General features: G+C 53.7%; 11 protein-coding genes and 1 long non-coding RNA gene across 12 annotated transcripts; 1 reads left to right on the top strand and 11 right to left on the bottom strand.

The window, feature by feature from the left end:
- Positions 1 to 15,050: 15,050 nt before the first annotated feature.
- Positions 15,051 to 17,204, bottom strand: LOC118910164 (keratin-associated protein 4-3-like). Its single transcript, XM_036881051.2, has 4 exons — positions 17,071 to 17,204; positions 16,586 to 16,707; positions 15,956 to 16,021; positions 15,051 to 15,281 (listed from the first exon to the last, which is right to left on the bottom strand). The coding sequence occupies exons 1-4, from the start codon at positions 17,187 to 17,189 to the stop codon at positions 15,190 to 15,192; spliced, it is 399 nt and encodes a 132-aa protein (XP_036736946.2). The 5' UTR covers positions 17,190 to 17,204; the 3' UTR covers positions 15,051 to 15,189.
- On the top strand, positions 15,643 to 18,340 carry LOC130681066 (uncharacterized). Its single transcript, XR_008994121.1, has 2 exons — positions 15,643 to 16,425; positions 16,526 to 18,340. It is a non-coding gene; the product is annotated as an uncharacterized LOC130681066 (long non-coding RNA).
- A 2,031-nt stretch (positions 18,341 to 20,371) lies between these two features.
- On the bottom strand, positions 20,372 to 22,090 carry LOC130681065 (metallothionein-2-like). Its single transcript, XM_057493163.1, has 3 exons — positions 21,937 to 22,090; positions 21,246 to 21,311; positions 20,372 to 20,571 (listed from the first exon to the last, which is right to left on the bottom strand). The coding sequence occupies exons 1-3, from the start codon at positions 21,962 to 21,964 to the stop codon at positions 20,480 to 20,482; spliced, it is 186 nt and encodes a 61-aa protein (XP_057349146.1). The 5' UTR covers positions 21,965 to 22,090; the 3' UTR covers positions 20,372 to 20,479.
- A 2,393-nt stretch (positions 22,091 to 24,483) lies between these two features.
- Positions 24,484 to 27,478, bottom strand: LOC130680987 (uncharacterized). Its single transcript, XM_057492885.1, has 4 exons — positions 27,397 to 27,478; positions 25,716 to 26,292; positions 24,999 to 25,062; positions 24,484 to 24,648 (listed from the first exon to the last, which is right to left on the bottom strand). The coding sequence occupies exons 1-4, from the start codon at positions 27,476 to 27,478 to the stop codon at positions 24,523 to 24,525; spliced, it is 849 nt and encodes a 282-aa protein (XP_057348868.1). The 3' UTR covers positions 24,484 to 24,522.
- A 2,143-nt stretch (positions 27,479 to 29,621) lies between these two features.
- On the bottom strand, positions 29,622 to 31,368 carry LOC130681063 (metallothionein-2-like). The gene is made up of 3 exons (XM_057493161.1): positions 31,217 to 31,368; positions 30,526 to 30,591; positions 29,622 to 29,851 (listed from the first exon to the last, which is right to left on the bottom strand). The coding sequence occupies exons 1-3, from the start codon at positions 31,242 to 31,244 to the stop codon at positions 29,760 to 29,762; spliced, it is 186 nt and encodes a 61-aa protein (XP_057349144.1). The 5' UTR covers positions 31,245 to 31,368; the 3' UTR covers positions 29,622 to 29,759.
- Positions 31,369 to 33,763: 2,395 nt separating this feature from the next.
- LOC130680986 (uncharacterized) lies at positions 33,764 to 36,758 on the bottom strand. The gene is made up of 4 exons (XM_057492884.1): positions 36,677 to 36,758; positions 34,996 to 35,572; positions 34,279 to 34,342; positions 33,764 to 33,928 (listed from the first exon to the last, which is right to left on the bottom strand). Exons 1-4 carry the CDS (start codon positions 36,756 to 36,758, stop codon positions 33,803 to 33,805), a joined length of 849 nt encoding a protein of 282 aa, XP_057348867.1. The 3' UTR covers positions 33,764 to 33,802.
- Positions 36,759 to 38,901: 2,143 nt separating this feature from the next.
- LOC130681064 (metallothionein-2-like) lies at positions 38,902 to 40,648 on the bottom strand. The gene is made up of 3 exons (XM_057493162.1): positions 40,497 to 40,648; positions 39,806 to 39,871; positions 38,902 to 39,131 (listed from the first exon to the last, which is right to left on the bottom strand). The coding sequence occupies exons 1-3, from the start codon at positions 40,522 to 40,524 to the stop codon at positions 39,040 to 39,042; spliced, it is 186 nt and encodes a 61-aa protein (XP_057349145.1). The 5' UTR covers positions 40,525 to 40,648; the 3' UTR covers positions 38,902 to 39,039.
- Positions 40,649 to 43,043: 2,395 nt separating this feature from the next.
- Positions 43,044 to 46,045, bottom strand: LOC130680985 (uncharacterized). The gene is made up of 4 exons (XM_057492883.1): positions 45,964 to 46,045; positions 44,283 to 44,859; positions 43,559 to 43,622; positions 43,044 to 43,208 (listed from the first exon to the last, which is right to left on the bottom strand). Exons 1-4 carry the CDS (start codon positions 46,043 to 46,045, stop codon positions 43,083 to 43,085), a joined length of 849 nt encoding a protein of 282 aa, XP_057348866.1. The 3' UTR covers positions 43,044 to 43,082.
- A 2,143-nt stretch (positions 46,046 to 48,188) lies between these two features.
- LOC130681062 (metallothionein-2-like) lies at positions 48,189 to 49,935 on the bottom strand. Its single transcript, XM_057493160.1, has 3 exons — positions 49,784 to 49,935; positions 49,093 to 49,158; positions 48,189 to 48,418 (listed from the first exon to the last, which is right to left on the bottom strand). Exons 1-3 carry the CDS (start codon positions 49,809 to 49,811, stop codon positions 48,327 to 48,329), a joined length of 186 nt encoding a protein of 61 aa, XP_057349143.1. The 5' UTR covers positions 49,812 to 49,935; the 3' UTR covers positions 48,189 to 48,326.
- A 2,395-nt stretch (positions 49,936 to 52,330) lies between these two features.
- On the bottom strand, positions 52,331 to 55,332 carry LOC130680984 (uncharacterized). Its single transcript, XM_057492881.1, has 4 exons — positions 55,251 to 55,332; positions 53,570 to 54,146; positions 52,846 to 52,909; positions 52,331 to 52,495 (listed from the first exon to the last, which is right to left on the bottom strand). The coding sequence occupies exons 1-4, from the start codon at positions 55,330 to 55,332 to the stop codon at positions 52,370 to 52,372; spliced, it is 849 nt and encodes a 282-aa protein (XP_057348864.1). The 3' UTR covers positions 52,331 to 52,369.
- A 2,163-nt stretch (positions 55,333 to 57,495) lies between these two features.
- On the bottom strand, positions 57,496 to 59,224 carry LOC130678874 (metallothionein-2-like). The gene is made up of 3 exons (XM_057493158.1): positions 59,071 to 59,224; positions 58,380 to 58,445; positions 57,496 to 57,705 (listed from the first exon to the last, which is right to left on the bottom strand). Exons 1-3 carry the CDS (start codon positions 59,096 to 59,098, stop codon positions 57,614 to 57,616), a joined length of 186 nt encoding a protein of 61 aa, XP_057349141.1. The 5' UTR covers positions 59,099 to 59,224; the 3' UTR covers positions 57,496 to 57,613.
- A 2,393-nt stretch (positions 59,225 to 61,617) lies between these two features.
- Positions 61,618 to 63,267, bottom strand: LOC130681061 (uncharacterized). Its single transcript, XM_057493157.1, has 3 exons — positions 62,828 to 63,267; positions 62,133 to 62,196; positions 61,618 to 61,782 (listed from the first exon to the last, which is right to left on the bottom strand). The coding sequence occupies exons 1-3, from the start codon at positions 63,250 to 63,252 to the stop codon at positions 61,657 to 61,659; spliced, it is 615 nt and encodes a 204-aa protein (XP_057349140.1). The 5' UTR covers positions 63,253 to 63,267; the 3' UTR covers positions 61,618 to 61,656.
- Positions 63,268 to 64,524: the final 1,257 nt, after the last annotated feature.

Here is a 64,524-nt window from a genome sequence, read left to right as displayed (position 1 = left end):
CCTCCCCCTAAAATGAGTAGGAGGTGACCCCAGCCCCTGGGCTGCCAGGGGCTATAGACATGAAGGAAAAAAAACCCACCTCCCTGTCCATAGCAGGGAAAGTCAGTGTTAAGAGTTTTGCTCCAGAGCACCCAGGTGGGAAAGCTCAGGTCAGAGGGTCCCTGACAACACATCCTTGCTCAGCCCCTCTCTTCCTTGTTCTATTTCCCTCTCTCCTTCAATAAGTCACATGTCCAGAATCCTTGTCTCCAGCTCTGCATTTGGAAACCTGAGGGCAGAAGAGGATCAGTACTGGGCTAAGTGGGGAGCAGGGCAACACCTAAAACAGAATGTCAGAATACTCCTGTACTTCTATCACTATATGGGAGATATTTAAATCCTATTATCATAGTGAAAAAATAAAATCCTAATTTTCCAACAGTAAGGTACAGTCCCAGTAAATTACAGCACATGTGGACAGTGCACATTAGGCCATTATTAACAGTGCCATACAGAGGATGGCCAAATGTCAACATTTTTTGAAGCTAGGGGATGAGTGCATGGGGGTTCATTTTACATTCTCCGTACTTCTGTATATGTTTGAAATTTTCCATAGATAAAATGTTTATGAAAAGGTAGGTAAAGAAAATGCTGTAGAATATTTAGTGATGTTTGGAAATTATTCACACTGTATAGTTAAGTGAAAAAACTGGCAAAATCTTCTAACCTGACTCTTTAAAATAATAAATCTATGTGAACATTTTTTAAATATTAAGAGATTGAAATGTACACAGCCACTGACCTAGGAGTTCCACTTGTGGGTAGAGAGATGCCCAGGAGTAAGGAGAGGGGTAAACAGCCTACGTGTCTATTAAAAGAAAAATGGCTTTTCATCTTGCTATGCTGATGGACAGTGACTACAATAGGGTATATGGTGGGGACTTGATAGTAGGGGGAATGTAGTAACCACAATGTTGCTCCTGTGAAACCTGAGCATAAGATTGTATATCAATGATACCTTGATAAATAAAAAAAGAGAGAGAAAAATGGCTTTTAAAACTGTACTATATAGTCATTCTTTGAAATGTCAGGCAGCAGACAAAAAAATTACTAACACTTCAGTGCAGTACCTTTCTCAATACTTAGGCATATTAATGTAATTCTCACCTTATAAAGCAGACACTACAACTAAGCCATTTTAGAGATAAGGCATAGAAAAATTAAGAAACTTGTCTGAAGCTCATTGGACCACTGGTGGGTCTGGGGGTTGAACCCAGGTAGCAGTCAGCCTTGGCTGTGGAGCCCGTGCTCTTAGCCATTCTACTGTTTAGCCATCCAATAATGAGATGATCCTATAAGTATTAACAAATTTATTTGACTGAATGTTTATTTATAGCACTGTTTTTAATAGTGAACATATGTTATCTCATTTTGTCCACATGACAACTCTTCCAGGAAGGGAGAGACTAACTACTAAAAGCTCCCCTTTACAAAGGAGACAACTGAAGCACAGAGAGGTTAGGTAATTGGCTCAGATCGCACAGCTAGGAAGAGGTAGAGACAGGATTCAAATCTATGTAATCAGGTTCCAGAGCCTGCATTCTCAACCCCTTTGCACTAAATCAGTGTCACACAAGTTGCACATCAGTATGAGCAATACAGTTCAAACAAATATAGAAACCTACAAAATAATATATTTTCTATAAGAACATACATAATTATATGGAGAAAGTAGTCACATGGGAATTAAAAAAGAAAATGCAGCAGTCACATGGGAATTAAAAAAGAAAATGCAGCCACAAAACTGAATTTGCAATATAAAATTAATTCTAACCAAAACATAAAATAGGCCTCTACATCTCTATGTACACAGAGAACAGTCTGGAATATTTACTACCCTGATGAAGTGGTCACCTGGGAGGCAAGGGGTGGAGAGGAGGGATTAGGAGTGGGGCTGGCTATATAAGGGGACTTGAGACCTATTTGTAATGCTTTAATTTTTTATAAGAAGAATATGCTTGTGTAGCATTCATAGTTAAAAATTAATAATGTCAAAAATAAGCTACAGGGATATACACTAAAATGTTAGCAAATACCATCTCTGGGTGGTGAGATTTTCTTAGTTCTTTACTAATTTATAAGTTTTCTACCATGAGAAAATACATGACTTCAGTAATCAAGGTAGGGGGAGGATGGAAGGGAGAAAAAGGACCTGACAATAAGGTTATTTTTGCCCCCAAGATGTCCCCACCGCCGTCTGGTTGTATCCAGCTCACAGTCCCACCAAGACTGCCTGGTCCCCAGCCCTCCCTCTCAGAACACTTTGCTCCCCACCTGGTGATTCTGAGCCCCATGGTGGCACAGAACACACTGGCCCATGTTGGATGGATATGTAGGCATCTACCCTCTGCACTTGGCTGTGAACTTCTCCAGGGTATTTCCTTCATGCTGGCCTCAACCTCCCTGCAGGGCCCTTCTAACCCCAGACGCTGGCCCTGGCGTGGTGCATTAATAAGCACTGGTGGGATTTACACTGTCCAGAGTTCTTTAAAAGTGGGTTGCAGGTCCTTTACATCTACCGTTCCCTCCTCATCTGCGACTCCCTGTGAGGCCCAAGAGTTTTCTGACCATCCCTCTTACCTCCAGAACCTCCAAGGCTGTATTGCCAACTTTGGCTTCTTTTTCAATGAACACCTGCTATGTGCTGGACACTGGGATTGGCCCACAGGGACAGACCAATAAGTGACAGAGGCAGGGCTTGACCTCAGGCCTTCAGGTCCCACATACAACACTGACCCCAGAACGTCAGACACCAGAAGCATCAGTGAATAAATTCTCACTTCTATTAGAGCCACCACAGCCATCATGGTTCATTTCTTGGCGCTCCTTCTCCGGCGTCGGTATTCCGAAGTCCAGGCAATTACTCCGCAACTGCGCTACACTGTTCTTGTTCATTCCTCAACTGAACAAACTCTCAAGGTAACAAGCAGGGAAAATACAAGTCAGATCTCATCTGAGCCTATAAAACCAAGATGTGAGATTATTATATTGCTTCCTGGGCTAAATAAACAAGATTGAACATTTTTTACGGTAATTATAAAACACCTTTTACAGTAACTATATAATGGCTTATAAATGGTTTCCTTCAAGTAATGTCCTTCTTTCTAACGAGATCTTTAACTTACAAGTTTACCTTGTCTGACATTATTTCTTATGTACACACCTTACCAATTAATGTCTTCAGTAAAAGGAATTTTTCTATTAAAAAAAAGCCCCTGTCCTCACAGAGTGTGCTTTCTGTTAGGGGAGGTAGACAAAGTGTCAAATAAAAATATAAGAGATTAGATAATGATAGGTGCTCAGGAAAAAAATTAAGCTGGGCTTCCAAAGGGGAGGGCACAGAGTGAAGGTCTGAAGGAGATGAGGGAGGGAGCCATTCTGACAGAGCATCCCAGGCCCAGGGAGCAGGAGGTGCAAAAGGCCCTGAGACAGAACATTCCTAATGTTCGCGAGGAACAGGATTTGGCAAATGTAGCAGGCAGGAGGGAGCCACGTAGGGCTTTGTGAGCCACTGTAAGGACTTTAGCTTCTACTCCAAGAGAAATGGAAAGTCATTGGAAGGTTCGGAACAGAGGAGTGACATGTTCTACCAGGAGGAGTCTGGCTGCTGTGTTAAGAACAGACCAAAGTTCTGGCTGCGCTTGCTGGAATTTTCTCGAAGCCTCTTGAAACTGTGTCGTTACTGCTATTAAATATCATTCAAATTAACAGTTGTAAAATTTGGCTTCTGCCCAAGTCTGAGCCCTGAATAACTGTTTTATCTGGGGCCAGATGGACAGGAGGTGGTAGAAGCCAGGAAACTTGAGTCATGGGGATATTCACAACCTCAAGTTCAGCCAGCACACCGAGTCACCAAAGTGACAGCTGTAACACCCCATGACATGGAAGCCTCTAGGTTTCCTTGGCCTCAGGCCCCTGTCTTAGTCCCGACTACATCACTTTGTTTCTGATGCCAGGCAAATTGGGAAAACAGTACAAGATGCCCCCATTTTATGGCATTCTAAATCTGTCTAATTATCTCTGAATCTGCTACGAAATCCTCAAAACTGTCTTCACAAAATGAACTCAAGTGCACTTGATCAATAATTATAAGCATGGTCTAAATAGAATCTTTCGTAGCAGGAAAGGAGGGGGAAAAGTCAAGGTCCTAAAATTCAAACTAAGGCTCTAGGAAAATTGGCAGGTCACTGCTTCTATTAGCTCGTGCTAACTCCAAACGATTTTCCCAAGGGCCTGTCTGTCTTAGCTGTGAACTGAGATCTGCTTTCTAGCATCTGAGGAAAGCAAGTCTGAATTTCAACCTTTTGATGTGCTTGCTGGCTGTTTGACTAGTAAAACTGAACAGGGATTTCCCCCAGCTTGCAATGAGAGAAATGACCACTAAGGGGCAGCAAACACCTAGGACGTGAAGTCAGTGCCGTCATTAAAATACAAAGCGCTCAGACTAGCAGATTTAATAAGATTTGTTCAGACATACCTCGCGTATGTCACAATTTTCTTTCACAAATAATTGTTTTTATTTCCAAAATAAATACTTGAACTCATTTGCTTGTTTAAAAAGAATCAGAACATTGTAGGTAAGTCTAAAGCTCCTTTGGTCTTTCAGAGCTGTGGGAGTGTATTCCCATTTAATAATTTCAAACTTCACAGTCACTATTAATCTGGTGGAAAGCCACACATCGTTGTCTTAATAACATCTACCATTGGTTGAACACCTATTATATGCTGGGCACAGTGTTGTTTAATCTTCATAATCCCATTTGATGGATGAATAAATTGAGGCTCAGAGAAGCACAATACCTTGCCCAACATCACACAGGTGGTAAGAGGCACAACTGGAAATAAAACCCCTGGCTAGAATACTCCATGCTCTACACTCGATTCCTCTTAGTATGACCCCTCATCATCAGGATGGGTCATGAAAAACTTCCTTCTGAATTGCACTGAGAAATTGTGGAGGAGAAAGGCTTTGTCACCATGAGCCACCACAGGTTGACATACTCCATGCTCAATCACCTGGGAGTTCTCCCTATTGAAGGCAGATGCCTCGACAGGAGAAGAATGCTGTCGGCACTTTGGCAAGCAGGCTTTTGTCTAACTTGTCTCTACACACCTTTGAGGACAGGGACCAGATGAGGAAACTGAGGCGCCAAGAGCAGAAGCAACTGATCTGAGGTTGTGCCATTAAGAGGGGGAAGTCCAGATTAGGACACTGATCTCCTGATGCCTGGTCTCCTGTGTATCCCTCTAGGTCTAGGGTGTCTGTACTTTTCAAAGAAAAAACTGGCACTCATGTTTTGAGATGGGCCATTGGAAAGCTCTGTTATAAGAGCTTGACTCACTGAACCGAAAACCCAGGTGAGTCCTGCTCACGGCCCCTTGGATGTGAGTGCTCCAACAGCGACATCTGGACTCTCTCCAGGTCTTGGTCCTGAGGTCCTCTCTGAGCTGTATGCTCAGATGGGTCCGTGTGGAGGCCCCAGGAGCTTAACCAACCCAAGCCAATGTAGTTCTAGCAAATCTCACAATTCACTCGGATTGGCCTGAATTGGGTCACATGGGTATCCCTACCCTGTTACTCTGGTTGGCCAGGACTGGATCACTTGCCTATGGGGTGATGGGTAGTAGGATCCACACCTAGTGAGAGGTAGGGGATCTTCTGCACAGGGAGGTGAGAGTGCCATTAGCAGATGATGTATGTTGTCATTTTACTTTGTTAAAAAATAAAATTCATCTAAGGACATTTGAAGACTTAATTGGCTTTATTAAGCCATTCATGAATAAGGCAGCATCCCCTCCAACAAGCAAAGAAATGCTCCAAGAATTGTACAAAATGGAAGGTTTTGATTGGTGTGTGGGGGGGAGTTATTAACCAAAGAAAAGAAGTGATTGACTCAGGCAAGGTCACTTTCTCTAAGAGGGAAGGACAGGGGGCCTTAAAATGCACCTATTATATGTGCATAAAAGAAAATGCATTTTCTTTTATGGAAGATGAAGAAAGTCATGTGAAAGATTATCTTATCAATGATGCTGGTCAGAAAATTCCTGACTGATTGCATTTCTGGGGGAGGTTGAAGCTGTAATTAGGCTTCGATATTAGGTCCTGGTTTGGTGACCTCGCCTAGTGGAAGTGACCCCATGTTGGGCCTGTGTATTTCTTTTTCATGACTTGTCTGTTAAAATGACAGGAGTGATTTCTCTGCTGAATTGGATGATAATTTGCAAATACTAGAAGACTATTTCCTCAATTGTTGTACCATTCACAATGTAATGATTACACATTTTAGGTTTAATCTGTATTATCAACATTTCCTGCATCACTTTCTGAAGTCTAGGCAATCAACCAATAATAAATCAAGCCCTGGTCTTCAGTGTTTGCCAATTTAGGTATAAATACTGCCCAGTTTCAAGCTACCAATGTGATGTCACTGAATGCAAAGCTGGGGAGTGTATCACAGAAATACACCACTGTAGAGTATTTTCATCAATCGGATACAATAGATGTAAACAAATCTCAAGGACATAGAAAGCGTCAGTGAATTTTGGCCAGTGGGCCATATTGGGCCCAAAGCTTGTCTCTGAATGGCTTCATTTTTAAAGGATTGTTTTTCAAAAAACAGTATGAACAAGTATATGCAACAGAAACCATATGTGACTTTCATCTTACTTATTTATGAAAACAAAAATGTGAGCCCGCATTCATACAGCAGCTATCCTCATTCATCAATTGCAAAACACAGATTGGCTACAAATACAAGGGATCAGCAAAAGTCTGTGAAAGCATTCTGAGAAAATCAGTAGATTACATGGACAATATAGAGCACAATAAAGAATATTACATATTGTGCCGTTTTTCTAAATTGTGGGCTATCTATGCTTTATATCATAAAAATGTATAGTAAATGTATATACTCCTGTCTATGAATGTATTGGGGAGGAAGAAGTTTCCTCTATCCCTCTTGGCTGGTCTAAAAATCAAATTGGCCTGAGACAGATTAACAGGAGGAAAAAAACAAATTTAATTACATACAGGGAATCTAGAGACATAGATTCCAAAGATAGTCAGGGAGATGTGGTATATATGTCATCCTGAGCTAAGGTAAGGAGGTAGGGGTCAGGGACTTCAAAGAAAAAGGAAGCAATTTACAGAAATATAAAAGAGTAAATGTTTGGTAAACAAATGTTTGATAGGTCACACAGAAACAGAGGGACACAGAGGAATTTTCCACATTCCTTCCTGCTTACCACACCTGTGTCATATTATAAAGAGGTTATGTGCGCTGATGCACGACGGCTGTCCTTCTGGAGCTGCTCCACTATCTATATCCTTTTTATGCAGTTGGGCTGGGGAAGGTCAAAGTGTTTTCTGAGTCTTGGGCGATGATTGTTTTCAGCTCGCATGTCATAATGGCACATCTTGGGGTAGCCTGTCCTTGTCCCCTGCAAATGCATGTTTTGTTCCTGGAGAAGTGGTCATTAACCATTTACCAGCAGTGCCCTAAAGTTACAGCATTTCAAGATAGGAAGATTGAATATTCTAAAGATGTCTGCTCTCGTGCTTTTGCTACCCTGTGAGGACACAGTGGGAAGGCAGCTATCTTTAAGCCAAGAAAAGAGCTCTCACCAGAACCTGACCATTCTGGCACCCTGATCTTGGACATCTAGACTGCAGAGCTGTGAGAAAATTAATTTATCTTGTTAAAGCAAAAAAAGAGTCTGCTTTCGATCAAATTGATCTGTAGATTCAATGCAATTCTGATCAGGATCTACAGGGATTTTTCCATGGAGCTTTCATAAGATGATTCTAAAATGTATATGGAAGAGCAAAGAGCCACGGATAGCCAGAGCCAGGACCTTTCTCAAGAAGAGCGTGGCAGAGAGAGTAATGGGGTGGGGAGAAGGGAAGTTATCACCAGTGAACTTCAGGACATACTATGGAGCTTTAGGAAACAGAGCTCAGAAATGGACTAACACATCTGTGGAACTTCGATATATAAGAGGTATGGCAAACCAAATCAGTGGGCCAAAGAAAGAACCAAAAACAACGGATGTTATTACTCACCAGGAAAAACATGAAATTGGATCCTTATCTCCACACTATATATAAAATTCATTCCAGATGGATGAAGGACTTCAATTCAAAAACAAAACTTTGTAAAATGTATTTTAGATATTTTTAGGTATTCAAATATCTTTTAGACTTTAGAGTGGCAAAAGATTTCCTGGAAAAGCCCCAAAAGAACTGATTATATAATAAAATTTGATAAATTTGAATTCCTTAAAGTAAGAACTTTTTGCCCATCAAAAGACTCGGTCAGACAAAGGATGAATTTTAAGGGTATGTAATAAATTCACATAATGCAATATGCAGCAGGGTATGGACAACCCATAGAAAAATAGGCAGAAGCAGAAGGTAATGGCATGATAGGGAGGGAGGGATGGAGGAATAGAGAAAGGAAGAAATAAAGACAGGAGAAAGAAAACCCACAATAGGGGTAGGGCAACTGGACCGGCGGCGGGGTGGTGGTGGTGGCAATTGAAAGAGCTCCCAGTGGCCAAAGTTGGAACAATTTGAACCAAAAAAATAAAGTAGTATTGGATTATAACCCAAAGTATAAAATAAATATCCATGAATCCATGCTAATATAGTTGAAGAAACAAATAAGTAGAGAAGAAACAAATATGTAGAAGAACTCCAAATAATTTATGAAGATACGTACTCTTGAGCATGACTTCTTATTCCTCAAGTGTGGAAGTGCAAAGTGACTTCCTTTCCAAGAGGAAGGCTTGGAAACGGGAAAAAAGAGTAACCTTACAGGGTGACACCTCAGAAACACTGCCTCTGCCCGTTGCTCAAGGTCAACAACAGCAGTGATTAGTCCTGTTGACAATATTGTACTCCTAATACGATGGTATGACGAGACACTCTGTGGTCTTCCAAGAACCCAGAATCCTTGTCTAATCATGAGGAAAACATCAGACAGATGCCATAGAGGCGCATCCTACAAAACATTTGACCAGCACTCCTCAAAACCATCAAGGTCATCAAGAATAGGGAAAGTCTGAGAAACTTTCCCAGCCAAGAGGGGCCTAAAGGGACTTGATGACCAGAGGCAGTGTGGAACCTTTCCTAGAACAGAAAAAGGATTTTAGGTAAAAATAAAGGAGATCTGAGTAAGTGTGGACTTCAGTTAATTTTTGTAATGAGCACAAGCTATAGACAAGGACTTTTTCAGAAAAAGAAACATATATGGCAATAAACATAGGAAGAGATGTTCAACATCATTGGTGATCAAGACAATGCAAATTAAAGGCACAATGATTCCCAATATAATGTAAACATCCTATGGACCGAGAGATGTGTGTCCGCAGGCTCTGCTGTGGCCCTGTGGGTCCCGGGAGGACTTCGGTGGCAGTGGAGGTGGTGGGAAGAGGTAGGAGTCCGCTTGGTGCCACACTGCCTTCTATCGCCCTATATTGAATTTATTTGCCTACGTGACTTCTCCCACATTCACAGCATGGACTGAGGACCCCTACAGGGCAAAGACTGTCTTCCTCATCATTACTAATCAATCTTTGTCACAGACCCAGCACAGAGGAAGTACCCAGGAATGAATAAATGACAGCCCCAACCCCACTGTTTCCTTGTTTCTTAACCCTTTATGGCACCTCATTACCTGGGAAATGATCAGACAAGACTCTTTTCCCACCTCCTAGCCTTTTCTTATATTGTCCTCTCCTCCAGGAGAGGCTAGTGCCCACACTGTGCAGGGCCTGCTGTAAGGGGAGGCAGGGAGACAGAGGACGGTTGTGCATATACCCTTGGGGCACCTCCCTCCAGGGGAGCTTCTCTGTGGGGATTTTGCCTTGGTTTTTTCATCTGTACCAGGGACCCAGGACCATGTGAGCCAAAGGGATATGAGGAGCCTCATCTGACCAGTACAAACTTTAAATCTTCTGCCAGGAAAGTAAGTTTCCCAGGCTTAAGAGTGGGAGGCCCCAAGAGAAATGCCTACCTGCCCAGAGAAGGCCTCACCCATGGGCATGTCTGGCAGGCCCAAGCAAGAAAGAACATGGCCCAGGATGGGAGGTGATATCCAGGTGCCAGGATCCATTCTGCCTTCAGAGTCTCAGGCCCTGGGAGTCTGGGTATCTTGGGCACAGGAGGTGATCCTGTGATGTCACAGAGGAAGCCCCCTTGCTCCACCAACATCTTTCCCAGACTTGTGAGCTACCAGGAAAATAATTAGGCTAAGCATCGTTTGCTAGAAGGGTCCAGGTTGGAGGGGGTGGGGGTAGGTGTGTGGCTGGGGAGAGCCCTGGACTTGCAGGACCAGGCTTGGAAAGAGGACAGGAGCTAAGGAAATGCCATAGGGTTGGGACACAGGATCCACAGGCCTGGTTTTGGGGCTCACAGAATCTGATCAGGGCATGTGATGAAGGACCTTGGAATTCATTCTTGCTCATGTTTGAATTCCAAAAGGGGAACATCTGATTGTCTGAGGTTCCCTGGAGAACAAATATCTGGACCTCTATCTTTTAGCTGGCCTCCTGGTCTCCCTTTCCTCCAAGGCCATGCACAGTGGGGAGTTCACCAAAAGGAAGTGGGGGAATGGATGTCAGATACCCAAACTCAACCAGTGCCCATCCCAAGCCCAAATGCATCCCTGAGGGTCACTTCTCTGTGTAAAGCATTGCCCTTTCTCTCTGAAGGACACGTGAAGCTGGCAAAGCTTCCCAGCTGGGGTGACCCCAAATCACCGAATTGCTGCTAGAGGCTCTGGCTTAGCCTGGCTGTGTGGGTGCAGGGAGGTGTCTTAGAGATGAAACAGAGTCTAGGCAGTGTGCATATGGCTATACCCCCACCTGCAGCAATGGCAATGATGCAGGCCAGTGTGGCTGGTAACGTGGCTCAGATCCCATCCTCCAGCTTTTTGACACAACCTCTGGACTCCCTGGGGGTTACTCCAAAAAGTCCTTCATATTACCCAAGCCTCCATGACAACACCAGCTTCCAGCCTTGCCTCAGCCTCCTCCCCTGAGGGTTGAAGAATCTCAAAATCTGTACAGGCAGAGGCTCAGGTTCAGGAGGGCCCCCAAGAAGTCCCCATTGACAGCCTTGATGCAAAACCAGCCGACCTTTACAATACACCCCAACCTACCCTCCCTCCTAGGTAGAAGAGTCTGGGGAGGGAGGGAGAAAGGTCACCACGGAAGAGCCAAGGGTCCTGGAAGGAGCTAGCCTTGCAGATTGCCTGGCTTTGCCCCCTGGTGGGAGGTGCGTGTGTCCAGCCAGCCAGGACAGGCCTCAGGGAAGGGAATGCTCTGAAAGGGTAGCTCAGTGTGCACTGCCATGCCACAGGTGGGGCCAGGTGAGTGTCTCATGCAGACAACGGTGTGTGATTCAGTTCCTCCTCCTACCTTCTTCACCTGGGGCTCTGAGCAGCCTCGCTTGGTCACACCTGCAGGCAGGGCTCTGAGAGCCCTCCAGTGCCCGCACTACGCCCCACCCACTCCCCCCAACTCCTCCTGCAGGCTTCTGCCAGTTTTTCTGCACCTGACCCACCTTCAACTCAGTGAGATTAAGTCATCCTTACTTTAATTCGATTTTCCAGAGTGCAAGGAAGAGACATGAAAGGCCGTTGTTGATGGAGGCACACCTTATTTGCAGCCTGGGCTGGTATTTTCCATATCCACTCTCCACCTTCCCCTCAAGGAGCCAGGAAGTGGGTGGGAGCTGTATCTGAACCCAGAAGCATCTGGTTGGTTCAGCCAATGGGAGCACTGGCAGACATGGGAAAGGGAAGACAGCCGGTCATGGACTGCATTCCCCAGGCTATTTTCTTGCAAGGCTGGATGTTGACGTGAAGGCCGCAGCTCCTGTTGGGGCTTCCTCTCCCGCAGCTACAAAGCCCGCAGCTACAAAGCCCGCAGCTACAGCTGTTTTCTCTGGGGTCCAGTGACAGCCCCTTCCTGGGGTCCTTCAGGCCTGGACCTGCCAATGGTGACACTGCTACAAGCCTGAGAGTCTCCACATTTCTGGTTTATTTTTCTTAATCCTTCCAACTCCTTTGTTTATGTATATATTTAAAAGCCCTTTATTAAACTTTCCCAAATGACTGACTGGTTTCCAGCTGGGAACTTACTGACATAGGAGGAAACCCCACAGGGTGAATCCAGAGTGTATGCGGGCTCCTGCCTCCCACTGGGGAATCCCTAGGTGGCCAGAGAGTCCTGCTCCCCACCTTCAGCCAGCTGGACTTCCTGGGACATGGGGCCTTGGGCAAGGGAGGAAGAGCTTCATGGACGCTCTAGAATTCAGTGGCAGGAGCCGGGGCCAGTGGCAGTGATGGCGTCTGGGGACAGCAGAAGCAGTGGTGAGGGCTGCACCAGCTGCAGCAGCCCGACAAGCTGCTCCTGGGACATGACCTGTTGACCTCCCCACAGCTCCTGCCCATTTTCTGGGCCTTTGTTCTCCATCCTTCTGGTCACTTCCATAGGTCCTCAATACCCTTCCAGTGAATTTTGATTTTGCCCATTTAGCTAGAGTTCCTTTCTGTTGCCTTCATTCAAGGGGCCCTAGCCAATACAGGGCTGGCTTTCAGAATTCAAAGGGAGGTGAAGGGTCACTGGGACTCTTCTCAGCAGAGTTCAGCCTGTCTGGGTCCCTAGAAGACTGAAAAACAGTTCTCATAGAAAACAAATAAGTAACTTGTTCTAATTATCCTCATAGCTACCATTTAGGTGAATTCGCTACTATTCCTATGACGTAGCTCCCATTACAGCTCTTAGTTACCTTGTGTTCCCACCACTTGAATTTACACTTCTCAGGGGAGGAGATCTGATTGGCCCGGTTTGCCTTCATCCAATACTAGGCATCTGCATTGGGCAGGGATATCATGCCAGCCTCCTTCCTCCACAGGAAGAGTCAGACTCCTGCTTGTCAAGCCCACCCATCAATTCTCCAAACAGTTCTGGCCTAGAAGTGACCATGCAAATGAATGAATGAATGAATAAATAAATAAATTGAGTTTTCTCCTGGCCTCCTGTTCAGACTCCTCCTCCCAAGCCTTGCACACCGTCTTAGCTATTCAAGTCAGGGCCTTTCCCTGAAGGCAGAATGTTCAGACTCTGTCACTCTGCCCCCTGGCTCAGGAACTGTTTCTTGAAGTGATAAACGCTCCCAGAATTTGACAGGGATTTGAATAAGATCTCCTCCAACAAAAAGATTGGATCTTATTCATATATTAGCATCCTCTCTATGTCCAGCACAATGGTTTGCATATAGTAGGGGTCCAGTAAGTGCTCTCTGAATCTGGTAGAGAGCATTTATGGATCACCTACTGGTTGTCAGATACCATGCCTGGCCCCAAGGGAAGTACCACTTACTGAACACTTGTTATATGCTCAGGACTGTTCTGGACACATTTAATCTCATAACAATCCTACAGTGCAGGCACTAAACTGCCTTCACTTTACAAATGAGAAATATAAGGCACAGACAGGCCACACCAACTGCGTAGGTAGTGGAGTTACAGTGCTAGCCAAGCGTCTGGCTCCACAACTGACACGCTTAACTACTTTACCAGTTCAGCAAGGTGTTAACTTTCGGAACTAAACAAGGCATTCTGATGCAGCCTTATTAAATGTTTAAAAAATCTGTTAAAATCTCCCCAGCAGATGTCCCTAATGGGCATGCCTTGCCCACCCTTGGGGGCATGGGGCTGGGGTGTGGAGCTGGGATGCCAGTTCATGACTGGGAAAAGAAAAAGCTACAAGCTGGGGGATTGTTTGTCAGACCGTGTGAGAACACTCTGTACCTTGCCCCAGGGAGGTTTTGGCAGTTGTGATTCACAAAAGCAGAGTTGTGAAAGAAAAACAACCGGGCAGATTTATGACTCTGGCACCAGGACTTTCACTAAACAGGGCAGTGCCACATCACAGGCCCACTCAGGTGCCATGAGGTCCTTGCCAGGCTCTGTTACCAGGAAACAGCAGCTGGGGCACTGGCCTGCCCACACTGTGGTGGTGTTTCTGTAGTGTGAGTCCCCGTGGAGGTGTGGACTGCCCTCAGACTGATTTGGTCTCTACAGAGAAGCTTGCCACATCCTGTGTGGCAAGGCCCGCCCACCTCTCCCTGCACAGACAGGAGCCAGGTATCCTCAGGTCCCCCTGGCCCCCAGTACAGTCAGCCACATGTTGGGGGCATTGACTTCAAATACCAACTGAAGAGGGAGTATTTCCTGGCAGATGCCTATTTCATTTCACTAAATGACTCAGTGTAACCAACTCAGCGGGTTGCAACCTTAGATACTTATTTAAAATATAGGTTCCCCAGCCCATTTTAGACCTAAGAAATCAGAGATGAGGAGTGGGAAGGGAAAGTGGGACCATGGTGTGGCCCTCTTTCCACTTCTCCAAGTGATTCAGCTGTGCGACCAGTCTGGGCTCATTCAGAGGAATGAAACATACGGTCTCTGCTCTCCCCTCTCCAAAGTGAGCTTGGACTATTCCCCTCACACGCTCCCAGACACACTGGCCTTCTATTCCCTGAGCAAACCAAGCTCTTCCCCACTGTAGTGCCTTTGCTCAAGGTATCACCTCTGACAGGAATCTAGCTGTCAGATCTCAGTGCAAAGGTCACCATCCTTAAGCATTCTTGGCCACAGTCACTATGTTTCTTCTATCTGGTAACTCCCTCTCCCAGCAGTCTGCATATAACCTTGTCACTGAGAACCTAATGCCTGTGTATACAGTAGGTGCACCATAGGTGGCTGTTGAGTGAATATAGGCCATGACATAGATGCACAATAAGGGCAGGGACCAGTCAGTTCTCTCTAGAAGGTGGTAGAGGAATTGCTCTGTCATAGGTTGTAGAGAACAAATGCCAGGCCAGAGTGCAGGAAGTCCAATTCCACCCCCACTCCCCCATCTTCCACTAACACAGGTTCCCCTGCAGCCCAACTACAACCAACACCACATTCCCAACACACCACAGGTACTGGAGCTAGAAGAGTGTAGATGAGTTTATTGTCATTCAAATATTCCATAGAAAAAAGAGTGTAGTAATTGGGTCAGTGTAGTATGAAAAAATATACGCAGGTTTGTAAACCTTGCTCTGTCCACATGGGGAGCAGGCTCTCCCCCACGTCAGGCACAGCAGCTGCACTTGCCCGACACCCCTTTGCAGATGCAGCCCTGGGCACACTTGGCACAGCCCACGGGGCAGCAGGAACAGCAGCCTGGGGAAGAAGGGAGAGTGAGAAGTCAGAGCACATTACCTGGGACCTCCCTTCCCAAAGCACGCACGGCACACACTCGGCCCCCAGCCCCACAGGGCCCTGCTCTGTTCCAAGACACCTGGGTCCTACCCACTAGGAAAAGCCACCCTGCACCTTTGGAGTCCAGGAAAGGGTAGAAATCCTGCAGAGACAGTGACAGGGCCTCTGGGAGAGGTGGAAGGCCAGCCTCCGTCCCGCAGAAACATACAATGAAGGTCCTCAAGATCAGACAGGGGACAAGCCCTTGCCAGAGCAGCTCCCAGAGGACCAGGGAAGCTCTGTGCAGCCGCCACAGGAAAGGCTGCACCATGTGAGAGAAACCACACGTGGACACTGGCTCACATCCATAAAGTGCTTCCGTAGATGAGGGGATTAAGAAAGCTGCATTGCAGGCAGGAGAACTACTTCTACCAGGTGTGTGCTTGACTGGCAAATACCTGCTGTACCCCAGTTTCCCTGTTGTATAAGGACAGGCCGCAATGAGCCATCGCTAAGGTTGTTCCAGCTCTGATCCTGAATCAGTTGCGGTGATGGGGATGCCAGGAAACTGGGTCATTGGCCTGCTCCTGCCTGCAGAGCTCTGGGTTCCTCCTCTTACTCAACTCCAAGATTCTAGAAGAAGACCCCATACTCACTCTTCTTGCAGGAGGTGCATCTGCACTCTTTGCATTTGCAGGAGCCAGCACAGGTGCAGGAGCCATCTACAAGGAAGACAAGGACAAGCAGGGAGCATGAGTGTGAGACAGGAGATTGAGGAGTCAGTCAACAAACCCTCCCTGCAGCCGCTACGCTGTCAGGTCCCAGTTTAGAAGCTCCTACCCCACACAGGGTAAATAGAAGCCCCACCTTCTCTCTTCTGGTGCTGGGAAAAGTAGGGCACCTCCTGATTTTGCTCCACACCCAGCTCAGGCAGAGCAGGGCTGAGGGCTATGGCCTTATGCCCTGAACCCTGAAAAGGCAATGTCTCCAACCGCCAACAGCTCCTGGCAGCTACCAGAGCAGCTCTGAGTCTCCGTCCAGCATCTCCTGAACAACCGACCATGTGACCTTTGAATTACAGCCTCGAGTCCCAGGAACCTCGACGCTAAAAGAGACGCAACTGGAGGTCTGGAAATGTTCTCAGAAGCTGGCTAAGAAGAGAGCCGTGGGCAAACTCCAGGAGTCTGCTTCAGCGCCAGCTCAGAACACTCTCTCCTCTAACCCAGGTACACTGACCTGCGCCTGGGAAAGGGGCATCGTACGGCTCCGAGCCGGGGGCCTCTTACCAGTGCAGCAGGAGCAGTTGGGGTCCATTTCGAGCCGAGCTGAGGTGAGGCGAGCTGAGGTGAGGCGGGAGGTCCAAGCAGGTGGCAAAGCGGCAGCGGCACCTGGGCGGGAGGAGCGCGTGCTGTTGCCGAGCAAGCGCCCGCACTCACTTTATAGGCGGAGGAGGCGGTCCGGGCGCAGAGGCCCCCCCACCTCGCCCTCCGGCCTTGCGCCCCGCCCCGCGGAGGCCGCGCGGCCCGCAGCGACGTTGGCAGGGCTGTGAATACCCTGCCGGGCCGGGCGCACGGTCCCCGAGGACACCTGGGCTCTGTGCGCACAGCCCGTGCTGCCCTTTGGCGTCTGCTCCCAAGGAGGGGCTGTGCGCGGACCGCACGCCGTGTCCCAACCGCCCTGCCCGCCGTTCAGTTCTCTCGATGTTGGCAGCCACCCCGTGTTCCCGAGTGTCCGGGATGTTACCGCCTGAGTCCTCAAGGTCTTTACCCACCTCCGGCCCCGCACCGTTGGTCTCGGGTTCGTCCTTTTCCTAGTCCGTGTGCAATCCCAGCCTCCTGCGCAATCCCAGTTTCGTGGGCAATCCCACCTCGTGTGCAATCCCAGCCTCATGCTCACCACCCTGGCTTGGCGAGAGCCCGGGAGTTGGGTGCAAACACCAGCGGTAGGTGACCTTCACTCCCCACTCGCCTTCCCCATCCCCGCCCAGAATTGCCTGTCCTGGACCCCACTACAGTCCTCCTGCCGCGTTTTTCCTGTACACAGTACCTAGGTGAACACAGGCCTTTTTCTCCCTTCCCTCCTTCCTTCCATTCTCCAGGACAAAAGGGATGTATAGGCACATTTGTCTAGGTGTTCCTTTTCCTAAACTTCCAGGGTTTCTTCTGCCCAGTCAGTCTACCCTACTGCAAGTGGAGGTTCCCAAAGCATGGAGTGCCCCCCATCCACCAGAGAAGGGATCATTTTAGGTGATAGGCAGACCTATTAATAGGCATTAAATAGCAAAGTCAGAAAGGTGATTATTTCCCTTGTAGTATTCCTGGCAATTACATAACATTTAGACTGTGCCAGGCTTTGATGAATCACTTTCACTCTGTGAACACTAACAACCTTTAGGGAAAATATTACTGATGAGCTGGTTCCCCAAAGGCAAACCTGTGTACAACACAGGAGTTTACCTAACTACCCCAGGGTCACAGGGCTGGAAAGCAGTGCCCTGGGTCTGATTCCAGCCACATCCCAAAAGAAAGAGAAAGTCCATGATAAAACTTCCCTTTGGCCCAGAGAAATGTCTGCAGCCCCTCTCTACCACATCAGGCTCAATCCTGGGAGTGATGAAAGTGATACGAAAGGAATATACACATGCTTTTGTGTCCTCCTTCTGTGTCTGGATGCAAACCAATTCTCATTTTCCATAGTGCTAATGACTCTGTATTGCAAAAATATATAGTTAAGAAAAAATATGTTGTTTATAAGGCAATGTGAAGTAAAATTACTAGTGGAGGTGGGCAGCAGAAATGGCAGCCATCCTTCTGTATCCATTATGAGGACACAGACTGTCTCACTCATGGCTTTATCTCTTTAGTGCTGATCCCTCTTTTATAGGAATAACCCTCTCTGGGCAACTGGTTATGTGCGCATGTGACTGATGAAGATAAAACAAGATACACACCTAAGCAACCAGGCATGGCTTATTTCTTTGGAAGTAGAATGATATCTCCTATGCTATGAATGATATTAATAAAATAATAGCTGATACTATACATTACTGTGTGCCAGGCATTATTGTAAGTTCTTTGCATGAATTTTAAATGGTTTAACCCTAAGAACTAGAAGCTGTTATTTTGTCCTTATTATAGTGGAAAAGATTGAGCCACAGAGAGCTTACATCACACAGCTGTAAGTGACACAGGTGGGATTGCACTCATGCAGGCTGTCTGCAGCAACTTGCCCTCACCTACCATCCTACACTGTGATGACACATGGAAAGCAATGACACTGAACATGTGGCACAGAGGCAGCAGTGGGAAGAGCACTGAGCTGGTGGTCACATCCTTCTGCATAGGCTTGACCTCTCTGGGCTTCAGTTTTCCCATCTCTAAAAGCAGGAGCACAATTAGACTTTCTCAAAGGAGCCTTCCAGCTCTGAATAATGAGAGGCAGATTTTAGCTTTCAGTGACATCACAATCAACAGGCTGTGGCCCAGGGTGAGAGCAGCTGCATTTGCATTATAGGTTCAGATCTCTGACTACAAGCTGTGTGACCTTGGGCAGGTTGCTTAATCTCTCTGGATGTTGGCAGAAGCACTCCTGCTGCTGCTTGTTCACTCTCACTGGTTCCTGAGAAGTTCAAATGACATGAAGGGTGGGAACGGCTTTTATGTCTGTCAAAATGCTGTGGCCGTGTCTTGTCCCAGGGCTTATTTCAGATCATCCACATTCTGCCTGGCACTGAATCTCATCTTTAGTCTCCAACCCACAGAAATACTTCCAAACCAGTGAGCCTTTCTCCAGGAGCTTGTTGGAAGCTAAAGGGATTCTGTCTCCATGAATGTCAGTATGGACATAGTGATCATAATGGCCACTGTTTATTAAATCCTAGTTAGGAGCCAGGCCGCTATCTCATTTAATCTACAACATTGAGATATAATCCCCATTACACACACAAGGAAAGGGAGTCTCCCCGAATATCAACTACTTGCCCACATGGGCAAGGAGAAGGTAGCACAGTGGACTGTGAATCAGGGCTGCCCCAAATCAAACCTGATTCACTCTGCACACAGCCACTTTCCCAGCGTCCCGCAGGACACCTGCCCACAAGAATGGCCCTTACTACTGGACCTCATGACCATTTTTGCTTTTTGCTTGAACATAAAATAGCACTTCCTTCCACAAATAGCCAGTGGGACAAATATTGGTATGAGTTACAAGTCACTCCTGTCTAAGAAGCACCACCACACACTCCAAACTACAGAATCAGCCATCACCCCGTGCCACGCAGACACTAAACAGTTCATCTGGATTTAATGCTCAGCCACTCTCCCACTTGCTGGTTAATAGTGGACAAGTTCCTCAAAATACCAAGTCACTTGGCTGCTTAAATTGCCAAGGCCTGGGCTAAGGAGGGGCAGCTTTCAGCCTGAGCTCGGGAGGACCTTGAAGACTTTCTGAGCCTGGTCACAGCGGGGAGCCTGGGAAGAGTGGGCTCCTGTCAGGGGCACTGGGTGAGGGAAGACCCGTGGTTCCCTCTGGTATGTGTGTGCTCCACACTGTGAATTTTATCCAGTGCTCATTGTTGAACAATTGTGTAGTTTGTAATTCTTTCATTTTTCCTATTTGTTCCTTACATAGTTAATGAAATGTGCTGAATGGAAAAATTGTTATACATATTGTATCCTTTAAAACTTTTCCTTAGTAATTCATTTTATTTTACCCAAGTTTATATCTGTATTAAAAATAAAAGGCAAAATAGAAGGCAAACAAGATGGTGGTAGTGCTGGGGCGTTGGACTCCATCCCCACTTGAATACTTTTAAACCTTCAAATCACTGAGAACTGAAGTTTGGCAGGGATCCCCAGATAATGAAAGGGAGACCCCGAGAAGTTGTATATGTTCTCACCCCTAGTAACGTTTTGTTTGAGACTAGTATTTGTATGAAGAACCCAGATGTCTACACATTTCCAGTCCAATCACCCGACCCCAGCCCTGAGGGCCTGAAGACCCTTAAGTCTAAGGCACAAAAGGAATTCAGAACCAAAATATACTCACACGACAACTATTATGATTCACCATATCATACAATCTGTAATGTAGAACACAGATTGGTGGTGTACTAAAATTTTATTACAATACAGGCTTCTACATGCTGCTCTGTCCACATGGGGAGCAGGCTCTCCCCCACGTCAGGCACAGCAGCTGCACGTGCCCGACGCCCCTTTGCAGATGCAGCCCTGGGCACACTTGGAACAGCCCACGGGGCAGCAGGAACAGCAGCCTGGGGAAGAAGGGAGAGTGAGAAGTCAGAGCACATTACCTGGGACCTCCCTTCCCAAAGCACGCACGGCACCCACTCTGCCCCCAGCCCCACAGGGCCTTGCTCTGTCCCATGACACCTGGATCCTAGCCATTAGGAAAAGCCACCCTGCACCTTTGGAGTCCAGGACAGGGCAGAAATCGTGCAGAGACCGTGACAGGGCCTCTGGGAGAGGTGGAAGGCCAGCCTCCGTCCCGCAGAAACATACAATGAAGGTCCTCAAGATCAGACAGGGGACAAGCCCTTGCCAGAGCAGCTCCCAGAGGACCAGGGAAGCTCTGTGCAGCCGCCACAGGAAAGGCTGCACCATGTGAGAGAAACCACACGTGGACACTGGCTCACATCCATAAAGTGCTTCCGTAGATGAGGGGATTAAGAAAGCTGCATTGCAGGCAGGAGAACTACTTCTACCAGGTGTGTGCTTGACTGGCAAATACCTGCTGTACCCCAGTTTCCCTGTTGTATAAGGACAGGCCGCAATGAGCCATCGCTAAGGTTGTTCCAGCTCTGATCCTGAATCAGTTGCGGTGATGGGGATGCCAGGAAACTGGGTCATTGGCCTGCTCCTGCCTGCAGAGCTCTGGGTTCCTCCTCTTACTCAACTCCAAGATTCTAGAAGAAGACCCCATACTCACTCTTCTTGCAGGAGGTGCATCTGCACTCTTTGCATTTGCAGGAGCCAGCACAGGTGCAGGAGCCGCCTGCCAGGAAGAGAAAGCCAGGCAGGGAGCAGTGAGTGTGAGACAAGAGCCTCAGCAGTTGGTGCACAAATGCTCTGAGCAGCCAGCCGCCTCTGTGCACTGAGGGCCCCGCTCTGGGAGCTCCTGTCCCGTACCACAGGGGGACTGCTAACCTCTCACCTTCTCTGCCCTCACCCAGACAGACCCTTGCTCTCCCTTGTGTTTGCCACGTAGCAATCGTCCCAGGCTCCAAGCCGTATCTGGAAGACTGGGTCTGGCCAGGGTCAGAGCCTGTGTCCTGAGCCCAGGCAATATTCTCAGCCTCCTGCCAAGCACAGGCAGCCCAAGGGCTGCACAGAGCACTGGGTGTGGACCAGCAGGCCCATGGACCACCTGGGCGATATCGAGAAGACAGTCCTGGGCCTCTGGCCTGTGGCCTCCGGCCTCTGAAATGGGAGGCCTGGGGGGATGCAAACGCTCTCAGGGCTGATGAGGCTGCTTGAGCAGGGAGAGGGCCCAAGACCGGCCAAGTGCAGGAATCTGCCTCGGCTCCAGCTCCAAATACTGCTGGCTCTAACCCAAGGATGTTCTCTGTCTTGGGCCTGGGAAAGGGGCATCGCACTGCTCCAAGCCAGGGGCCTCTTACCACTGGGGCAGGAGCAGTTGGGGTCCATTTCGAGCCAAGGTGAGCTGAGGCGAGGAGAGGCGGGAGGTCCAAGCAAGTGGCAAAGGGGCAGCGACACCTGGACTGGAGGAGCGCGTTCTGCAGCTGGGCGCCCGCGTTTGCTTTAAAAGAGCCGAGGAGGCGGTCCGAGTGCAGAGGCTCCACACCGGCCTTGCGCCCGGCCTCGCGGAGGCCTCACCGGTCGCAGCGACCTTGACCCGGCTCTGCGCACCCTGCCGGGTGGAGCGCACGGTCCCCAAAGCGCCTGAGCTCCGTGCGCACAGCGCCTGATGCCCTTTGGCACCCGCTATCGCCGAGGGGCCGTGCGGCGGCTACACGCGCTCTCGCAGCCCTCTGCCCTCCCTGTAGTTGCCGGAGTTGGCCGCCACCCACGTTCCCGGGTGCCCGGCGGAGAACTCCGTGTCTGGGTCCTCGCCGGCTTCTGCATCCCTGGTCCTGCGCGGCCGTCGTCATGTTCATCCTTTCTCAGAGTCCGGGTGCAAGCCCGGCCTCGCGCTCAGCACCCTGGCTGCGGGCAGCGCAGGGCTGCATAGCCCCCTGAGGGATCTGTGCGGGGGACCCTGTGTGCCTGTGACCTTTGCCTGCTACTGCACTTCTCCCTGTCACCACATCGTGCTTTGTGAAAACTCGTACACCGCAGCTACGGCCAGTACGTTCTGTGCCCCCCTCCTCTGTGTTCTTCACGCCAGAACGGATATCTTTATGTATGGGCAGGGCAGCCGGTACTTCTTGCTGTCAAGCTCTCCAGCGCCGCCCACAGCTGGCCTGCGCATCCTCAGTTCAGGGGACTCCCAAGGCGTGGTTCTACACCAACGGAGCCGTTTCCCTTTCAACTTTCCTGACAGTTAATCAATCCATAGCATTTTGTAAGCGCCTGCCAGGCCTTGTTATAACCACTTTCTGCGTGTGTTCTGTCACAGGCCCCTGAGTGGGAAATGGGCTATTATTTGGGGGCCCTTTTGCTAACGGCCGACGACAACTCAGGGCATCCAAACCACTTTCTCCAGGTCACAAAGCCAGGGAGTTGTACATGCTGGATCCAGTCAGCCTCCCAAGGGAAAGACAAGGTCCAAGAGGCTTGCCTGGGGCCCACGCATGTGCAGAGCACTCCTCCACTGCTCGGAACCATTGAATGAACTGCAAACCATGGAGCAGTGTTTAGGGGACTCCTCACTGAAATAGACATATTATAATACAATTATTTGGGCATCTTCTGCATCTAGAATAAGGCAGATGTTCATACTCAGTAGTGATCACGGCTTGCCCTCCATAGAAAGACATCTAGGACACTATGAATCCCTTCGAAGTACAGTGTTAAGCAAAATAGGGTGCGGACGGCAGAACACTGACGAGCGTCTCTCACTGTCTGAAATGAGGAACGCAGCGTTGGTTCATGACTTTATACCCTGGAGCGGATGCGAGGTTTGCGGGGAACAGAAGGACGCTGTCTGGTCCGGTGGTCATGCCCTCTCAGGGACGTAAGGACAACAACACCGGACGCACAAGGCGAGACCCCAGGCCTGCTTTATTTGTCTGGGGTGCAGAAATATCCCCCTTCAACATTTTACCCAAGACAAATGCTCAGCTATACTCACTCCTGGCTGCTGAGTGCCTGGGCACTTGCCTCCAAATCCCTCGTCCCTTTGCTGCTTAAATCACAGAGGCCCGGGTGAAGGAGGGGCAGATTTCAGCCTGAGCTCAGGAGGACCTTGCAGAAGTTCTGAGCCTGGTCACAGCAGGGAGCCAGGTCACAGCCGGGAGTCCCGGGAAAGTGGGCTCCAGTCAGGGGCACTGGGCGACGCAGGATCGACGATGGTTCCCTCCGGGGCTATCGGGTGCAGCGTCGCTCAGCTGTGTGTGGTCACACGTGGCGCCTGTGTGAATCGTTGCCAGTGCTCAGCGCACACATTCAGAGAACCCGTGTGGTTTGTAATTCTTTTGGTTCGCCTGCTTTATTTGTTCCTCATTCATGTATGGAGAGTTGTCTGTCCAATCAAAAGACGAGTTTCGGACATTCAGTCCTTTTCAAAGCTGTGTCATACATTTCATTTGACCACACTTTAGGTCTGTGACTGACAGAATAGAGAAATCCCAGATTGCTGACACCAGTCATTCATCAGAGAGAGTCTGAGAACCTCAGGCCAGGGATTCGGCTAACTGGCAAGTTGGATTCCACCCTCTGAGATGCCATGCAGCCCGAACGACACAAGGGACTGAAGTTGGAAAGGAAACCAGAGCACGGGTGAGTGATTCTTAAGATTCTGGGTCACCAAGCCTTGGCAAGGGAATAGCGGTCCTCCTCCTCTATCTGGCCAGTGCCCTTAGGCCTCTGGCCCAGTGCTTTCCATTGCACAGAAGGTGGTGCTCAGTGAGGTCACCTGGCTTGCCCTAAGGTAGCACTCACTCAGGTTGTTATATTCGGAACCAATATTAGGGTTCAGTTCCCCCATCCCCACTCTGAGGGCACAAAGATCCTTATTTCCCATGCACAGAAGAAGAAACCTGAGCCACAATCAAATCAACCACTTTTATTATCATTCACGGGGCTCACAGGAAAAGGGCCAGGATCGTATGCTGACTCTCAAAGGCAGGTTTGTCAAGCCTGCTCTCTTTCCACGGGCAGCGGGCTCTCTCCCACATCAGGCACGGCAGCCGCATTGCTCCGATGCAGCCCTGGGAAGAAGGGGCAGTGGGGAGTCAGCAGACACGACCAGGACCCTCCTGTGCCCACAGCACAGGGACCCAGGCACAGGCTCTGCCCCCAGCCCCTGAGGACCCTTAGTACAGAAGAACATGCTGTCCCACGGCCACACGGGTACACCCTCCCAGGTTTGGGCCACACAGAAAGAGGTGTCCATGTCTCATGGGATCCCAGGATCCGGCAGAAAGCTTCAAGAGGCAGTGGTGGGACCTATGGGTAAAGGAAGGCCAGCTTCCCAGAACCACACTTGGAGAGCCAGCTCTGGGCGCCCTCCCTTGCCTTGGCCACACCCCCAGATCGCCAGAGAAGCCCCAACACTCACTTCTTGCAGGAGGTGCATGCGCACTCTTTGCATTTGCAGGAGCCAGCACAGGTGCAGGAGCCACCTGCCAGGAAGAGAAGGCCGGGCAGGGAGCAGTGAGTGTGAGACAGGAGCCTCAGCAGTCGGTGTGCAAACACTCTGTGCAGCCGCCTCTGTGCAGGGAGGGCCCACTACTCGGGAGCTCCTGTCCCATACCACAGGGGAACTGCTAACCTCCCACCTTCTCTGCCCTCCCCCAGACAGATCCTTGCTGTCCCCTTGTGTTTCTCACACGGCAATAGTCCCAGGCTCCAACCCATATCGGGAAGGCTGGGCCTGGCCAGGGTCAGAGCCTATGTCCTGGGCCCAGAAGAGGCAATGTCCCCAGCCTCCTGCCAAGCACAGCAGCCCAAGGCCTGCACAGAGCACTGGGTGTGGACCAGCAGCCCCATGGGCCACCCGGGCGATGTCGAGAAGACAGTCCTGGGCCGCCTCAGGCCTCAGGCCTCGGGCCTGTGGCCTCTCTCCACTGAAATAGGAGGCCTGGGGGATGGGGGGAATGGAAACGCTCTCACGGCTGATGAGGCTGCTTGAGCAGGGAGAGGGCCCAAGACGGCTAAGTGCAGCAGTCCGCCTCAGCTTTAGCTCCAAATACTCGCTGCTCTAACTAACCCAAGGACGCTCTGTCTTGCGCCTGGGAAAGGGGCATCGCATGGCTCAGAGCCAGGGGCCTCTTACCAGTGGAGCAGGAGCAGTTGGGGTCCATTTCGAGCCGAGCTGAGGTGAGGCGAGCTGATGCGACGTGAGGTGAGGCGGGAGGTCCAAGCAGGTGGCAAGGCGGCGGCGGCACCCGGGCGGGAGGAGCGCGTGCTGCAGCTGGGCGCCCGCGCCGTCTTTAGAAGCGGAGGAGGCGGTCCGGGCGCAAAGGCCCCGCCCCCGGCGTTGCGCCCCACCCCGCGGAGGCCGCACCGCCCGCAGTCTCCTGTGCCGGGCTGTGCGCAGCCTGCCGGGCCGGGAGCACGGTCCCCCCGGGGCGCCTGCGCTCGGTGCGCACCGCGCCGGCTGGCCGTTGGCGCCCGCTCTAGCCGAGGGGCTGTGCGCCGAGGGCACGCGCTGTCCCTGCCCCCTGCCCGCCCTGCCCCTGCCCCCTGTTCCTGCCCACTGCCCGCCCGACGTTGGCCGCCACCCCTGTTTCCGGGTGTCCGGAGAACTCGGCCTCTGGGTCCTGGCGAACTTCCCTTCCCGTCCCCCGGCCCGGCACCGTGGTCGTCAGGTTCGTCTTTTCCCGGAGTCCGTGTGCACGCCCAGCCTCGCGCTCAGCACCCTGGCTGCGTGCGGGCAGCGCGGGCGTGCATAGCCACCCGACGGATCTGTGCAGGGGACCGGCGGCGGGCAGGACCTTTGCCTGCCACTGCAGTGCTTCTCCCTGTCACCGCATGGTGCTTTGGAAAACTCGTACACCGCAGCTAGGGCCCATACACCGCAGCTAGGGCCCATACACATTCTCTGCCCCCTCCTCTGCGTTCTCCACGAAAGAACGGATTTATATGTACATATATGTGTATATATGGGCAGGATAGCATAGTCGGTGCTTCTTACCATCAAACTCTCTAGCGCTGCCCACAGCTGGCCAGCGCACCCTCACTCCAGGGCTCTCCCAAAGCGTGGGACACCGCCAAAGGAGCTCTCTTCTTAGAGGCGAGGGAGATCTGCCTTCCAGAACAGAGCAAGGAACGTGCCCATTTCCCTTTCAACATTCCCGTCGGTTATAGCCATAGCATTTTCTACGTGCCTGTCAGGCCCTGTTAAAACCACTTTCTATGTGTGTACTGTCACAAGTCCCTAAAAAGGAATGGCGCTATTATTTGGGGGCCCCTTTTACTAAGGGCCAACCGCAACTCAAGGCGTCTAAAATCACTTTCCCCGGGGCGCCTAGCCAGGGAGTTGTACATGCTGGAATCCAGTCAGCCTCCCTGCCTCCTTCCTCCCAAAGGGGAAACAGAAGGTCGAAGAAGCCTGCCTGGGGCCCAAGGGTGTGGCAGGGCTCTCCTACACTGCTTGAAACCATTGAATGGAGTGCAAACAGTCTGTTCAAGCATGGAGCAGCGTTTAGGGGACTCCTGAGTGAAACATACATACTATAATGCCACTATTTGGCCATCTTCTGCATCTAGAATGAGGCGGATGTTCATATTCATTAGTGATCAGAGCTTGCCCTCCATAGAAAAAAATCGACGACACTGTGAATCCCTTCGAATTACAGTGTTAAGTCAAATAGGGTGTAGGTGGCAGAACACCGGCGAGCGTCTCTCACTGTCTGAAATGAGGAACGGCCCCTTGCTTCATGACTTTATATCCTGGAGCCGATCCGATGCCAGTTGTGTGGGAAGAGAGTGACGCTGTCTGGACCAGAGGTCACGTCCTCTCAGGGTCATGAAGATGACACAGAACACAAAAACAGGGTCCCCAGGCCTGCTGTATTTGTCTGGGGTAAAGAACATCCCTCGTTTACATTTTACCCCAGAAAAATGCTAATAAAGACATGGCTGATGTTCATAGGCCACTCACCGAATGCCAGGCAGCATTCTATGTTCTTTACAGGTTTTAACTCTATCATTTCAATGAGGAAAATGCTTTTATATTGCCCGTCTCACAGTGCAGAGGGGAAGCCACTAAATGTCACCCTGCTCTGAGCGACACGAGTGGAATCGCACTCTGGCAGGCTGACGGCAACACCTGGCCCTCACCAGTCACCCTATGTCACGACTGCACGTGAAAGATGAGGACACAGAGGCAGCAGCGGGTAGGGCCGTGAGCCAGCAGGTGAGCCAGCAGTCAGCTCCCTCAGCGTAGCGCTGTGACCTCTGTGGCTGGTTTCCCACCTCTGAGCCAAGGACAACACGTGTCTCCACCCCCAAGGGACCCTCCAGCTTAGAACTGTGATACGTCCAGTGTAGCGTCCGCTGACACCATGATGCACCAGCTGCGGCCAGGCTCTGGGGACAGCTGTAGCCTCGGTTCTTCCATACCTTTATTTCTGAGCAGTGTGACGTTGTGCTGGTGGCGGACCCTCTGTGGACATTGGCGCAATTACTCCAGTCTCTTCCTGTTTGAGGTCTCAGTCTCTGGGGCACAGGGAGACCAGATGACGTTGAGGAGGCTGGTAAGGGCCTTGGTGCCAGTCCAAATGCTGTGGCAGCCTCTGGTGCCCAGGGACTCCTGCGGCACATTCACCCTCTCTTTGGCTGCCAGATCAATTTTCAATTCCGTCCTTAACCCACAGCCCAGAGTAATGCTCCCATATCGACAGCCTTTCTCCCGGAGCTCTTGTGAACCTCAAGGACCCTGTCTCCGAGAAAGTAAGTGTGAACAGAGAGAGATCATGACGGACACCGCATAGGAAGCCCTAGCCAGGAGTCGAGCCACTTTCTCATTTACTCCCACCTAATGCTCTAATCTCCTTCCTCCCAAAGGGGAAACGCAGGCTCAGGGAGGCTGAGTGACTTGCCAGGCCTTACCACTTGGTTGGGGCAGAGTGTGCTGTGTACCGGGATGTGTGTGGCAGACCCATGCACGTGATTCAGGCTGCCTTCTGACTTTCCGTCTTCCGCCCCACACGCAGCTCAGCTGCGGGTGAGCGTGATCCTGATCCCGGGCCCCGGCACTCGCCTCTCTCTTGGAACGTCAATCAGCAAGTGCCTCCACAAACAGGCAGGGGTACTAACCACTGGCATGAGTTACAAGTCACTCCTGCCTAAGAAGCAGCACCACGCCCTCCCAACTGCAGAATGGTGCTGTCACCCTGCCCCTGGCAGACCCAAAGTACTTCATGGGGAGCCAAGGCACAGCTCCCCTCCCTGCTGGCTGCGTGCGGGGTGCCTGGGCACTTGCCTCTAAATCCCTAGCCTCTTTGCTGCTGAAGTTGCAGAGAACCAGTGAGGAAGGAGAGGCAGCTTTCAGCCTGAGCTCAGGAGGACCTTGCAGACTTTCTGAGCCCGGTCCCAGCGGGGAACCCGGGGAGAGTGGGCTCCACTGGGCGAGGCAAGACAGATTCTGGTTCCCTCTGGGGCTGTCAGGGCTATTCTACTCAAAGTTCGTCTGTGGTCCACACGCCAGGATATTTGTGAATTGTTTCCAGTGTTCATTGGTAAACAAACTGCAATTTGTAACTCTTTTATTTTTCTTACTTTACTTGTTCCTTACATAGTTAAAGTGTTGAATCAAAAAATAGGTTTCACGTTATTGTATTCTTTTGAATCTTTCCTTAATTAATCATTTTATTTGACCCAAGTTTACATCTGTATTAGAAAATAAAAGCTGGTGTTTTCACAGTACTTTGTAAGAAAGCCCTCTGTAGAAGTGAAATGGTGGGAGGTGCAAAGTGCTTGAATCCCATCCCATCTGAGTACTTTTTAACCCTCAAATCACTGAGGATTGAGGTTTGGCAGGGGTCTGAAGATAATGAAAGGGAGACCCCGAGAAGTTGTATATGTTCTCACCCCTAGTAATGGTTTGTTTGAGACTAGTATTTGTATGAAGAACCCAGATGTCTACACATTTCCAGTCCAATCACCCGACCCCAGCCCTGAGGGCCTGAAGACCCTTAAGTCTAAGGCACAAAAGGAATTCAGGACCAAAATATACTCACACGACAACTATTATGATTCACCATGTCATACAATCTGTAATGTAGAACACAGATTGGTGGTGTACTAAAATTTTATTACAATACAGGCTTCTACATGCTGCTCTGTCCACATGGGGAGCAGGCTCTCCCCCACGTCAGGCACAGCAGCTGCACGTGCCCGACGCCCCTTTGCAGATGCAGCCCTGGGCACACTTGGAACAGCCCACGGGGCAGCAGGAACAGCAGCCTGGGGAAGAAGGGAGAGTGAGAAGTCAGAGCACATTACCTGGGACCTCCCTTCCCAAAGCACGCACGGCACCCACTCTGCCCCCAGCCCCACAGGGCCTTGCTCTGTCCCATGACACCTGGATCCTAGCCATTAGGAAAAGCCACCCTGCACCTTTGGAGTCCAGGACAGGGCAGAAATCGTGCAGAGACCGTGACAGGGCCTCTGGGAGAGGTGGAAGGCCAGCCTCCGTCCCGCAGAAACATACAATGAAGGTCCTCAAGATCAGACAGGGGACAAGCCCTTGCCAGAGCAGCTCCCAGAGGACCAGGGAAGCTCTGTGCAGCCGCCACAGGAAAGGCTGCACCATGTGAGAGAAACCACACGTGGACACTGGCTCACATCCATAAAGTGCTTCCGTAGATGAGGGGATTAAGAAAGCTGCATTGCAGGCAGGAGAACTACTTCTACCAGGTGTGTGCTTGACTGGCAAATACCTGCTGTACCCCAGTTTCCCTGTTGTATAAGGACAGGCCGCAATGAGCCATCGCTAAGGTTGTTCCAGCTCTGATCCTGAATCAGTTGCGGTGATGGGGATGCCAGGAAACTGGGTCATTGGCCTGCTCCTGCCTGCAGAGCTCTGGGTTCCTCCTCTTACTCAACTCCAAGATTCTAGAAGAAGACCCCATACTCACTCTTCTTGCAGGAGGTGCATCTGCACTCTTTGCATTTGCAGGAGCCAGCACAGGTGCAGGAGCCGCCTGCCAGGAAGAGAAAGCCAGGCAGGGAGCAGTGAGTGTGAGACAAGAGCCTCAGCAGTTGGTGCACAAATGCTCTGAGCAGCCAGCCGCCTCTGTGCACTGAGGGCCCCGCTCTGGGAGCTCCTGTCCCGTACCACAGGGGGACTGCTAACCTCTCACCTTCTCTGCCCTCACCCAGACAGACCCTTGCTCTCCCTTGTGTTTGCCACGTAGCAATCGTCCCAGGCTCCAAGCCGTATCTGGAAGACTGGGTCTGGCCAGGGTCAGAGCCTGTGTCCTGAGCCCAGGCAATATTCTCAGCCTCCTGCCAAGCACAGGCAGCCCAAGGGCTGCACAGAGCACTGGGTGTGGACCAGCAGGCCCATGGACCACCTGGGCGATATCGAGAAGACAGTCCTGGGCCTCTGGCCTGTGGCCTCCGGCCTCTGAAATGGGAGGCCTGGGGGGATGCAAACGCTCTCAGGGCTGATGAGGCTGCTTGAGCAGGGAGAGGGCCCAAGACCGGCCAAGTGCAGGAATCTGCCTCGGCTCCAGCTCCAAATACTGCTGGCTCTAACCCAAGGATGTTCTCTGTCTTGGGCCTGGGAAAGGGGCATCGCACTGCTCCAAGCCAGGGGCCTCTTACCACTGGGGCAGGAGCAGTTGGGGTCCATTTCGAGCCAAGGTGAGCTGAGGCGAGGAGAGGCGGGAGGTCCAAGCAAGTGGCAAAGGGGCAGCGACACCTGGACTGGAGGAGCGCGTTCTGCAGCTGGGCGCCCGCGTTTGCTTTAAAAGAGCCGAGGAGGCGGTCCGAGTGCAGAGGCTCCACACCGGCCTTGCGCCCGGCCTCGCGGAGGCCTCACCGGTCGCAGCGACCTTGACCCGGCTCTGCGCACCCTGCCGGGTGGAGCGCACGGTCCCCAAAGCGCCTGAGCTCCGTGCGCACAGCGCCTGATGCCCTTTGGCACCCGCTATCGCCGAGGGGCCGTGCGGCGGCTACACGCGCTCTCGCAGCCCTCTGCCCTCCCTGTAGTTGCCGGAGTTGGCCGCCACCCACGTTCCCGGGTGCCCGGCGGAGAACTCCGTGTCTGGGTCCTCGCCGGCTTCTGCATCCCTGGTCCTGCGCGGCCGTCGTCATGTTCATCCTTTCTCAGAGTCCGGGTGCAAGCCCGGCCTCGCGCTCAGCACCCTGGCTGCGGGCAGCGCAGGGCTGCATAGCCCCCTGAGGGATCTGTGCGGGGGACCCTGTGTGCCTGTGACCTTTGCCTGCTACTGCACTTCTCCCTGTCACCACATCGTGCTTTGTGAAAACTCGTACACCGCAGCTACGGCCAGTACGTTCTGTGCCCCCCTCCTCTGTGTTCTTCACGCCAGAACGGATATCTTTATGTATGGGCAGGGCAGCCGGTACTTCTTGCTGTCAAGCTCTCCAGCGCCGCCCACAGCTGGCCTGCGCATCCTCAGTTCAGGGGACTCCCAAGGCGTGGTTCTACACCAACGGAGCCGTTTCCCTTTCAACTTTCCTGACAGTTAATCAATCCATAGCATTTTGTAAGCGCCTGCCAGGCCTTGTTATAACCACTTTCTGCGTGTGTTCTGTCACAGGCCCCTGAGTGGGAAATGGGCTATTATTTGGGGGCCCTTTTGCTAACGGCCGACGACAACTCAGGGCATCCAAACCACTTTCTCCAGGTCACAAAGCCAGGGAGTTGTACATGCTGGATCCAGTCAGCCTCCCAAGGGAAAGACAAGGTCCAAGAGGCTTGCCTGGGGCCCACGCATGTGCAGAGCACTCCTCCACTGCTCGGAATCATTGAATGAACTGCAAACCATGGAGCAGTGTTTAGGGGACTCCTCACTGAAATAGACATATTATAATACAATTATTTGGGCATCTTCTGCATCTAGAATAAGGCAGATGTTCATACTCAGTAGTGATCACGGCTTGCCCTCCATAGAAAGACATCTAGGACACTATGAATCCCTTCGAAGTACAGTGTTAAGCAAAATAGGGTGCGGACGGCAGAACACTGACGAGCGTCTCTCACTGTCTGAAATGAGGAACGCAGCGTTGGTTCATGACTTTATACCCTGGAGCGGATGCGAGGTTTGCGGGGAACAGAAGGACGCTGTCTGGTCCGGTGGTCATGCCCTCTCAGGGACGTAAGGACAACAACACCGGACGCACAAGGCGAGACCCCAGGCCTGCTTTATTTGTCTGGGGTGCAGAAATATCCCCCTTCAACATTTTACCCAAGACAAATGCTCAGCTATACTCACTCCTGGCTGCTGAGTGCCTGGGCACTTGCCTCCAAATCCCTCGTCCCTTTGCTGCTTAAATCACAGAGGCCCGGGTGAAGGAGGGGCAGATTTCAGCCTGAGCTCAGGAGGACCTTGCAGAAGTTCTGAGCCTGGTCACAGCAGGGAGCCAGGTCACAGCCGGGAGTCCCGGGAAAGTGGGCTCCAGTCAGGGGCACTGGGCGACGCAGGATCGACGATGGTTCCCTCCGGGGCTATCGGGTGCAGCGTCGCTCAGCTGTGTGTGGTCACACGTGGCGCCTGTGTGAATCGTTGCCAGTGCTCAGCGCACACATTCAGAGAACCCGTGTGGTTTGTAATTCTTTTGGTTCGCCTGCTTTATTTGTTCCTCATTCATGTATGGAGAGCTGTCTGTCCAATCAAAAGACGAGTTTCGGACATTCAGTCCTTTTCAAAGCTGTGTCATACATTTCATTTGACCACACTTTAGGTCTGTGACTGACAGAATAGAGAAATCCCAGATTGCTGACACCAGTCATTCATCAGAGAGAGTCTGAGAACCTCAGGCCAGGGATTCGGCTAACTGGCAAGTTGGATTCCACCCTCTGAGATGCCATGCAGCCCGAACGACACAAGGGACTGAAGTTGGAAAGGAAACCAGAGCACGGGTGAGTGATTCTTAAGATTCTGGGTCACCAAGCCTTGGCAAGGGAATAGCGGTCCTCCTCCTCTATCTGGCCAGTGCCCTTAGGCCTCTGGCCCAGTGCTTTCCATTGCACAGAAGGTGGTGCTCAGTGAGGTCACCTGGCTTGCCCTAAGGTAGCACTCACTCAGGTTGTTATATTCGGAACCAATATTAGGGTTCAGTTCCCCCATCCCCACTCTGAGGGCACAAAGATCCTTATTTCCCATGCACAGAAGAAGAAACCTGAGCCACAATCAAATCAACCACTTTTATTATCATTCACGGGGCTCACAGGAAAAGGGCCAGGATCGTATGCTGACTCTCAAAGGCAGGTTTGTCAAGCCTGCTCTCTTTCCACGGGCAGCGGGCTCTCTCCCACATCAGGCACGGCAGCCGCATTGCTCCGATGCAGCCCTGGGAAGAAGGGGCAGTGGGGAGTCAGCAGACACGACCAGGACCCTCCTGTGCCCACAGCACAGGGACCCAGGCACAGGCTCTGCCCCCAGCCCCTGAGGACCCTTAGTACAGAAGAACATGCTGTCCCACGGCCACACGGGTACACCCTCCCAGGTTTGGGCCACACAGAAAGAGGTGTCCATGTCTCATGGGATCCCAGGATCCGGCAGAAAGCTTCAAGAGGCAGTGGTGGGACCTATGGGTAAAGGAAGGCCAGCTTCCCAGAACCACACTTGGAGAGCCAGCTCTGGGCGCCCTCCCTTGCCTTGGCCACACCCCCAGATCGCCAGAGAAGCCCCAACACTCACTTCTTGCAGGAGGTGCATGCGCACTCTTTGCATTTGCAGGAGCCAGCACAGGTGCAGGAGCCACCTGCCAGGAAGAGAAGGCCGGGCAGGGAGCAGTGAGTGTGAGACAGGAGCCTCAGCAGTCGGTGTGCAAACACTCTGTGCAGCCGCCTCTGTGCAGGGAGGGCCCACTACTCGGGAGCTCCTGTCCCATACCACAGGGGAACTGCTAACCTCCCACCTTCTCTGCCCTCCCCCAGACAGATCCTTGCTGTCCCCTTGTGTTTCTCACACGGCAATAGTCCCAGGCTCCAACCCATATCGGGAAGGCTGGGCCTGGCCAGGGTCAGAGCCTATGTCCTGGGCCCAGAAGAGGCAATGTCCCCAGCCTCCTGCCAAGCACAGCAGCCCAAGGCCTGCACAGAGCACTGGGTGTGGACCAGCAGCCCCATGGGCCACCCGGGCGATGTCGAGAAGACAGTCCTGGGCCGCCTCAGGCCTCAGGCCTCGGGCCTGTGGCCTCTCTCCACTGAAATAGGAGGCCTGGGGGATGGGGGGAATGGAAACGCTCTCACGGCTGATGAGGCTGCTTGAGCAGGGAGAGGGCCCAAGACGGCTAAGTGCAGCAGTCCGCCTCAGCTTTAGCTCCAAATACTCGCTGCTCTAACTAACCCAAGGACGCTCTGTCTTGCGCCTGGGAAAGGGGCATCGCATGGCTCAGAGCCAGGGGCCTCTTACCAGTGGAGCAGGAGCAGTTGGGGTCCATTTCGAGCCGAGCTGAGGTGAGGCGAGCTGATGCGACGTGAGGTGAGGCGGGAGGTCCAAGCAGGTGGCAAGGCGGCGGCGGCACCCGGGCGGGAGGAGCGCGTGCTGCAGCTGGGCGCCCGCGCCGTCTTTAGAAGCGGAGGAGGCGGTCCGGGCGCAAAGGCCCCGCCCCCGGCGTTGCGCCCCACCCCGCGGAGGCCGCACCGCCCGCAGTCTCCTGTGCCGGGCTGTGCGCAGCCTGCCGGGCCGGGAGCACGGTCCCCCCGGGGCGCCTGCGCTCGGTGCGCACCGCGCCGGCTGGCCGTTGGCGCCCGCTCTAGCCGAGGGGCTGTGCGCCGAGGGCACGCGCTGTCCCTGCCCCCTGCCCGCCCTGCCCCTGCCCCCTGTTCCTGCCCACTGCCCGCCCGACGTTGGCCGCCACCCCTGTTTCCGGGTGTCCGGAGAACTCGGCCTCTGGGTCCTGGCGAACTTCCCTTCCCGTCCCCCGGCCCGGCACCGTGGTCGTCAGGTTCGTCTTTTCCCGGAGTCCGTGTGCACGCCCAGCCTCGCGCTCAGCACCCTGGCTGCGTGCGGGCAGCGCGGGCGTGCATAGCCACCCGACGGATCTGTGCAGGGGACCGGCGGCGGGCAGGACCTTTGCCTGCCACTGCAGTGCTTCTCCCTGTCACCGCATGGTGCTTTGGAAAACTCGTACACCGCAGCTAGGGCCCATACACCGCAGCTAGGGCCCATACACATTCTCTGCCCCCTCCTCTGCGTTCTCCACGAAAGAACGGATTTATATGTACATATATGTGTATATATGGGCAGGATAGCATAGTCGGTGCTTCTTACCATCAAACTCTCTAGCGCTGCCCACAGCTGGCCAGCGCACCCTCACTCCAGGGCTCTCCCAAAGCGTGGGACACCGCCAAAGGAGCTCTCTTCTTAGAGGCGAGGGAGATCTGCCTTCCAGAACAGAGCAAGGAACGTGCCCATTTCCCTTTCAACATTCCCGTCGGTTATAGCCATAGCATTTTCTACGTGCCTGTCAGGCCCTGTTAAAACCACTTTCTATGTGTGTACTGTCACAAGTCCCTAAAAAGGAATGGCGCTATTATTTGGGGGCCCCTTTTACTAAGGGCCAACCGCAACTCAAGGCGTCTAAAATCACTTTCCCCGGGGCGCCTAGCCAGGGAGTTGTACATGCTGGAATCCAGTCAGCCTCCCTGCCTCCTTCCTCCCAAAGGGGAAACAGAAGGTCGAAGAAGCCTGCCTGGGGCCCAAGGGTGTGGCAGGGCTCTCCTACACTGCTTGAAACCATTGAATGGAGTGCAAACAGTCTGTTCAAGCATGGAGCAGCGTTTAGGGGACTCCTGAGTGAAACATACATACTATAATGCCACTATTTGGCCATCTTCTGCATCTAGAATGAGGCGGATGTTCATATTCATTAGTGATCAGAGCTTGCCCTCCATAGAAAAAAATCGACGACACTGTGAATCCCTTCGAATTACAGTGTTAAGTCAAATAGGGTGTAGGTGGCAGAACACCGGCGAGCGTCTCTCACTGTCTGAAATGAGGAACGGCCCCTTGCTTCATGACTTTATATCCTGGAGCCGATCCGATGCCAGTTGTGTGGGAAGAGAGTGACGCTGTCTGGACCAGAGGTCACGTCCTCTCAGGGTCATGAAGATGACACAGAACACAAAAACAGGGTCCCCAGGCCTGCTGTATTTGTCTGGGGTAAAGAACATCCCTCGTTTACATTTTACCCCAGAAAAATGCTAATAAAGACATGGCTGATGTTCATAGGCCACTCACCGAATGCCAGGCAGCATTCTATGTTCTTTACAGGTTTTAACTCTATCATTTCAATGAGGAAAATGCTTTTATATTGCCCGTCTCACAGTGCAGAGGGGAAGCCACTAAATGTCACCCTGCTCTGAGCGACACGAGTGGAATCGCACTCTGGCAGGCTGACGGCAACACCTGGCCCTCACCAGTCACCCTATGTCACGACTGCACGTGAAAGATGAGGACACAGAGGCAGCAGCGGGTAGGGCCGTGAGCCAGCAGGTGAGCCAGCAGTCAGCTCCCTCAGCGTAGCGCTGTGACCTCTGTGGCTGGTTTCCCACCTCTGAGCCAAGGACAACACGTGTCTCCACCCCCAAGGGACCCTCCAGCTTAGAACTGTGATACGTCCAGTGTAGCGTCCGCTGACACCATGATGCACCAGCTGCGGCCAGGCTCTGGGGACAGCTGTAGCCTCGGTTCTTCCATACCTTTATTTCTGAGCAGTGTGACGTTGTGCTGGTGGCGGACCCTCTGTGGACATTGGCGCAATTACTCCAGTCTCTTCCTGTTTGAGGTCTCAGTCTCTGGGGCACAGGGAGACCAGATGACGTTGAGGAGGCTGGTAAGGGCCTTGGTGCCAGTCCAAATGCTGTGGCAGCCTCTGGTGCCCAGGGACTCCTGCGGCACATTCACCCTCTCTTTGGCTGCCAGATCAATTTTCAATTCCGTCCTTAACCCACAGCCCAGAGTAATGCTCCCATATCGACAGCCTTTCTCCCGGAGCTCTTGTGAACCTCAAGGACCCTGTCTCCGAGAAAGTAAGTGTGAACAGAGAGAGATCATGACGGACACCGCATAGGAAGCCCTAGCCAGGAGTCGAGCCACTTTCTCATTTACTCCCACCTAATGCTCTAATCTCCTTCCTCCCAAAGGGGAAACGCAGGCTCAGGGAGGCTGAGTGACTTGCCAGGCCTTACCACTTGGTTGGGGCAGAGTGTGCTGTGTACCGGGATGTGTGTGGCAGACCCATGCACGTGATTCAGGCTGCCTTCTGACTTTCCGTCTTCCGCCCCACACGCAGCTCAGCTGCGGGTGAGCGTGATCCTGATCCCGGGCCCCGGCACTCGCCTCTCTCTTGGAACGTCAATCAGCAAGTGCCTCCACAAACAGGCAGGGGTACTAACCACTGGCATGAGTTACAAGTCACTCCTGCCTAAGAAGCAGCACCACGCCCTCCCAACTGCAGAATGGTGCTGTCACCCTGCCCCTGGCAGACCCAAAGTACTTCATGGGGAGCCAAGGCACAGCTCCCCTCCCTGCTGGCTGCGTGCGGGGTGCCTGGGCACTTGCCTCTAAATCCCTAGCCTCTTTGCTGCTGAAGTTGCAGAGAACCAGTGAGGAAGGAGAGGCAGCTTTCAGCCTGAGCTCAGGAGGACCTTGCAGACTTTCTGAGCCCGGTCCCAGCGGGGAACCCGGGGAGAGTGGGCTCCACTGGGCGAGGCAAGACAGATTCTGGTTCCCTCTGGGGCTGTCAGGGCTATTCTACTCAAAGTTCGTCTGTGGTCCACACGCCAGGATATTTGTGAATTGTTTCCAGTGTTCATTGGTAAACAAACTGCAATTTGTAACTCTTTTATTTTTCTTACTTTACTTGTTCCTTACATAGTTAAAGTGTTGAATCAAAAAATAGGTTTCACGTTATTGTATTCTTTTGAATCTTTCCTTAATTAATCATTTTATTTGACCCAAGTTTACATCTGTATTAGAAAATAAAAGCTGGTGTTTTCACAGTACTTTGTAAGAAAGCCCTCTGTAGAAGTGAAATGGTGGGAGGTGCAAAGTGCTTGAATCCCATCCCATCTGAGTACTTTTTAACCCTCAAATCACTGAGGATTGAGGTTTGGCAGGGGTCTGAAGATAATGAAAGGGAGACCCCGAGAAGTTGTATATGTTCTCACCCCTAGTAATGGTTTGTTTGAGACTAGTATTTGTATGAAGAACCCAGATGTCTACACATTTCCAGTCCAATCACCCGACCCCAGCCCTGAGGGCCTGAAGACCCTTAAGTCTAAGGCACAAAAGGAATTCAGGACCAAAATATACTCACACGACAACTATTATGATTCACCATGTCATACAATCTGTAATGTAGAACACAGATTGGTGGTGTACTAAAATTTTATTACAATACAGGCTTCTACATGCTGCTCTGTCCACATGGGGAGCAGGCTCTCCCCCACGTCAGGCACAGCAGCTGCACGTGCCCGACGCCCCTTTGCAGATGCAGCCCTGGGCACACTTGGAACAGCCCACGGGGCAGCAGGAACAGCAGCCTGGGGAAGAAGGGAGAGTGAGAAGTCAGAGCACATTACCTGGGACCTCCCTTCCCAAAGCACGCACGGCACCCACTCTGCCCCCAGCCCCACAGGGCCTTGCTCTGTCCCATGACACCTGGATCCTAGCCATTAGGAAAAGCCACCCTGCACCTTTGGAGTCCAGGACAGGGCAGAAATCGTGCAGAGACCGTGACAGGGCCTCTGGGAGAGGTGGAAGGCCAGCCTCCGTCCCGCAGAAACATACAATGAAGGTCCTCAAGATCAGACAGGGGACAAGCCCTTGCCAGAGCAGCTCCCAGAGGACCAGGGAAGCTCTGTGCAGCCGCCACAGGAAAGGCTGCACCATGTGAGAGAAACCACACGTGGACACTGGCTCACATCCATAAAGTGCTTCCGTAGATGAGGGGATTAAGAAAGCTGCATTGCAGGCAGGAGAACTACTTCTACCAGGTGTGTGCTTGACTGGCAAATACCTGCTGTACCCCAGTTTCCCTGTTGTATAAGGACAGGCCGCAATGAGCCATCGCTAAGGTTGTTCCAGCTCTGATCCTGAATCAGTTGCGGTGATGGGGATGCCAGGAAACTGGGTCATTGGCCTGCTCCTGCCTGCAGAGCTCTGGGTTCCTCCTCTTACTCAACTCCAAGATTCTAGAAGAAGACCCCATACTCACTCTTCTTGCAGGAGGTGCATCTGCACTCTTTGCATTTGCAGGAGCCAGCACAGGTGCAGGAGCCGCCTGCCAGGAAGAGAAAGCCAGGCAGGGAGCAGTGAGTGTGAGACAAGAGCCTCAGCAGTTGGTGCACAAATGCTCTGAGCAGCCAGCCGCCTCTGTGCACTGAGGGCCCCGCTCTGGGAGCTCCTGTCCCGTACCACAGGGGGACTGCTAACCTCTCACCTTCTCTGCCCTCACCCAGACAGACCCTTGCTCTCCCTTGTGTTTGCCACGTAGCAATCGTCCCAGGCTCCAAGCCGTATCTGGAAGACTGGGTCTGGCCAGGGTCAGAGCCTGTGTCCTGAGCCCAGGCAATATTCTCAGCCTCCTGCCAAGCACAGGCAGCCCAAGGGCTGCACAGAGCACTGGGTGTGGACCAGCAGGCCCATGGACCACCTGGGCGATATCGAGAAGACAGTCCTGGGCCTCTGGCCTGTGGCCTCCGGCCTCTGAAATGGGAGGCCTGGGGGGATGCAAACGCTCTCAGGGCTGATGAGGCTGCTTGAGCAGGGAGAGGGCCCAAGACCGGCCAAGTGCAGGAATCTGCCTCGGCTCCAGCTCCAAATACTGCTGGCTCTAACCCAAGGATGTTCTCTGTCTTGGGCCTGGGAAAGGGGCATCGCACTGCTCCAAGCCAGGGGCCTCTTACCACTGGGGCAGGAGCAGTTGGGGTCCATTTCGAGCCAAGGTGAGCTGAGGCGAGGAGAGGCGGGAGGTCCAAGCAAGTGGCAAAGGGGCAGCGACACCTGGACTGGAGGAGCGCGTTCTGCAGCTGGGCGCCCGCGTTTGCTTTAAAAGAGCCGAGGAGGCGGTCCGAGTGCAGAGGCTCCACACCGGCCTTGCGCCCGGCCTCGCGGAGGCCTCACCGGTCGCAGCGACCTTGACCCGGCTCTGCGCACCCTGCCGGGTGGAGCGCACGGTCCCCAAAGCGCCTGAGCTCCGTGCGCACAGCGCCTGATGCCCTTTGGCACCCGCTATCGCCGAGGGGCCGTGCGGCGGCTACACGCGCTCTCGCAGCCCTCTGCCCTCCCTGTAGTTGCCGGAGTTGGCCGCCACCCACGTTCCCGGGTGCCCGGCGGAGAACTCCGTGTCTGGGTCCTCGCCGGCTTCTGCATCCCTGGTCCTGCGCGGCCGTCGTCATGTTCATCCTTTCTCAGAGTCCGGGTGCAAGCCCGGCCTCGCGCTCAGCACCCTGGCTGCGGGCAGCGCAGGGCTGCATAGCCCCCTGAGGGATCTGTGCGGGGGACCCTGTGTGCCTGTGACCTTTGCCTGCTACTGCACTTCTCCCTGTCACCACATCGTGCTTTGTGAAAACTCGTACACCGCAGCTACGGCCAGTACGTTCTGTGCCCCCCTCCTCTGTGTTCTTCACGCCAGAACGGATATCTTTATGTATGGGCAGGGCAGCCGGTACTTCTTGCTGTCAAGCTCTCCAGCGCCGCCCACAGCTGGCCTGCGCATCCTCAGTTCAGGGGACTCCCAAGGCGTGGTTCTACACCAACGGAGCCGTTTCCCTTTCAACTTTCCTGACAGTTAATCAATCCATAGCATTTTGTAAGCGCCTGCCAGGCCTTGTTATAACCACTTTCTGCGTGTGTTCTGTCACAGGCCCCTGAGTGGGAAATGGGCTATTATTTGGGGGCCCTTTTGCTAACGGCCGACGACAACTCAGGGCATCCAAACCACTTTCTCCAGGTCACAAAGCCAGGGAGTTGTACATGCTGGATCCAGTCAGCCTCCCAAGGGAAAGACAAGGTCCAAGAGGCTTGCCTGGGGCCCACGCATGTGCAGAGCACTCCTCCACTGCTCGGAACCATTGAATGAACTGCAAACCATGGAGCAGTGTTTAGGGGACTCCTCACTGAAATAGACATATTATAATACAATTATTTGGGCATCTTCTGCATCTAGAATAAGGCAGATGTTCATACTCAGTAGTGATCACGGCTTGCCCTCCATAGAAAGACATCTAGGACACTATGAATCCCTTCGAAGTACAGTGTTAAGCAAAATAGGGTGCGGACGGCAGAACACTGACGAGCGTCTCTCACTGTCTGAAATGAGGAACGGAGCGTTGGTTCATGACTTTATACCCTGGAGCGGATGCGAGGTTTGCGGGGAACAGAAGGACGCTGTCTGGTCCGGTGGTCATGCCCTCTCAGGGACGTAAGGACAACAACACCGGACGCACAAGGCGAGACCCCAGGCCTGCTTTATTTGTCTGGGGTGCAGAAATATCCCCCTTCAACATTTTACCCAAGACAAATGCTCAGCTATACTCACTCCTGGCTGCTGAGTGCCTGGGCACTTGCCTCCAAATCCCTCGTCCCTTTGCTGCTTAAATCACAGAGGCCCGGGTGAAGGAGGGGCAGATTTCAGCCTGAGCTCAGGAGGACCTTGCAGAAGTTCTGAGCCTGGTCACAGCAGGGAGCCAGGTCACAGCCGGGAGTCCCGGGAAAGTGGGCTCCAGTCAGGGGCACTGGGCGACGCAGGATCGACGATGGTTCCCTCCGGGGCTATCGGGTGCAGCGTCGCTCAGCTGTGTGTGGTCACACGTGGCGCCTGTGTGAATCGTTGCCAGTGCTCAGCGCACACATTCAGAGAACCCGTGTGGTTTGTAATTCTTTTGGTTCGCCTGCTTTATTTGTTCCTCATTCATGTATGGAGAGCTGTCTGTCCAATCAAAAGACGAGTTTCGGACATTCAGTCCTTTTCAAAGCTGTGTCATACATTTCATTTGACCACACTTTAGGTCTGTGACTGACAGAATAGAGAAATCCCAGATTGTTGACACCAGTCATTCATCAGAGAGAGTCTGAGAACCTCAGGCCAGGGATTCGGCTAACTGGCAAGTTGGATTCCACCCTCTGAGATGCCATGCAGCCCGAACGACACAAGGGACTGAAGTTGGAAAGGAAACCAGAGCACGGGTGAGTGATTCTTAAGATTCTGGGTCACCAAGCCTTGGCAAGGGAATAGCGGTCCTCCTCCTCTATCTGGCCAGTGCCCTTAGGCCTCTGGCCCAGTGCTTTCCATTGCACAGAAGGTGGTGCTCAGTGAGGTCACCTGGCTTGCCCTAAGGTAGCACTCACTCAGGTTGTTATATTCGGAACCAATATTAGGGTTCAGTTCCCCCATCCCCACTCTGAGGGCACAAAGATCCTTGTTTCCCATGCACAGAAGAAGAAACCTGAGCCACAATCAAATCAACCACTTTTATTATCATTCACGGGGCTCACAGGAAAAGGGCCAGGATCGTATGCTGACTCTCAAAGGCAGGTTTGTCAAGCCTGCTCTCTTTCCACGGGCAGCGGGCTCTCTCCCACATCAGGCACGGCAGCCGCATTGCTCCGATGCAGCCCTGGGAAGAAGGGGCAGTGGGGAGTCAGCAGACACGACCAGGACCCTCCTGTGCCCACAGCACAGGGACCCAGGCACAGGCTCTGCCCCCAGCCCCTGAGGACCCTTAGTACAGAAGAACATGCTGTCCCACGGCCACACGGGTACACCCTCCCAGGTTTGGGCCACACAGAAAGAGGTGTCCATGTCTCATGGGATCCCAGGATCCGGCAGAAAGCTTCAAGAGGCAGTGGTGGGACCTATGGGTAAAGGAAGGCCAGCTTCCCAGAACCACACTTGGAGAGCCAGCTCTGGGCGCCCTCCCTTGCCTTGGCCACACCCCCAGATCGCCAGAGAAGCCCCAACACTCACTTCTTGCAGGAGGTGCATGCGCACTCTTTGCATTTGCAGGAGCCAGCACAGGTGCAGGAGCCACCTGCCAGGAAGAGAAGGCCGGGCAGGGAGCAGTGAGTGTGAGACAGGAGCCTCAGCAGTCGGTGTGCAAACCCTCTGTGCAGCCGCCTCTGTACAGGGAGGGCCCACTACTCGGGAGCTCCTGTCCCATACCACAGGGGAACTGCTAACCTCCCACCTTCTCTGCCCTCCCCCAGACAGATCCTTGCTGTCCCCTTGTGTTTCTCACACGGCAATAGTCCCAGGCTCCAACCCACATCGGGAAGGCTGGGCCTGGCCAGGGTCAGAGCCTATGTCCTGGGCCCAGAAGAGGCAATGTCCCCAGCCTCCTGCCAAGCACAGCAGCCCAAGGCCTGCACAGAGCACTGGGTGTGGACCAGCAGCCCCATGGGCCACCCGGGCGATGTCGAGAAGACAGTCCTGGGCCGCCTCAGGCCTCAGGCCTCAGGCCTCGGGCCTGTGGCCTCCCTACACTGAAATAGGAGGCCTGGGGGAGGGGGGCGATGGAAACGCTCTCACGGCTGATGAGGCTGCTTGAGCAGGGAGAGGGCCCAAGACGGCTAAGTGCAGCAGTCCGCCTCAGCTTTAGCTCCAAATACTCGCTGCTCTAACTAACCCAAGGACGCTCTGTCTTGCGCCTGGGAAAGGGGCATCGCATGGCTCAGAGCCAGGGGCCTCTTACCAGTGGAGCAGGAGCAGTTGGGGTCCATTTCGAGCCGAGCTGAGGTGAGGCGAGCTGATGCGACGTGAGGTGAGGCGGGAGGTCCAAGCAGGTGGCAAGGCGGCGGCGGCACCCGGGCGGGAGGAGCGCGTGCTGCAGCTGGGCGCCCGCGCCGTCTTTAGAAGCGGAGGAGGCGGTCCGGGCGCAAAGGCCCCGCCCCCGGCGTTGCGCCCCACCCCGCGGAGGCCGCACCGCCCGCAGTCTCCTGTGCCGGGCTGTGCGCAGCCTGCCGGGCCGGGAGCACGGTCCCCCCGGGGCGCCTGCGCTCGGTGCGCACCGCGCCGGCTGGCCGTTGGCGCCCGCTCTAGCCGAGGGGCTGTGCGCCGAGGGCACGCGCTGTCCCTGCCCCCTGCCCGCCCTGCCCCTGCCCCCTGTTCCTGCCCACTGCCCGCCCGACGTTGGCCGCCACCCCTGTTTCCGGGTGTCCGGAGAACTCGGCCTCTGGGTCCTGGCGAACTTCCCTTCCCGTCCCCCGGCCCGGCACCGTGGTCGTCAGGTTCGTCTTTTCCCGGAGTCCGTGTGCACGCCCAGCCTCGCGCTCAGCACCCTGGCTGCGTGCGGGCAGCGCGGGCGTGCATAGCCACCCGACGGATCTGTGCAGGGGACCGGCGGCGGGCAGGACCTTTGCCTGCCACTGCAGTGCTTCTCCCTGTCACCGCATGGTGCTTTGGAAAACTCGTACACCGCAGCTAGGGCCCATACACCGCAGCTAGGGCCCATACACATTCTCTGCCCCCTCCTCTGCGTTCTCCACGAAAGAACGGATTTATATGTACATATATGTGTATATATGGGCAGGATAGCATAGTCGGTGCTTCTTACCATCAAACTCTCTAGCGCTGCCCACAGCTGGCCAGCGCACCCTCACTCCAGGGCTCTCCCAAAGCGTGGGACACCGCCAAAGGAGCTCTCTTCTTAGAGGCGAGGGAGATCTGCCTTCCAGAACAGAGCAAGGAACGTGCCCATTTCCCTTTCAACATTCCCGTCGGTTATAGCCATAGCATTTTCTACGTGCCTGTCAGGCCCTGTTAAAACCACTTTCTATGTGTGTACTGTCACAAGTCCCTAAAAAGGAATGGCGCTATTATTTGGGGGCCCCTTTTACTAAGGGCCAACCGCAACTCAAGGCGTCTAAAATCACTTTCCCCGGGGCGCCTAGCCAGGGAGTTGTACATGCTGGAATCCAGTCAGCCTCCCTGCCTCCTTCCTCCCAAAGGGGAAACAGAAGGTCGAAGAAGCCTGCCTGGGGCCCAAGGGTGTGGCAGGGCTCTCCTACACTGCTTGAAACCATTGAATGGAGTGCAAACGGTCTGTTCAAGCATGGAGCAGCGTTTAGGGGACTCCTGAGTGAAACATACATACTATAATGCCACTATTTGGCCATCTTCTGCATCTAGAATGAGGCGGATGTTCATATTCATTAGTGATCAGAGCTTGCCCTCCATAGAAAAAAATCGACGACACTGTGAATCCCTTCGAATTACAGTGTTAAGTCAAATAGGGTGTAGGTGGCAGAACACCGGCGAGCGTCTCTCACTGTCTGAAATGAGGAACGGCCCCTTGCTTCATGACTTTATATCCTGGAGCCGATCCGATGCCAGTTGTGTGGGAAGAGAGTGACGCTGTCTGGACCAGAGGTCACGTCCTCTCAGGGTCATGAAGATGACACAGAACACAAAAACAGGGTCCCCAGGCCTGCTGTATTTGTCTGGGGTAAAGAACATCCCTCGTTTACATTTTACCCCAGAAAAATGCTAATAAAGACATGGCTGATGTTCATAGGCCACTCACCGAATGCCAGGCAGCATTCTATGTTCTTTACAGGTTTTAACTCTATCATTTCAATGAGGAAAATGCTTTTATATTGCCCGTCTCACAGTGCAGAGGGGAAGCCACTAAATGTCACCCTGCTCTGAGCGACACGAGTGGAATCGCACTCTGGCAGGCTGACGGCAACACCTGGCCCTCACCAGTCACCCTATGTCACGACTGCACGTGAAAGATGAGGACACAGAGGCAGCAGCGGGTAGGGCCGTGAGCCAGCAGGTGAGCCAGCAGTCAGCTCCCTCAGCGTAGCGCTGTGACCTCTGTGGCTGGTTTCCCACCTCTGAGCCAAGGACAACACGTGTCTCCACCCCCAAGGGACCCTCCAGCTTAGAACTGTGATACGTCCAGTGTAGCGTCCGCTGACACCATGATGCACCAGCTGCGGCCAGGCTCTGGGGACAGCTGTAGCCTCGGTTCTTCCATACCTTTATTTCTGAGCAGTGTGACGTTGTGCTGGTGGCGGACCCTCTGTGGACATTGGCGCAATTACTCCAGTCTCTTCCTGTTTGAGGTCTCAGTCTCTGGGGCACAGGGAGACCAGATGACGTTGAGGAGGCTGGTAAGGGCCTTGGTGCCAGTCCAAATGCTGTGGCAGCCTCTGGTGCCCAGGGACTCCTGCGGCACATTCACCCTCTCTTTGGCTGCCAGATCAATTTTCAATTCCGTCCTTAACCCACAGCCCAGAGTAATGCTCCCATATCGACAGCCTTTCTCCCGGAGCTCTTGTGAACCTCAAGGACCCTGTCTCCGAGAAAGTAAGTGTGAACAGAGAGAGATCATGACGGACACCGCATAGGAAGCCCTAGCCAGGAGTCGAGCCACTTTCTCATTTACTCCCACCTAATGCTCTAATCTCCTTCCTCCCAAAGGGGAAACGCAGGCTCAGGGAGGCTGAGTGACTTGCCAGGCCTTACCACTTGGTTGGGGCAGAGTGTGCTGTGTACCGGGATGTGTGTGGCAGACCCATGCACGTGATTCAGGCTGCCTTCTGACTTTCCGTCTTCCGCCCCACACGCAGCTCAGCTGCGGGTGAGCGTGATCCTGATCCCGGGCCCCGGCACTCGCCTCTCTCTTGGAACGTCAATCAGCAAGTGCCTCCACAAACAGGCAGGGGTACTAACCACTGGCATGAGTTACAAGTCACTCCTGCCTAAGAAGCAGCACCACGCCCTCCCAACTGCAGAATGGTGCTGTCACCCTGCCCCTGGCAGACCCAAAGTACTTCATGGGGAGCCAAGGCACAGCTCCCCTCCCTGCTGGCTGCGTGCGGGGTGCCTGGGCACTTGCCTCTAAATCCCTAGCCTCTTTGCTGCTGAAGTTGCAGAGAACCAGTGAGGAAGGAGAGGCAGCTTTCAGCCTGAGCTCAGGAGGACCTTGCAGACTTTCTGAGCCCGGTCCCAGCGGGGAACCCGGGGAGAGTGGGCTCCACTGGGCGAGGCAAGACAGATTCTGGTTCCCTCTGGGGCTGTCAGGGCTATTCTACTCAAAGTTCGTCTGTGGTCCACACGCCAGGATATTTGTGAATTGTTTCCAGTGTTCATTGGTAAACAAACTGCAATTTGTAACTCTTTTATTTTTCTTACTTTACTTGTTCCTTACATAGTTAAAGTGTTGAATCAAAAAATAGGTTTCACGTTATTGTATTCTTTTGAATCTTTCCTTAATTAATCATTTTATTTGACCCAAGTTTACATCTGTATTAGAAAATAAAAGCTGGTGTTTTCACAGTACTTTGTAAGAAAGCCCTCTGTAGAAGTGAAATGGTGGGAGGTGCAAAGTGCTTGAATCCCATCCCATCTGAGTACTTTTTAACCCTCAAATCACTGAGGATTGAGGTTTGGCAGGGGTCTGAAGATAATGAAAGGGAGACCCCGAGAAGTTGTATATGTTCTCACCCCTAGTAATGGTTTGTTTGAGACTAGTATTTGTATGAAGAACCCAGATGTCTACACATTTCCAGTCCAATCACCCGACCCCAGCCCTGAGGGCCTGAAGACCCTTAAGTCTAAGGCACAAAAGGAATTCAGGACCAAAATATACTCACACGACAACTATTATGATTCACCATGTCATACAATCTGTAATGTAGAACACAGATTGGTGGTGTACTAAAATTTTATTACAATACAGGCTTCTACATGCTGCTCTGTCCACATGGGGAGCAGGCTCTCCCCCACGTCAGGCACAGCAGCTGCACGTGCCCGACGCCCCTTTGCAGATGCAGCCCTGGGCACACTTGGAACAGCCCACGGGGCAGCAGGAACAGCAGCCTGGGGAAGAAGGGAGAGTGAGAAGTCAGAGCACATTACCTGGGACCTCCCTTCCCAAAGCACGCACGGCACCCACTCTGCCCCCAGCCCCACAGGGCCTTGCTCTGTCCCATGACACCTGGATCCTAGCCATTAGGAAAAGCCACCCTGCACCTTTGGAGTCCAGGACAGGGCAGAAATCGTGCAGAGACCGTGACAGGGCCTCTGGGAGAGGTGGAAGGCCAGCCTCCGTCCCGCAGAAACATACAATGAAGGTCCTCAAGATCAGACAGGGGACAAGCCCTTGCCAGAGCAGCTCCCAGAGGACCAGGGAAGCTCTGTGCAGCCGCCACAGGAAAGGCTGCACCATGTGAGAGAAACCACACGTGGACACTGGCTCACATCCATAAAGTGCTTCCGTAGATGAGGGGATTAAGAAAGCTGCATTGCAGGCAGGAGAACTACTTCTACCAGGTGTGTGCTTGACTGGCAAATACCTGCTGTACCCCAGTTTCCCTGTTGTATAAGGACAGGCCGCAATGAGCCATCGCTAAGGTTGTTCCAGCTCTGATCCTGAATCAGTTGCGGTGATGGGGATGCCAGGAAACTGGGTCATTGGCCTGCTCCTGCCTGCAGAGCTCTGGGTTCCTCCTCTTACTCAACTCCAAGATTCTAGAAGAAGACCCCATACTCACTCTTCTTGCAGGAGGTGCATCTGCACTCTTTGCATTTGCAGGAGCCAGCACAGGTGCAGGAGCCGCCTGCCAGGAAGAGAAAGCCAGGCAGGGAGCAGTGAGTGTGAGACAAGAGCCTCAGCAGTTGGTGCACAAATGCTCTGAGCAGCCAGCCGCCTCTGTGCACTGAGGGCCCCGCTCTGGGAGCTCCTGTCCCGTACCACAGGGGGACTGCTAACCTCTCACCTTCTCTGCCCTCACCCAGACAGACCCTTGCTCTCCCTTGTGTTTGCCACGTAGCAATCGTCCCAGGCTCCAAGCCGTATCTGGAAGACTGGGTCTGGCCAGGGTCAGAGCCTGTGTCCTGAGCCCAGGCAATATTCTCAGCCTCCTGCCAAGCACAGGCAGCCCAAGGGCTGCACAGAGCACTGGGTGTGGACCAGCAGGCCCATGGACCACCTGGGCGATATCGAGAAGACAGTCCTGGGCCTCTGGCCTGTGGCCTCCGGCCTCTGAAATGGGAGGCCTGGGGGGATGCAAACGCTCTCAGGGCTGATGAGGCTGCTTGAGCAGGGAGAGGGCCCAAGACCGGCCAAGTGCAGGAATCTGCCTCGGCTCCAGCTCCAAATACTGCTGGCTCTAACCCAAGGATGTTCTCTGTCTTGGGCCTGGGAAAGGGGCATCGCACTGCTCCAAGCCAGGGGCCTCTTACCACTGGGGCAGGAGCAGTTGGGGTCCATTTCGAGCCAAGGTGAGCTGAGGCGAGGAGAGGCGGGAGGTCCAAGCAAGTGGCAAAGGGGCAGCGACACCTGGACTGGAGGAGCGCGTTCTGCAGCTGGGCGCCCGCGTTTGCTTTAAAAGAGCCGAGGAGGCGGTCCGAGTGCAGAGGCTCCACACCGGCCTTGCGCCCGGCCTCGCGGAGGCCTCACCGGTCGCAGCGACCTTGACCCGGCTCTGCGCACCCTGCCGGGTGGAGCGCACGGTCCCCAAAGCGCCTGAGCTCCGTGCGCACAGCGCCTGATGCCCTTTGGCACCCGCTATCGCCGAGGGGCCGTGCGGCGGCTACACGCGCTCTCGCAGCCCTCTGCCCTCCCTGTAGTTGCCGGAGTTGGCCGCCACCCACGTTCCCGGGTGCCCGGCGGAGAACTCCGTGTCTGGGTCCTCGCCGGCTTCTGCATCCCTGGTCCTGCGCGGCCGTCGTCATGTTCATCCTTTCTCAGAGTCCGGGTGCAAGCCCGGCCTCGCGCTCAGCACCCTGGCTGCGGGCAGCGCAGGGCTGCATAGCCCCCTGAGGGATCTGTGCGGGGGACCCTGTGTGCCTGTGACCTTTGCCTGCTACTGCACTTCTCCCTGTCACCACATCGTGCTTTGTGAAAACTCGTACACCGCAGCTACGGCCAGTACGTTCTGTGCCCCCCTCCTCTGTGTTCTTCACGCCAGAACGGATATCTTTATGTATGGGCAGGGCAGCCGGTACTTCTTGCTGTCAAGCTCTCCAGCGCCGCCCACAGCTGGCCTGCGCATCCTCAGTTCAGGGGACTCCCAAGGCGTGGTTCTACACCAACGGAGCCGTTTCCCTTTCAACTTTCCTGACAGTTAATCAATCCATAGCATTTTGTAAGCGCCTGCCAGGCCTTGTTATAACCACTTTCTGCGTGTGTTCTGTCACAGGCCCCTGAGTGGGAAATGGGCTATTATTTGGGGGCCCTTTTGCTAACGGCCGACGACAACTCAGGGCATCCAAACCACTTTCTCCAGGTCACAAAGCCAGGGAGTTGTACATGCTGGATCCAGTCAGCCTCCCAAGGGAAAGACAAGGTCCAAGAGGCTTGCCTGGGGCCCACGCATGTGCAGAGCACTCCTCCACTGCTCGGAACCATTGAATGAACTGCAAACCATGGAGCAGTGTTTAGGGGACTCCTCACTGAAATAGACATATTATAATACAATTATTTGGGCATCTTCTGCATCTAGAATAAGGCAGATGTTCATACTCAGTAGTGATCACGGCTTGCCCTCCATAGAAAGACATCTAGGACACTATGAATCCCTTCGAAGTACAGTGTTAAGCAAAATAGGGTGCGGACGGCAGAACACTGACGAGCGTCTCTCACTGTCTGAAATGAGGAACGGAGCGTTGGTTCATGACTTTATACCCTGGAGCGGATGCGAGGTTTGCGGGGAACAGAAGGACGCTGTCTGGTCCGGTGGTCATGCCCTCTCAGGGACGTAAGGACAACAACACCGGACGCACAAGGCGAGACCCCAGGCCTGCTTTATTTGTCTGGGGTGCAGAAATATCCCCCTTCAACATTTTACCCAAGACAAATGCTCAGCTATACTCACTCCTGGCTGCTGAGTGCCTGGGCACTTGCCTCCAAATCCCTCGTCCCTTTGCTGCTTAAATCACAGAGGCCCGGGTGAAGGAGGGGCAGATTTCAGCCTGAGCTCAGGAGGACCTTGCAGAAGTTCTGAGCCTGGTCACAGCAGGGAGCCAGGTCACAGCCGGGAGTCCCGGGAAAGTGGGCTCCAGTCAGGGGCACTGGGCGACGCAGGATCGACGATGGTTCCCTCCGGGGCTATCGGGTGCAGCGTCGCTCAGCTGTGTGTGGTCACACGTGGCGCCTGTGTGAATCGTTGCCAGTGCTCAGCGCACACATTCAGAGAACCCGTGTGGTTTGTAATTCTTTTGGTTCGCCTGCTTTATTTGTTCCTCATTCATGTATGGAGAGCTGTCTGTCCAATCAAAAGACGAGTTTCGGACATTCAGTCCTTTTCAAAGCTGTGTCATACATTTCATTTGACCACACTTTAGGTCTGTGACTGACAGAATAGAGAAATCCCAGATTGTTGACACCAGTCATTCATCAGAGAGAGTCTGAGAACCTCAGGCCAGGGATTCGGCTAACTGGCAAGTTGGATTCCACCCTCTGAGATGCCATGCAGCCCGAACGACACAAGGGACTGAAGTTGGAAAGGAAACCAGAGCACGGGTGAGTGATTCTTAAGATTCTGGGTCACCAAGCCTTGGCAAGGGAATAGCGGTCCTCCTCCTCTATCTGGCCAGTGCCCTTAGGCCTCTGGCCCAGTGCTTTCCATTGCACAGAAGGTGGTGCTCAGTGAGGTCACCTGGCTTGCCCTAAGGTAGCACTCACTCAGGTTGTTATATTCGGAACCAATATTAGGGTTCAGTTCCCCCATCCCCACTCTGAGGGCACAAAGATCCTTGTTTCCCATGCACAGAAGAAGAAACCTGAGCCACAATCAAATCAACCACTTTTATTATCATTCACGGGGCTCACAGGAAAAGGGCCAGGATCGTATGCTGACTCTCAAAGGCAGGTTTGTCAAGCCTGCTCTCTTTCCACGGGCAGCGGGCTCTCTCCCACATCAGGCACGGCAGCCGCATTGCTCCGATGCAGCCCTGGGAAGAAGGGGCAGTGGGGAGTCAGCAGACACGACCAGGACCCTCCTGTGCCCACAGCACAGGGACCCAGGCACAGGCTCTGCCCCCAGCCCCTGAGGACCCTTAGTACAGAAGAACATGCTGTCCCACGGCCACACGGGTACACCCTCCCAGGTTTGGGCCACACAGAAAGAGGTGTCCATGTCTCATGGGATCCCAGGATCCGGCAGAAAGCTTCAAGAGGCAGTGGTGGGACCTATGGGTAAAGGAAGGCCAGCTTCCCAGAACCACACTTGGAGAGCCAGCTCTGGGCGCCCTCCCTTGCCTTGGCCACACCCCCAGATCGCCAGAGAAGCCCCAACACTCACTTCTTGCAGGAGGTGCATGCGCACTCTTTGCATTTGCAGGAGCCAGCACAGGTGCAGGAGCCACCTGCCAGGAAGAGAAGGCCGGGCAGGGAGCAGTGAGTGTGAGACAGGAGCCTCAGCAGTCGGTGTGCAAACCCTCTGTGCAGCCGCCTCTGTACAGGGAGGGCCCACTACTCGGGAGCTCCTGTCCCATACCACAGGGGAACTGCTAACCTCCCACCTTCTCTGCCCTCCCCCAGACAGATCCTTGCTGTCCCCTTGTGTTTCTCACACGGCAATAGTCCCAGGCTCCAACCCACATCGGGAAGGCTGGGCCTGGCCAGGGTCAGAGCCTATGTCCTGGGCCCAGAAGAGGCAATGTCCCCAGCCTCCTGCCAAGCACAGCAGCCCAAGGCCTGCACAGAGCACTGGGTGTGGACCAGCAGCCCCATGGGCCACCCGGGCGATGTCGAGAAGACAGTCCTGGGCCGCCTCAGGCCTCAGGCCTCAGGCCTCGGGCCTGTGGCCTCCCTACACTGAAATAGGAGGCCTGGGGGAGGGGGGCGATGGAAACGCTCTCACGGCTGATGAGGCTGCTTGAGCAGGGAGAGGGCCCAAGACGGCTAAGTGCAGCAGTCCGCCTCAGCTTTAGCTCCAAATACTCGCTGCTCTAACTAACCCAAGGACGCTCTGTCTTGCGCCTGGGAAAGGGGCATCGCATGGCTCAGAGCCAGGGGCCTCTTACCAGTGGAGCAGGAGCAGTTGGGGTCCATTTCGAGCCGAGCTGAGGTGAGGCGAGCTGATGCGACGTGAGGTGAGGCGGGAGGTCCAAGCAGGTGGCAAGGCGGCGGCGGCACCCGGGCGGGAGGAGCGCGTGCTGCAGCTGGGCGCCCGCGCCGTCTTTAGAAGCGGAGGAGGCGGTCCGGGCGCAAAGGCCCCGCCCCCGGCGTTGCGCCCCACCCCGCGGAGGCCGCACCGCCCGCAGTCTCCTGTGCCGGGCTGTGCGCAGCCTGCCGGGCCGGGAGCACGGTCCCCCCGGGGCGCCTGCGCTCGGTGCGCACCGCGCCGGCTGGCCGTTGGCGCCCGCTCTAGCCGAGGGGCTGTGCGCCGAGGGCACGCGCTGTCCCTGCCCCCTGCCCGCCCTGCCCCTGCCCCCTGTTCCTGCCCACTGCCCGCCCGACGTTGGCCGCCACCCCTGTTTCCGGGTGTCCGGAGAACTCGGCCTCTGGGTCCTGGCGAACTTCCCTTCCCGTCCCCCGGCCCGGCACCGTGGTCGTCAGGTTCGTCTTTTCCCGGAGTCCGTGTGCACGCCCAGCCTCGCGCTCAGCACCCTGGCTGCGTGCGGGCAGCGCGGGCGTGCATAGCCACCCGACGGATCTGTGCAGGGGACCGGCGGCGGGCAGGACCTTTGCCTGCCACTGCAGTGCTTCTCCCTGTCACCGCATGGTGCTTTGGAAAACTCGTACACCGCAGCTAGGGCCCATACACCGCAGCTAGGGCCCATACACATTCTCTGCCCCCTCCTCTGCGTTCTCCACGAAAGAACGGATTTATATGTACATATATGTGTATATATGGGCAGGATAGCATAGTCGGTGCTTCTTACCATCAAACTCTCTAGCGCTGCCCACAGCTGGCCAGCGCACCCTCACTCCAGGGCTCTCCCAAAGCGTGGGACACCGCCAAAGGAGCTCTCTTCTTAGAGGCGAGGGAGATCTGCCTTCCAGAACAGAGCAAGGAACGTGCCCATTTCCCTTTCAACATTCCCGTCGGTTATAGCCATAGCATTTTCTACGTGCCTGTCAGGCCCTGTTAAAACCACTTTCTATGTGTGTACTGTCACAAGTCCCTAAAAAGGAATGGCGCTATTATTTGGGGGCCCCTTTTACTAAGGGCCAACCGCAACTCAAGGCGTCTAAAATCACTTTCCCCGGGGCGCCTAGCCAGGGAGTTGTACATGCTGGAATCCAGTCAGCCTCCCTGCCTCCTTCCTCCCAAAGGGGAAACAGAAGGTCGAAGAAGCCTGCCTGGGGCCCAAGGGTGTGGCAGGGCTCTCCTACACTGCTTGAAACCATTGAATGGAGTGCAAACGGTCTGTTCAAGCATGGAGCAGCGTTTAGGGGACTCCTGAGTGAAACATACATACTATAATGCCACTATTTGGCCATCTTCTGCATCTAGAATGAGGCGGATGTTCATATTCATTAGTGATCAGAGCTTGCCCTCCATAGAAAAAAATCGACGACACTGTGAATCCCTTCGAATTACAGTGTTAAGTCAAATAGGGTGTAGGTGGCAGAACACCGGCGAGCGTCTCTCACTGTCTGAAATGAGGAACGGCCCCTTGCTTCATGACTTTATATCCTGGAGCCGATCCGATGCCAGTTGTGTGGGAAGAGAGTGACGCTGTCTGGACCAGAGGTCACGTCCTCTCAGGGTCATGAAGATGACACAGAACACAAAAACAGGGTCCCCAGGCCTGCTGTATTTGTCTGGGGTAAAGAACATCCCTCGTTTACATTTTACCCCAGAAAAATGCTAATAAAGACATGGCTGATGTTCATAGGCCACTCACCGAATGCCAGGCAGCATTCTATGTTCTTTACAGGTTTTAACTCTATCATTTCAATGAGGAAAATGCTTTTATATTGCCCGTCTCACAGTGCAGAGGGGAAGCCACTAAATGTCACCCTGCTCTGAGCGACACGAGTGGAATCGCACTCTGGCAGGCTGACGGCAACACCTGGCCCTCACCAGTCACCCTATGTCACGACTGCACGTGAAAGATGAGGACACAGAGGCAGCAGCGGGTAGGGCCGTGAGCCAGCAGGTGAGCCAGCAGTCAGCTCCCTCAGCGTAGCGCTGTGACCTCTGTGGCTGGTTTCCCACCTCTGAGCCAAGGACAACACGTGTCTCCACCCCCAAGGGACCCTCCAGCTTAGAACTGTGATACGTCCAGTGTAGCGTCCGCTGACACCATGATGCACCAGCTGCGGCCAGGCTCTGGGGACAGCTGTAGCCTCGGTTCTTCCATACCTTTATTTCTGAGCAGTGTGACGTTGTGCTGGTGGCGGACCCTCTGTGGACATTGGCGTAATTACTCCAGTCTCTTCCTGTTTGAGGTCTCAGTCTCTGGGGCACAGGGAGACCAGATGACGTTGAGGAGGCTGGTAAGGGCCTTGGTGCCAGTCCAAATGCTGTGGCAGCCTCTGGTGCCCAGGGACTCCTGCGGCACATTCACCCTCTCTTTGGCTGCCAGATCAATTTTCAATTCCGTCCTTAACCCACAGCCCAGAGTAATGCTCCCATATCGACAGCCTTTCTCCCGGAGCTCTTGTGAACCTCAAGGATCCTGTCTCCGAGAAAGTAAGTGTGAACAGAGAGAGATCATGACGGACACTGCATAGGAAGCCCTAGCCAGGAGTTGAGCCACTTTCTCGTTTACTCCCACCTAATGCTCTAATCTCCTTCCTCCCAAAGGGGAAACGCAGGCTCAGGGAGGCTGAGTGACTTGCCAGGCCTTACCACTTGGTTGGGGCAGAGTGTGCTGTGTACCGGGATGTGTGTGGCAGACCCATGCACGTGATTCAGGCTGCCTTCTGACTTTCCGTCTTCCGCCCCACACGCAGCTCAGCTGCGGGTGAGCGTGATCCTGATCCCGGGCCCCGGCACTCGCCTCTCTCTTGGAACGTCAATCAGCAAGTGCCTCCACAAACAGGCAGGGGTACTAACCACTGGCATGAGTTACAAGTCACTCCTGCCTAAGAAGCAGCACCACGCCCTCCCAACTGCAGAATGGTGTTGTCACCCTGCCCCTGGCAGACCCAAAGTACTTCATGGGGAGCCAAGGCACAGCTCCCCTCCCTGCTGGCTGCGTGCGGGGTGCCTGGGCACTTGCCTCTAAATCCCTAGCCTCTTTGCTGCTGAAGTTGCAGAGAACCGGTGAGGAAGGAGAGGCAGCTTTCAGCCTGAGCTCAGGAGGACCTTGCAGACTTTCTGAGCCCGGTCCCAGCGGGGAACCCGGGGAGAGTGGGCTCCACTGGGCGAGGCAAGACAGATTCTGGTTCCCTCTGGGGCTGTCAGGGCTATTCTACTCAAAGTTCGTCTGTGGTCCACACGCCAGGATATTTGTGAATTGTTTCCAGTGTTCATTGGTAAACAAACTGCAATTTGTAACTCTTTTATTTTTCTTACTTTACTTGTTCCTTACATAGTTAAAGTGTTGAATCAAAAAATAGGTTTCACGTTATTGTATTCTTTTGAATCTTTCCTTAATTAATCATTTTATTTGACCCAAGTTTACATCTGTATTAGAAAATAAAAGCTGGTGTTTCCACAGTACTTTGTAAGAAAGCCCTCTGTAGAAGTGAAGTGGTCGGAGGTGCAAAGTGCTTGAATCCCATCCCATCTGAGTACTTTTTAACCCTCACATCACTGAGGATTGAGGTTTGGCAGGGGTCTGAAGATAATGAAAGGGAGACCCCGAGAAGTTGTATATGTTCTCACCCCTAGTAATGGTTTGTTTGAGACTAGTATTTGTATGAAGAACCCAGATGTCTACACATTTCCAGTCCAATCACCCGACCCCAGCCCTGAGGGCCTGAAGACCCTTAAGTCTAAGGCACAAAAGGAATTCAGGACCAAAATATACTCACACGACAACTATTATGATTCACCATGTCATACAATCTGTAATGTAGAACACAGATTGGTGGTGTACTAAAATTTTATTACAATACAGGCTTCTACATGCTGCTCTGTCCACATGGGGAGCAGGCTCTCCCCCACGTCAGGCACAGCAGCTGCACGTGCCCGACGCCCCTTTGCAGATGCAGCCCTGGGCACACTTGGAACAGCCCACGGGGCAGCAGGAACAGCAGCCTGGGGAAGAAGGGAGAGTGAGAAGTCAGAGCACATTACCTGGGACCTCCCTTCCCAAAGCACGCACGGCACCCACTCTGCCCCCAGCCCCACAGGGCCTTGCTCTGTCCCATGACACCTGGATCCTAGCCATTAGGAAAAGCCACCCTGCACCTTTGGAGTCCAGGACAGGGCAGAAATCGTGCAGAGACCGTGACAGGGCCTCTGGGAGAGGTGGAAGGCCAGCCTCCGTCCCGCAGAAACATACAATGAAGGTCCTCAAGATCAGACAGGGGACAAGCCCTTGCCAGAGCAGCTCCCAGAGGACCAGGGAAGCTCTGTGCAGCCGCCACAGGAAAGGCTGCACCATGTGAGAGAAACCACACGTGGACACTGGCTCACATCCATAAAGTGCTTCCGTAGATGAGGGGATTAAGAAAGCTGCATTGCAGGCAGGAGAACTACTTCTACCAGGTGTGTGCTTGACTGGCAAATACCTGCTGTACCCCAGTTTCCCTGTTGTATAAGGACAGGCCGCAATGAGCCATCGCTAAGGTTGTTCCAGCTCTGATCCTGAATCAGTTGCGGTGATGGGGATGCCAGGAAACTGGGTCATTGGCCTGCTCCTGCCTGCAGAGCTCTGGGTTCCTCCTCTTACTCAGCTCCAAGATTCTAGAAGAAGACCCCATACTCACTCTTCTTGCAGGAGGTGCATCTGCACTCTTTGCATTTGCAGGAGCCAGCACAGGTGCAGGAGCCGCCTGCCAGGAAGAGAAAGCCAGGCAGGGAGCAGTGAGTGTGAGACAAGAGCCTCAGCAGTTGGTGCACAAATGCTCTGAGCAGCCAGCCGCCTCTGTGCACTGAGGGCCCCGCTCTGGGAGCTCCTGTCCCGTACCACAGGGGGACTGCTAACCTCTCACCTTCTCTGCCCTCACCCAGACAGACCCTTGCTCTCCCTTGTGTTTGCCACATAGCAATCGTCCCAGGCTCCAAGCCGTATCTGGAAGACTGGGTCTGGCCAGGGTCAGAGCCTGTGTCCTGAGCCCAGGCAATATTCTCAGCCTCCTGCCAAGCACAGGCAGCCCAAGGGCTGCACAGAGCACTGGGTGTGGACCAGCAGGCCCATGGACCACCTGGGCGATATCGAGAAGACAGTCCTGGGCCTCTGGCCTGTGGCCTCTCGCCTCTGAAATGGGAGGCCTGGGGGGATGCAAACGCTCTCAGGGCTGATGAGGCTGCTTGAGCAGGGAGAGGGCCCAAGACCGGCCAAGTGCAGGAATCTGCCTCGGCTCCAGCTCCAAATACTGCTGGCTCTAACCCAAGGATGTTCTCTGTCTTGGGCCTGGGAAAGGGGCATCGCACTGCTCCAAGCCAGGGGCCTCTTACCACTGGGGCAGGAGCAGTTGGGGTCCATTTCGAGCCAAGGTGAGCTGAGGCGAGGTGAGGCGGGAGGTCCAAGCAAGTGGCAAAGGGGCAGCGACACCTGGACTGGAGGAGCGCGTTCTGCAGCTGGGCGCCCGCGTTTGCTTTAAAAGAGCCGAGGAGGCGGTCCGAGTGCAGAGGCTCCACACCGGCCTTGCGCCCGGCCTCGAGGAGGCCTCACCGGTCGCAGCGACCTTGACCCGGCTCTGCGCACCCTGCCGGGTGGAGCGCACGGTCCCCCAAGCGCCTGAGCTCCGTGCGCACAGCGCCAGATGCCCTTTGGCACCCGCTATCGCCGAGGGGCCGTGCGGCGGCTACACGCGCTCTCGCAGCCCTCTGCCCTCCCTGTAGTTGCCGGAGTTGGCCGCCACCCACGTTCCCGGGTGCCCGGCGGAGAACTCCGTGTCTGGGTCCTCGCCGGCTTCTGCATCCCTGGTCCTGCGCGGCCGTCGTCATGTTCATCCTTTCTCAGAGTCCGGGTGCAAGCCCGGCCTCGCGCTCAGCACCCTGGCTGCGGGCAGCGCAGGGCTGCATAGCCCCCTGAGGGATCTGTGCAGGGGACCCTGTGTGCCTGTGACCTTTGCCTGCTACTGCACTTCTCCCTGTCACCACATCGTGCTTTGTGAAAACTCGTACACCGCAGCTACGGCCAGTACGTTCTGTGCCCCCCTCCTCTGTGTTCTCCACGCCAGAACGGATATCTTTATGTATGGGCAGGGCAGCCGGTACTTCTTGCTGTCAAGCTCTCCAGCGCCGCCCACAGCTGGCCTGCGCATCCTCAGTTCAGGGGACTCCCAAGGCGTGGTTCTACACCAACGGAGCCGTTTCCCTTTCAACTTTCCTGACAGTTAATCAATCCATAGCATTTTGTAAGCGCCTGCCAGGCCTTGTTATAACCACTTTCTGCGTGTGTTCTGTCACAGGCCCCTGAGTGGGAAATGGGCTATTATTTGGGGGCCCTTTTGCTAACGGCCGACGACAACTCAGGGCATCCAAACCACTTTCTCCAGGTCACAAAGCCAGGGAGTTGTACATGCTGGATCCAGTCAGCCTCCCAAGGGAAAGACAAGGTCCAAGAGGCTTGCCTGGGGCCCACGCATGTGCAGAGCACTCCTCCACTGCTCGGAACCATTGAATGAACTGCAAACCATGGAGCAGTGTTTAGGGGACTCCTCACTGAAATACACATATTATAATACAATTATTTGGGCATCTTCTGCATCTAGAATAAGGCAGATGTTCATACTCAGTAGTGATCACGGCTTGCCCTCCATAGAAAGACATCTAGGACACTATGAATCCCTTCGAAGTACAGTGTTAAGCAAAATAGGGTGCGGACGGCAGAACACTGACGAGCGTCTCTCACTGTCTGAAATGAGGAACGCAGCGTTGGTTCATGACTTTATACCCTGGAGCGGATGCGAGGTTTGCGGGGAACAGAAGGACGCTGTCTGGTCCGGTGGTCATGCCCTCTCAGGGACGTAAGGACAACAACACCGGACGCACAAGGCGAGACCCCAGGCCTGCTTTATTTGTCTGGGGTGCAGAAATATCCCCCTTCAACATTTTACCCAAGACAAATGCTCAGCTATACTCACTCCTGGCTGCTGAGTGCCTGGGCACTTGCCTCCAAATCCCTCGTCCCTTTGCTGCTTAAATCACAGAGGCCTGGGTGAAGGAGGGGCAGATTTCAGCCTGAGCTCAGGAGGACCTTGCAGAAGTTCTGAGCCTGGTCACAGCAGGGAGCCAGGTCACAGCCGGGAGTCCCGGGAAAGTGGGCTCCAGTCAGGGGCACTGGGCGACGCAGGATCGACGATGGTTCCCTCCGGGGCTATCGGGTGCAGCGTCGCTCAGCTGTGTGTGGTCACACGTGGCGCCTGTGTGAATCGTTGCCAGTGCTCAGCGCACACATTCAGAGAACCCGTGTGGTTTGTAATTCTTTTGGTTCGCCTGCTTTATTTGTTCCTCATTCATGTATGGAGAGCTGTCTGTCCAATCAAAAGACGAGTTTCGGACATTCAGTCCTTTTCAAAGCTGTGTCATACATTTCATTTGACCACACTTTAGGTCTGTGACTGACAGAATAGAGAAATCCCAGATTGTTGACACCAGTCATTCATCAGAGAGAGTCTGAGAACCTCAGGCCAGGGATTCGGCTAACTGGCAAGTTGGATTCCACCCTCTGAGATGCCATGCAGCCCGAACGACACAAGGGACTGAAGTTGGAAAGGAAACCAGAGCACGGGTGAGTGATTCTTAAGATTCTGGGTCACCAAGCCTTGGCAAGGGAATAGCGGTCCTCCTCCTCTATCTGGCCAGTGCCCTTAGGCCTCTGGCCCAGTGCTTTCCATTGCACAGAAGGTGGTGCTCAGTGAGGTCACCTGGCTTGCCCTAAGGTAGCACTCCCTCAGGTTGTTATATTCGGAACCAATATTAGGGTTCAGTTCCCCCATCCCCACTCTGAGGGCACAAAGATCCTTGTTTCCCATGCACAGAAGAAGAAACCTGAGCCACAATCAAATCAACCACTTTTATTATCATTCACGGGGCTCACAGGAAAAGGGCCAGGATCGTATGCTGACTCTCAAAGGCAGGTTTGTCAAGCCTGCTCTCTTTCCACGGGCAGCGGGCTCTCTCCCACATCAGGCACGGCAGCCGCATTGCTCCGATGCAGCCCTGGGAAGAAGGGGCAGTGGGGAGTCAGCAGACACGACCAGGACCCTCCTGTGCCCACAGCACAGGGACCCAGGCACAGGCTCTGCCCCCAGCCCCTGAGGACCCTTAGTACAGAAGAACATGTTGTCCCACGGCCACACGGGTACACCCTCCCAGGTTTGGGCCACACAGAAAGAGGTGTCCATGTCTCATGGGATCCCAGGATCCGGCAGAAAGCTTCAAGAGGCAGTGGTGGGACCTATGGGTAAAGGAAGGCCAGCTTCCCAGAACCACACTTGGAGAGCCAGCTCTGGGCGCCCTCCCTTGCCTTGGCCACACCCCCAGATCGCCAGAGAAGCCCCAACACTCACTTCTTGCAGGAGGTGCATGCGCACTCTTTGCATTTGCAGGAGCCAGCACAGGTGCAGGAGCCACCTGCCAGGAAGAGAAGGCCGGGCAGGGAGCAGTGAGTGTGAGACAGGAGCCTCAGCAGTCGGTGTGCAAACACTCTGTGCAGCCGCCTCTGTACAGGGAGGGCCCACTACTCGGGAGCTCCTGTCCCATACCACAGGGGAACTGCTAACCTCCCACATTCTCTGCCCTCTCCCAGACAGATCCTTGCTGTCCCTTGTATTTACCACACGGTAATATTCCCAGGCTCCAACCCATATCGGGAAGGCTGGGCCTGGCCAGGGTCAGAGCCTATGTCCTGAGCCCAGAAGAGGCAATGTCCCCAGCCTCCTGCCAAGCACAGCAGCCCAAGGCCTGCACAGAGCACTGGGTGTGGACCAGCAGCCCCATGGACCACCTGGGCGATGTCGAGAAGATAGTCCTGGGCCTCACGCCTCAGGCCTGTGGCCTCTCTCCACTGAAATTTTAGGCCTGGTGGGGATGGAAACGCTGTCTCGGCTGATGAGGCTTCTTGTGCAGGGAGAGGGCCCAGGACGGCTAAGTGTAGGAGTCCGCCTCAGCTTCAGCTCCAAATACTCGCTGCTCTAACCCAAGCACGCTCTGTCTTGGTACTGGGAAAGAGGCATCGCATGGCTCAGAGCCAGGGGCCTCTTACCAGTGGAGCAGGAGCAGTTGGGGTCCATTTCGAGCCGAGCTGAGGTGAGGCGGGAGGTCCAAGCAGGCGGCAAAGCGATGGCGGCACCCGGGCGGGAGGAGCGCGTGCTGCAGCTGGGCGCCCGCGCCGTCTTTAGAAGCGGAGGAGGCGGTCCGGGCGCAAAGGCCCCGCCCCCGGCTTTGCTCCCCGCCCCGCGGAGGTCGCACCGCCCGGAGTCTCCTTGGCCGGGCTGTGCGCAGCCTGCCGTCCCGCGAACACAGTCTCCTAGGGGCCCCTGGGCTCCGTGCACACCGCGCCGATTGTCCGTTGGCGCCCGCTATGGCCGAGGGGCTGTACGCAGGGGCACGCGCTGTCCCTGCCCCCTGCCCGCCCTGCTGTTGTCCGACGTTGGCCTCCACTTGCTCCCGGGGACTGCTGCGGCACATTCACCCTCTCTGTGGCTGCCTGATCAGTCAATTTTCAATTCCCTTCTTAACCCATAGCCCAGAGTAATGTTTCCGTATCAAGAGCCTTTGTCCAGGAGCTCTTGTGAACCTTAAGGATCCTTTCTCCAAGAAGTAACTGTGAACAGAGAGAGATCATAACAGACACTGCATAGGAAGCCCTAGCCAGGAGTTGAGCCACTTTTTCATTTACTCCCACCTAATGCTGTAATCTCCTTCCTCCCAAAGGGGAAACGCAGGCTCAGGGAGGCTGAGTGACTTGCCAGGCCGTACCACTTGGTTGTGGCAGAGTGTGCTGTGTACCGTAATGTGTGTGGCAAACCCATGCACGTGATTCAGGCTGCCTTCTGACTTTCCGTCTTCCCCCCACACGCAGCTCACCTGCGGGTGAGCGTGATCCTGATCCGAGACCAAGGCACTCGCCTCTCTCTTGGAATGTCAAACAGCAAGTGCCTCCACAGGCAGGCATGGGTACTTACCACTGGCGTCAGTTACACGTCCCCCCTGCCTAAGTAGCAGCACCACGCCCTCCCATCTGCAGAATGGGACCATCACCCTGCCCCTGGCAGACCCGAAGCACTTCATGGGGTACCAAGGTGCAGCTACAGTCCCTGCTCGCTGCTGAGTGCCTGGGCACTTGGCTCCAAATCCCTAGTCCCTTTGCTGCTGAAGTCGTGGAGGCCGGGTGGAGAAGGAGAGGCAGCTTTCAGGCTGAGCTCAAGAGGACCTTGCAGACTTTCTGAGCCCGGTCAAAGCGGGGAGCCCGGGGAGAGTGGGCTCTGGTCAGGGGCACAGAGGGAGCCAAGGTCGCTGTGTTGATGTCAGGGGTATTTGAAGTTTATGCACTTGGCATTTGTGGATTGTTTTCAGTCCTCAATATTCACCTTAAATGACTTTTTGTAGAACATTTGTAAATCTCTTATTTTCACTTTTCTGAAAGTATTGTTAACAATTGTATGTGTATAATCTAAAAATATGGTGTTTTTTTCTTTGAGTGAATTTTCATTGTTGTTAAAATTTATGATTACATTAGTTTTTACCAAGTAATGTTTCTGTGACGCCAAACTGCTCCCTTTCTACAGATTTTTTTACGTGTCCCATGTAGAATTCAAGTACATGCAGGCTAGTTCCCCAGTTTTTAAAGTTTTTTCAAGTGTAAAATTCGATGAATAATTAAGTTGGGCATAGAAATCAGGGTTATGAGAATTCTGGTTGCTGTTCCTGTACCATCAACACTTGATATCATATCAGGGA

This window comes from Manis pentadactyla, chromosome 15, assembly GCF_030020395.1.
Source record: "Manis pentadactyla isolate mManPen7 chromosome 15, mManPen7.hap1, whole genome shotgun sequence".
Taxonomy (NCBI): Eukaryota; Metazoa; Chordata; class Mammalia; order Pholidota; family Manidae; genus Manis; species Manis pentadactyla.
This window is presented reverse-complemented; position numbering and strand designations above follow the sequence as displayed.

Excerpts from the sequence above, each read along its gene's own strand:
- LOC118910164 (XM_036881051.2), bottom strand. The coding sequence starts at position 17,189 with ATGAGGCTGGGATTGCACACGAGGTGGGATTGCCCACGAAACTGGGAT. Across the intron at positions 16,022-16,585 it reads CAACTGCTCCTGCTGCACTG|ATGGCTCCTGCACCTGTGCT; the intron begins GTAAGAGGCCCC and ends TCTTCCTTGTAG. Across the intron at positions 15,282-15,955 it reads ATGCACCTCCTGCAAGAAGA|GCTGCTGTTCCTGCTGCCCC; the intron begins GTGAGTATGGGG and ends CTTCTTCCCCAG.
- LOC130681065 (XM_057493163.1), bottom strand. The coding sequence starts at position 21,964 with ATGGACCCCAACTGCTCCTGCCCCAGTG. Across the intron at positions 21,312-21,936 it reads CAACTGCTCCTGCCCCAGTG|GCGGCTCCTGCACCTGTGCT; the intron begins GTAAGAGGCCCC and ends TCTTCCTGGCAG. Across the intron at positions 20,572-21,245 it reads ATGCACCTCCTGCAAGAAGA|GCTGCTGTTCCTGCTGCCCC; the intron begins GTGAGTATGGGG and ends CTTCTTCCCCAG.
- LOC130680987 (XM_057492885.1), bottom strand. The coding sequence starts at position 27,478 with ATGTTCTTTACCCCAGACAAATACAGCAGGCCTGGGGACCCTGTTTTT. Across the intron at positions 26,293-27,396 it reads CTTCATGACCCTGAGAGGAC|CGCGAGGCTGGGCGTGCACA; the intron begins GTGACCTCTGGT and ends CAGGGTGCTGAG. Across the intron at positions 24,649-24,998 it reads GCATGCACCTCCTGCAAGAA|GGCTGCATCGGAGCAATGCG; the intron begins GTGAGTGTTGGG and ends CCTTCTTCCCAG.
- LOC130681063 (XM_057493161.1), bottom strand. The coding sequence starts at position 31,244 with ATGGACCCCAACTGCTCCTGCCCCAGTG. Across the intron at positions 30,592-31,216 it reads CAACTGCTCCTGCCCCAGTG|GCGGCTCCTGCACCTGTGCT; the intron begins GTAAGAGGCCCC and ends TCTTCCTGGCAG. Across the intron at positions 29,852-30,525 it reads ATGCACCTCCTGCAAGAAGA|GCTGCTGTTCCTGCTGCCCC; the intron begins GTGAGTATGGGG and ends CTTCTTCCCCAG.
- LOC130680986 (XM_057492884.1), bottom strand. The coding sequence starts at position 36,758 with ATGTTCTTTACCCCAGACAAATACAGCAGGCCTGGGGACCCTGTTTTT. Across the intron at positions 35,573-36,676 it reads CTTCATGACCCTGAGAGGAC|CGCGAGGCTGGGCGTGCACA; the intron begins GTGACCTCTGGT and ends CAGGGTGCTGAG. Across the intron at positions 33,929-34,278 it reads GCATGCACCTCCTGCAAGAA|GGCTGCATCGGAGCAATGCG; the intron begins GTGAGTGTTGGG and ends CCTTCTTCCCAG.
- LOC130681064 (XM_057493162.1), bottom strand. The coding sequence starts at position 40,524 with ATGGACCCCAACTGCTCCTGCCCCAGTG. Across the intron at positions 39,872-40,496 it reads CAACTGCTCCTGCCCCAGTG|GCGGCTCCTGCACCTGTGCT; the intron begins GTAAGAGGCCCC and ends TCTTCCTGGCAG. Across the intron at positions 39,132-39,805 it reads ATGCACCTCCTGCAAGAAGA|GCTGCTGTTCCTGCTGCCCC; the intron begins GTGAGTATGGGG and ends CTTCTTCCCCAG.
- LOC130680985 (XM_057492883.1), bottom strand. The coding sequence starts at position 46,045 with ATGTTCTTTACCCCAGACAAATACAGCAGGCCTGGGGACCCTGTTTTT. Across the intron at positions 43,623-44,282 it reads CAACTGCTCCTGCTCCACTG|GTGGCTCCTGCACCTGTGCT; the intron begins GTAAGAGGCCCC and ends TCTTCCTGGCAG. Across the intron at positions 43,209-43,558 it reads GCATGCACCTCCTGCAAGAA|GGCTGCATCGGAGCAATGCG; the intron begins GTGAGTGTTGGG and ends CCTTCTTCCCAG.
- LOC130681062 (XM_057493160.1), bottom strand. The coding sequence starts at position 49,811 with ATGGACCCCAACTGCTCCTGCCCCAGTG. Across the intron at positions 49,159-49,783 it reads CAACTGCTCCTGCCCCAGTG|GCGGCTCCTGCACCTGTGCT; the intron begins GTAAGAGGCCCC and ends TCTTCCTGGCAG. Across the intron at positions 48,419-49,092 it reads ATGCACCTCCTGCAAGAAGA|GCTGCTGTTCCTGCTGCCCC; the intron begins GTGAGTATGGGG and ends CTTCTTCCCCAG.
- LOC130680984 (XM_057492881.1), bottom strand. The coding sequence starts at position 55,332 with ATGTTCTTTACCCCAGACAAATACAGCAGGCCTGGGGACCCTGTTTTT. Across the intron at positions 52,910-53,569 it reads CAACTGCTCCTGCTCCACTG|GTGGCTCCTGCACCTGTGCT; the intron begins GTAAGAGGCCCC and ends TCTTCCTGGCAG. Across the intron at positions 52,496-52,845 it reads GCATGCACCTCCTGCAAGAA|GGCTGCATCGGAGCAATGCG; the intron begins GTGAGTGTTGGG and ends CCTTCTTCCCAG.
- LOC130678874 (XM_057493158.1), bottom strand. The coding sequence starts at position 59,098 with ATGGACCCCAACTGCTCCTGCCCCAGTG. Across the intron at positions 58,446-59,070 it reads CAACTGCTCCTGCCCCAGTG|GCGGCTCCTGCACCTGTGCT; the intron begins GTAAGAGGCCCC and ends TCTTCCTGGCAG. Across the intron at positions 57,706-58,379 it reads ATGCACCTCCTGCAAGAAGA|GCTGCTGTTCCTGCTGCCCC; the intron begins GTGAGTATGGGG and ends CTTCTTCCCCAG.
- LOC130681061 (XM_057493157.1), bottom strand. The coding sequence starts at position 63,252 with ATGTGCCGCAGCAGTCCCCGGGAGCAAGTGGAGGCCAACGTCGGACAA. Across the intron at positions 62,197-62,827 it reads CAACTGCTCCTGCTCCACTG|GTGGCTCCTGCACCTGTGCT; the intron begins GTAAGAGGCCCC and ends TCTTCCTGGCAG. Across the intron at positions 61,783-62,132 it reads GCATGCACCTCCTGCAAGAA|GGCTGCATCGGAGCAATGCG; the intron begins GTGAGTGTTGGG and ends CCTTCTTCCCAG.